This window comes from Pan troglodytes, chromosome 21, assembly GCF_028858775.2.
Source record: "Pan troglodytes isolate AG18354 chromosome 21, NHGRI_mPanTro3-v2.0_pri, whole genome shotgun sequence".
Classification (NCBI taxonomy): Eukaryota; Metazoa; Chordata; class Mammalia; order Primates; family Hominidae; genus Pan; species Pan troglodytes.
In genome coordinates, this window is record NC_072419.2 from 39,364,488 (window position 1) to 39,425,425 (window position 60,938).

The 60,938-nt window shown below is 47.2% G+C and overlaps 2 protein-coding genes across 3 annotated transcripts; both read left to right on the forward strand.

Annotated features, from left to right (window-relative positions):
• The first annotated feature begins 7,746 nt into the window (after window positions 1–7,746).
• Window positions 7,747–27,425, forward strand: BPIFA2 (BPI fold containing family A member 2). 2 transcript variants are annotated; one of them, XM_009437003.4, is made up of 9 exons: window positions 7,747–7,900; window positions 15,161–15,332; window positions 18,965–19,109; window positions 20,106–20,213; window positions 21,418–21,570; window positions 24,158–24,239; window positions 25,612–25,675; window positions 26,529–26,606; window positions 27,232–27,420. In XM_009437003.4, the coding sequence occupies exons 2-8, from the start codon at window positions 15,176–15,178 to the stop codon at window positions 26,567–26,569; spliced, it is 750 nt and encodes a 249-aa protein (XP_009435278.2). In that variant the 5' UTR covers window positions 7,747–7,900; window positions 15,161–15,175; the 3' UTR covers window positions 26,570–26,606; window positions 27,232–27,420. The 2 variants fall into 2 exon arrangements, with proteins under 2 accessions (XP_009435278.2, NP_001230206.2); NM_001243277.3 differs by lacking the exon at window positions 7,747–7,900 and adding an exon at window positions 14,116–14,242 and having other exon boundaries at window positions 27,232–27,425.
• A 12,139-nt stretch (window positions 27,426–39,564) lies between these two features.
• Window positions 39,565–56,451, forward strand: LOC100610148 (putative BPIFA4P protein). The gene is made up of 9 exons (XM_016937281.2): window positions 39,565–39,601; window positions 44,168–44,281; window positions 45,283–45,430; window positions 47,500–47,604; window positions 48,493–48,642; window positions 51,104–51,185; window positions 51,803–51,866; window positions 53,694–53,773; window positions 56,028–56,451. The coding sequence occupies exons 2-8, from the start codon at window positions 44,182–44,184 to the stop codon at window positions 53,732–53,734; spliced, it is 690 nt and encodes a 229-aa protein (XP_016792770.2). The 5' UTR covers window positions 39,565–39,601; window positions 44,168–44,181; the 3' UTR covers window positions 53,735–53,773; window positions 56,028–56,451.
• The last annotated feature ends 4,487 nt before the right edge of the window (window positions 56,452–60,938 follow it).

Sequence of the window (60,938 nt, forward strand, 5' to 3'; positions counted from 1 at the left end):
GGTGGTTGGAGAGGTGAGTGAATGAGTGAAGGAAAGATTTATTACTGGATGTGTGGGAAGATGAATGGTGGCTAGGTGGATGGATAAATAATAGATGGATTAATGAATGGGTGAAGGAAGAAAAAAGCTATAGAGATGGATGAATGAAAAAAAGGAAGAAAAAAAGGAAAACTTGGTGGCTGGGTGGATGGATGGGAAGATGTGTAGAAAGATGCTGGTTAGGCAGGCAGTAAGGAGAGCTTCGTGGCTGGACAAGGAAGAGAGATGGATTACAACATGCCAAGTTGAGAATGTTCCACTGTCTGAGCCAGAAGACAGTGGGCTTTATAGCTGCAATGTAACAGTTTGGGAATAATCTCCGTCTCCTGCATAAATCTATGGATGACACGGGAAAATGAATGAGCTTCATAAGTCTCCACCTCAGTTGACTTATCTCTTATGTTTCTCTTGTCCGCCCTTCCCGTCGCCCCCTGTCTCCCTCTGTCTCCATCAGATGTCCACTTACTCAGATTATTTAGGGACCACCTCTCACCTCTCTCCCAAATACCCCTGTTGTCTCAGCAGTATCACTGCCTGGAGTTTCAGGTAGGAGCAGCTGCTTCTCTCCGAAGGAATGCTCTGGGAGTCGCCTCTGAGATTTTCTTCACATCAGAAACTAGCTCAATGGTGCCCCATCACTCACTTGAGTCTCCCAAGCAAATGTGCCCACAGCTGTCCCCTTAAAAGAGGGAGTAGGTGCCATGGCTTCAGAGCCAGGCAGGCTCTGCTTCTGCTTGACTGTGCAACCCTGGGCAAATCCCTTTACCTTTCTAAGCCTCGGTTTCTTCCTCTATCAGGTGAGGATGATTAGCATTCCCCATATAAAGCTAATTCATCACTTGCTAGACATGCATTTTCCTTACATTGTAAATATCTTAAATTGGAATGCATTGTATATTCAATGGCATTTCATAATTTAATTGGCAATTTAAAAATTTCTTAGTGGCACATTAAATAATGCATATCTTAATCAATGGTATTCTAGTGTGTGTGGAATATAATATGATGATTAGATGAGAACGTGCTTGGTTATTTACCTAGCACAGCCTAGGAGCTCAAACACTAGTGGTTTATTCCTCTTTACCTTTATTATTATTATTATTATTTTGTATTTATTTATTTTTGAGACTGAGTCTCGCTCTGTCACCCAGGCTGGAGTGATGCAATCATGGCTCACTGCAACCTCCACCTCCCAGGTTCAAGTGATTCTCCTGCCTGAGCCTCCCGAGTAGCTGGGATTACAGGCATGCACCACCACACCCAGCTAATTTTTGTATTTTTAGTAGAGACGGTGTTTCACCATGTTGGCCAGGCTGGTCTCGAACTCCTGACGTCAGGTGATCCGCCTGCCTCAGCCTCCCAAAGTGCTGGGATTACAGGTGTGAGCCACCATGCCCAACCTGCCCTTAGTTTAAAATGTTAAATTAAGTGAGTTACTTGGCATCACAATATTCGGGGGTTTTAGGTCCATGGTGGGCCTGCATCCCTTTCCTCTCAGCTTCTCCCAAGCCTTAGCATAATCCTGCCTGCCCCTCTAACTCATAGGAATTCTTGAATTACAGAGAATGTGTTTTGTTCCACAAAGTAGAACCTTCAGGGATCTTGGGGCAGAGCCATCTCTGAGTCTCCTTTCCTTGTCCATAATTCTTATATTGCAAGGTTGTTGTGAGGATTAAATGAGAGGCACAGAGTCTAGCATGCAATAGGTGCTCAACTAATGTGGGCTATCTGGTTTTTTCCCCAGGACAAATACTTCCCAGCCTCTTTCATTAACTAGCTGCTTGAAAGTAAGTTTTGTTTTCTCATATCCACCCCACTGTCTCCCAATCCTGCGTCCCTCTTCAGGGCAGAACAGTCCTTCCTCAAACATTGGTGTAAAACTGTAGGACCTCAGAGCACCTACCTGACACAGAATTTGTGCCCTGATCAATAGCACCAAAGCAGGGTTTCTGAATAGTCAATTTCATGGTGACCAGTGTTGCGGTGTGGTTCCTGAGATAGCCCACTCCACGATGATTACTGTTACAATGCATTCTAGGGCCATCCTATTCCATAGTGATTCTTGTTATTGAGGGATCTCTGGAGTGTCCATCCCATAGTGGCCAGTGTTAGGTTCGTGGAATAGCCCACTCCACAGTGATCAGTGTTAGGGTGGGTCTCCTGAACTGACCTACTGCGCAGTGAAGGGTTTTATCATGAGCTTCCTGTGATCACGCACTCCAGGATGACTAGCCTTCTGGTGAAATTGCTGAAATTTCTCACTTCATAATGATCAGTGCTGTGGGATTCCTGGGATAGCCTGCCCCACAGGGAAGACTATTATAGTGAAATTCCTAAAATATTTCACTACTGTGGTCTGTTATTGAAATAACTGACTCCGTAAAGAAGGTATTACCATCGTACTCAGGACTAGCCCCTTCCCTTGGTGTTAAAGTGAAACGTTATGGTTATTATGGTTTTGGTGTTATAGCTACATTCCTGGGTTATGCCAGTTTTTGGTGAAGAATACGGGGCTGGAATTCCTGGGATAGCCCACTGCTCTATTGTGAGAAGCTTTCCAGAACTGATTTCTGAGTCTGGAGGAATTTTTAAAAAATCACTGTGCTTTCATTTCATTTCCCAAATCTCCTATGCTTACTGTTGGGGCAAGAGCGGAGGGAGGTAGGCAAAGAAGGAGAGTTGTCCTGGACCAAACTTCTGGACTAACTGCCATTAGAGTGTGCCTTGTGCCACTTCTCAGTTTCTTACTGAGGCTGGGCCCCAGGCAGGAGGCAGGAGAAAAGATGGGACACTCCTCTCCCCCAAGCAGGCGGGGAAGCCTATTGTTCCCCTGGGGAGTCAGGGAAGGTTTTAAGCCCTCTTGCTGTTTCTCTGGGACTTCTCCAACATTATGGTGAAAGCCAGAAAAGGTGAGCAGAAACAGCCCTAAGCCGGGCATCCTGAGACCTAGGTTTAAGACCCAGTTCAGACACTAACTCTCTGGGAGAACTTATGCCAGCCCCACCCTCTCTCTGGGCCTCTCTCCTCTCATCTGTAAAATGTGCCCAGTCTCCAAAGGCCTTTCTTTCAATAAGAGTGTTGGGAAGGTGGAAAGCAGGGCAAAACCTTGGCCGCAACAAGTCTTTCTCATGGTGGCGTCTTCTAATGTCTTCTGTGCTGTCGGTTGCAGTGACCCCTCAGTCTTCCTATTTCTAGGATGAGCATGGGACCCCGCCAAGACTATGGTAAGGATGTTCAAACGCTGGAGCATCACTGTGGGACTCTCTGACCCCATCTAGGTGGCTGTGACCTTGATCTACCCACCAATGATTTCCCGCAGCCAAACCACTAATAGTTCCTTCATTAGAGCTTACGTTTGGATATGCCCAAAGCTGATAAGCTGGGAAATTTCCCAAGGGAAGGTAATTCAGCATGGAGTTGATGGAGGTAGAAGAGCCTCTAAGAAGCAGACTAAAGGAATGGTGCCTGACAGGGGAAGGGAAGTGAATGTCCCTTCCACTTCATACAGGTGGTCGGATTTATAGCTTAGGATTTGAGTATTCTTGAGGACCATCTGAAGCTGATGAGATGTTCCATCCAGCAGGTCAATGGCATTGCAGTAAGATATATGAAGCCAGGTTGCAAGCCTGACTCTAAGTCTTTTAGAACTAAAGGAAGTAGAGGCCAGGCATAGTGGCTCCTGCCTATAATCACAGCACTCCAGGAGCCTGAGGCAGGAGGATCGCTTGAGCCCAAGAGTTTGAGGCCAGCCTGGGCAACATGGTGACATCCTATCTCTACAGAAAATACAAAAATTAGCTGGGTGTGGTGGTGTGTCCCTGGAGTCCCAGCTACTTGGGAGGCTGAGGTGGGAGGATGGCCTCAGCCTGGGGAGGTCAAGGCTGCAGTGAGCCATGATTGCACCACTGCACTGCAGCTTGGGTGACAGAGCAAGACCCTGTCTCAAAAAAAAAAAAAAAAAAAAAAAAAAGACCTGAAGGAAATTGGTGCTAAATGTAAAGTTACCTGGAACCCTTGGACTGTCTGCATTTCCAATTAACCACATCTCTGCACTCTGCTTTCCTCTCCTGCATAAGCAAGGTGCTCCCAAGACACTTTCTCAATGAGTAAGGTTCACTTTAGGATCTGCCAAGGGAAATAAAGTAAAGAATGCCAAGATTATACACATTTAGAATTCCAGAAGGTCAGAATCTTGGCCTTAGAGATCCTGGGAACTCCAAGACCTTGGCAATGGGTGGGAATGAGCAGAGGTGCTGGACCTGCTGGGTCCACAGGATTGAAGCCCTGCATCCTTTAATTGCATGAAACTCTCATGATGCAGAAGTGTGTTGGGAAGTGGGTGGCCCCTGTCATGGCTTTTTGGTGTGGCAGTGAAAGGGACAGGCTTTAGGGTCAGGTAGACCTAAGTTCAAATTCCACCCTTCCAATGACTCGGAATCTCAGGTTCCTCTTCCACAAAATGAGAGTGAGAATGGCACCTATTTTATAGGAAAATTGTGGGAAAATGCATGAAGAAAGCCTATGCTCAGAGCCTGGGTGACAGCGTGAGATGCTGTCTCAAAAACAGAAAAGAAAAAGCAAAAGAATGAAAGGAAATGAGCGCTAAATGTAAAGTTACCTGGAACCATTGCATTTCCAGTTAACCACATCTCTGCACTCTACCTTTCCTCCAGAGAACCAGAGGGTGGTAAAGCAGCTCCACCTCAAACACCCCAATCCCTGTGGTACTAATGGGGGAAACAGACCAGAAGGGCATGGAAGACTCAGCGAAGACACTGTAGGGTGCCCCCTGCCTGCGGCTCTGGTCACCTATCCCCTCCTGCAGCTCCTGCCCGCTGTCAAGAGGACCTGGGTGTGAAGCTCAGCTCTGCATCCTTCCAGCTGTGCAGAAGTGGGCCAGGCACCTCACCTCACTGGGCCTCAGTTTCCTTGACTGTTAAACAAATATGACCACTGGCAGATTGTCTAAACACCACCAGGCAGAGGGAACAGGCAGCTTGAGCTAAGGTGTGGAGTGGGGAACCGCAAGGGGCTGTGAGAACCCACAATCACACTCTCTGCCTCTCCCTGTTCCCTGTAGATAAGCACAGTCACAGAAGCTGGACACTGCGTGTCCTTCTGCATCTCTCCCGCTGCTGGCCACACACAGGGAGCAGCAGGTATGGCCTGGGCACCGGCAGGGCTCCCAGGCGGATGGATTGGGGTGAGAGCAGGCACAGTTCTCAGATTTTGCCACAAGGTGGAGTTGTGACCCTGCTACTCCATGTTTCTCATACCTGTTAGAATTTAAGGATATTTGCATAATGCAGCATTTTATTTTTATTTTTATTTTTTATGCCAGGCACTGTGCTGGTGGGCATTTGGCTTTCAGGATCGCATGTGATTTTCACAGCCACCTCTCAAGGTCAGCAGTATCATTATCTCTATTTTAGAGATGAGGAGACTGAGGTTCAAAGTGGTGATGGGACTGCATGGATGGACTGGGGAGTCTGACTGAGGAGTCAGAATTCGGCTCAAATCCCAGCTCTTCAGCCTATCAGGACACATAACCTCTCGTGCCTCAGGCTCCAAAGGGGAAAAATGGGGCCAATGATAGCAATAATATTTTGAATAGACCTTAGCTCTTTGTGGATTGTTTATCCTATGCCCAGCCATGGATCATTTCATTCCGCCCTTTACCCCCCTTAAGAGGCAGCTGTTGATACATATTCATTCTGCAGATGAGGAAACTGAGGCCCAGTGAGGTTAGCTGCTGCCTGGCCCACTTCTACACAGCTGGAAGGAGGCAGAGCTGGGCTTCACACCCAGATCCTCTGGCAGCGAGCAGGAGCTGCAGGAGGTGGTGGGTGTCTGGGGCCTGGAGCAGGGGGGACCCTACTGTGTCTTGGCTGAGTCTCCCATGCCCTCTGGCCTCAGTTTCCCCACTGATACCACAGGGATTGGGATGTTTGAAGTGGAGTGCCTTCACAGTCCCCTGGTTCTCTGGAGGAAAATGCAGTGCAACAGCCAAGAAGCCATATCCAGGAGGCTCCTGGAGTTGCGGGGGTGGACCCTACAGCAAGAAGAGGGCCCTCAGCTCCTGGGTGTTTCCCCATGCCCCAGCCAAAGCCACCCAGAGCTCAGTCCACGCTGGGCCTCCCTAGTGTCACTTGGGTGCATGGCTGATGACACATATGACCATATTTGTTTTCTCAACCTTTTTGTCAGGACCGCCTTTGTGAACAACCTGAGGGCCCTGCAGGCTGCGGGGAGAGTCACGTGGAGCCTGAGGGTGGCACAAGGAAGGCAGAGAAGAAGCAAGTGGAGCTGGCCTTCAGGGTTCCTGAGTCTCCACAGGCCCAGGGCACCTGTTCTTGGTCCAGCAATAAACGCTCAGATGGATGGCGAGGACTTGGGTCACCACAGGATCCACTATGGGAGGCTCCTGGGAAATATCACCATCACGACATTCATTCTTTCAGGCAGTAAGCATAGCCAGGTCCCATTTGATATGAATCTGACCTGCAAATCTGCAACAGTGTCCTGCAACATATTAAGTTTTACATGGTGACCAGAAAGTTAAATAAAACATCCCCTCCCCCAACCTTTTCCATTGTTAAGAACACACACCTAACTTGCTCAAATCCCTCCCTTCTCAGGAAGAATAAAGGTCCCTTCTGTAATTCCACACTCCCTCCACCAACCTCCTTCCCTCTCTCGTCCCCTTCGCAGCCAAAGTTCCTAAGAGCTGTGCTTCTCCACCTTGAACACACAAATGAGCCACCTGGGCTCTTGTTAAGATGCAGGTTCTAGAGCAGTTGGTCTGAACTAGGGAGAGGCCAGTGGTCCATGGGCCACCCTTTGAGCAGCGTGCTTATTTTGGATACATCCACCCCACCACCCATCTTTTTTCCACTGGTTGCCCCACCAAACTCGGCCTTACCAGGTCCTCCGTGATCACCAGGTAGAGGAAGTCAATGGACCATAGATGAGGTCAGCCTCATCTTGACCATAGCACACATACCACTTCCTCCTCCATGAATCCAGTTCTTCCCTTGGCCTTACTCCCCTGGCTCTCCTCCTCCTCCTCCTCTGACCATTCTACCTCTGCCTTCTTTGCAGATGTAATATTTTCAAATCGGCCAACCAGTGGCTTCCTTCACCCTGGCCACTTTGATTGGTTCATTGCTCCGCATGTAAACCCAGCAGGACCAATGGGAATCAGTCCTAGAACTTGTGAAGAGATATTAGGAAAGACATACTTTCTTCTGCTAGACTATTAAGAGAGAATGTGGACCTGAATCTGTTGGTGGCCATCTCTGCCACCTCTTTGGGGAAGTCAGTTTGAGGAGAAACCCAAGCCAAGTCATGGAAAGAAACAGAGGCCTGGAGATTTCTTTTGAGCACCTAGATTCAGCCATGCCTGAAACCTGTTGGCCTGCTAGTTACATGAGCCAATGACTTTCTTTCACATCTAAGTCACTTTGGGTTGTGTTTTCAATTACAAATATAACCGAAAGAATCCTGACAAATGCAACTGACAAACATTTCAGTTTATTGGCAAGCCATGGTGGGAAACCAGAGATGAACCCCAGAGAGAACTTGGCCTCCTGGAGTTGACAATGGAGGAGAGACAGCTGTGGGTGTGTAGGCAAGGAAGACACCTGTTCAAAAATGACAAGGCAGAACGTGAGAAAAGGTCAGCTGGGTGGCTCAATGAAGGCTTTATATAAGAGGTGCTTGCTGGATGGGGAGAATTTGCAGGGGGGTGACATCCTCAGACCTGGCCCTTGGCACTGGGAAGAGTTGATGCAAAGAAATTCTGCGAGGCCAGAGAGGAGGCTTTGGGAATTGTCCAGCAGAAACAGAGAAGTCTGAGGTGGTAAGCCAAGACCCCACAGACACAAGTCCTTCGAGGGTCCCAGACGAAAAGACAAGGAGCTATGGTACTTCTCCCATGGTTTTGATTTTTTTGTTTTTTTGAGATGGGGTCTCGCTCCGTCACCTAGGCTGGAGTACAATGGTGAGATCTTGGCTCACTTCAACCTCTGCTTCCCGGGTTCAAGTGATTCCCCTGTCTCAGCCTCCCAAGTAGCTGGGACTACAGGCACCTGCCACCACGCCCGGCTAATTTTTGTATTTTCAGTAGAGACGGGATTTCACCATGTTGGCCAGACTGGTCTCGAACTCCTGACCTCAGGTGATCCACCCGCCTTGGCCTCCCAAAGTGCTGGAATTACAGGCATGAGCCACTGTGCCCAGCCTCTCCCATGGTTTTTATTCCCCCTTTTGATTGAGTGGCCACCACACGATGCTCCAGGATTCTGCATTCCCCCTTTTATTTAATGCCTCCCCAGTCCCTGCTAGCCAGGATTAGCACCGATTTTAGAGAGCAAAAGACACTGTCTCAGACAGCGGCCATGCCTTGCCTAATATCACACAGCTGGCCAGTGGCGGAATCTAGAATGAGGCTCTGCCCTCTTTCCCACTCTTAATCCTGCCGCTGGGCACGGCACTTCTGAGTTATCTTTACTGAGCACTTATGATGTGCCCGACACTGGGCTAACTCTTTTCCAGGCTTAAGTCCCATGTCAGCTATGTCAGGCAGATGATCATGGTCACCATTTTGCAAATGAGGAAATGCAGGCCCAGAGAGGCAATGCCACCATTCCAGAGTCACACAGCTAGAAAGCAGCAGGGTTAGGACCCAAACTGATGTCTGGCTGGTTACCCAAAGCCCCTGCAAGATAAATATACCCAGACTTAGCCACGTTTTGGAATCTTCCCATCATTTGTCTTCTATATGATCTGTCTCCGCCTACCCCACAGTGTCATAGCACTTCCTCTTTCAACTCCCAAAGTGCTCAGTTCGACCCCATTCAGTGCTTAAAGGAAGGATCTTCACCAGGGCTGGGCACTGTGCCAGGGACAGCAGCTCCCCATTTGCTTGGGGCCATCAATGCACAGAAAATTTGCAAGAACTGTACCTGCTTTGTGGAAAGTAATTGTCAGTGTGCGTGTTGGCCTCTGCCCCTGCCGGTGGGGTCTAAGGATGGACACATGTGGGGGTGCTCTGTGGGGCCCAGAGCCCCACACAGGACAGGACCCAGGTGAGACGCTCTGTAAGTGTGTGATGAATGAATGAATGACAGGATGAGTGGGTGGAGGGAAGGAAGGACTCTTCTTGCTGATTCTGGGTCTCATCTCCTACATTCATCTATTCAGTCTGTGGATTAACTTGCTTTTCTCACTTTAATTAATTGTGGTATTTATTGGGATCCACCAAAAGCCAGGCCCCAGGCTGGCTGCTGAGGACACACAGATGGCAGAATCATGATCTCCAACCTTAAGGAGCCCCAGTCCAGCGGAGGAGAAAGGGCTAACCCACATCCCTTCAACCAATAAGCTTTTATGAAGGGATTTCTCTGACACAGGCTTGGGGCTGGGGGTGCTAGCGCAATGGAGATGAATCGGAAGGACCCACACAGCCCAGGGAGGATTCCGACGATTAGAATATAAATGGCAGTGCTGCCGGGCACGGTGGCTCATGCCTGTACTCCCAGCACTTTGGGAGGCTAAGGCAGGCGGATTACTTGAAGTCAGGATTTGAGACCAGCCTGGCCAAAAGGTAAAACCCCGTCTCTACTAGAAATACAAAAATTAGCAGGGCGTGGTGGTGCACGCTTGTAATCCCAGCTAGTCGGGCAGCTGAGGCAGGAGAATCACTTGAATCCGGGAGGTGGAGGTTGCGGTGAGCCGAGATGGACTTTGTTTAAAAAATTATATATATATATGTACAGTATAAATGGCAGTGCACTGTGAGTAGCTCAGAGCATGGACTCCGGAGCCAGGTTTTCTGAGTTCAAGCCCCAGCTCTGCCACTTACTAGGTGTGTGACCTTAGGCAGTACACATTACCTCTCTGTGCCTCAGTTTCCTTGTTTATAAAATGGGAATAAGACAGTCCCTGCCTCTGGTTGCTGGGAGGAGTAAATGGAGAGACTATGCCTTCTTGCCAGACATGGGCCGATCGAATCAGCTCACCTACTGCCCTGGAGTTGGCCTGTCTCTGGGACAAGGACTGAGCTTCAGACATCTTTGACCCCATCACAGGGCTTGGGGTGCCCACTAAAGGGTTGTCAAAAGCATGAGTGGCTCCAGCAGAAAATAATTTGCACTTGTAAAGTGAATGAACAATAAATAAATGGACAGATGACTAGGTACAGGGCCAGGCCCACTTTAGCAGGGAGGATCTGGAAGATGAGAAAGGGCACAGAGAGATTGAGGGGCCAAATTCCAGGGAGTGAGGTGAGAACAGGGAGGGACCCAGAGAGCTCGCTCATGTCAAGAGGCCCACCCACCTGGGGAAGACAGAAAGTCAATGCCCATGAGGGGAACCAGACCCTGTGCTGGGTACTGGGACCTCGGAGATGCTGTGGTCTTGCCCTCAGAGAGTGGGACTGGCGAGACGTAGCTGACCTCCCTCCCTCCCTTCTTCTCTTCCTTTTCTCCTCCCTCTCTTCTTCTCTCTCCACATCCCCTCTCTCTCTCTTTCTTTCTTTCTTCCTTCCCTCTCTCCTTTCCTGCCTTTCTTCCCTCCCTCCTTCCCTCTCTTTCCTTCTTATTTCCCTCCCTCTCTCTTTCCTTCCTCTCTCTTTTTTCCTCCTTCTCTCTCTCTCTTTTTCCTTTCTTTCTCCCTTCTTTCCTGCCACAAACATCATTTGACTCCTGCTGTAGACCAGACCCTGTGCCAGCTCTGGGGGAACGAAGGTGAACGAAGACAAGGTGCCCAGACTTCAAAGGACCCAGGGGAGGACCCTGACCCGGTGAAAACTCCTTTAAATTTTCTCTGGGAGTGTTGGATGAAGCATTCAGGGAACATTCCAAGGGACAGGAGGAAGAAGACTCCAGCCTGCAGTGGGGCAAGGCCCCCTCCATCTGTCAGTCCATAGGAAGTGGCTCTCCGTATTCTAAAGGCAGGACTTGAGGGGGGTCTATTAGTGTCCAGATGTGGAATCCGGGACTTAAGGAAATACTTGAGCGCTGAAAGAATAAACTGTGTCACCTCCAAAATCAGAAGAAAACCCGGCAAAGTCAAAATTACCAAAAGTTGAATTAAAGGTCTTCAGACTGTAACATTGTGACAACTTTATTAATTGCTCTATTTAGCAGTCATAGGAAGGACAGTAACGTGTGAACAGGTTTTGTTGCTTTGATCTTTCTTATTTGCCCAGAATTCCTGAGTAGGCAGTTCAAGTGTGAGAAACTAGGACCTACTAGAAATTGGATGGATGATTCGTACTTGACTGATTTCACAGGCAAAATGGTGACAAGCCTTTCAGCAATTTTACTGGCAAAATAAGGCAATTACCTTTGATGGGTGCAATGGGAGTGCACATCTGTGTGTTTGTTATCTAGAGAAGGGGTGGGGGCTGCTTCTGTCCACGGGGAGAAGGAAGGTCAGTGGGGCAGTCTGGTCAGCTGAGCACCCCCCAGCCTGGCTGGCCCCTTGTGCAACCCCAGCCCTGTCACTCGCTTTCTCTGGTCTCAGTAGGCTGCGTGACCTCTTAGGCTGTTTCTAGCCAGGGCACTGAGCCAGGTATGGAAAAAGATACCAGCTTGGAGGTTAAGGCTGGGCCAGTGGGATCAGGAAGCTGCCCCAGCTGGGGATTAGCAGTCACGCAGCAGGTAGGATGTCCTAGTCTTGGCACAGCTAATCTTTAATGCCTCACTGGGAATTTTCAATAAGAAATTCATCTCGCGACCCTCATGGCTGGGGCCTTTGTCCCTAAGAGGCAAACATCTTCCATGTGAGAAGACTTTGTGTAACCTGGAGAGAGAAGAAGAGGAGGAGGAGGAGCACACAGGAGGAGTTGTCACTGTTTCTTTTTCCGGAATGACTCAGACCAGCCAGCCTGAACCTCGGGTGACCTCTGAGGATCCCAACCTCCCCACCCATCAAGGACCCTATATTATATATTATATAATATTAATCTTATGACAGATGCTCCTCATTTTATTTTATTTTTGTTTGTTTGTTTGAGACGGAGTTTCGCTCTTTTGCCCAGGCTAGAGTGAAGTGGCACAATCTTGGCTCACTGCAACATCCACCCCCTGTGTTCAAGTAATTCTTCTGCTTCAGCCTCCAGAGTAGCTGGGATTACAGATGCCTGCCCCCACACCCGGCTAGATTTTGTATTTTTAGTAGAGATAGGGTTTCACCATGTTGGCCAGGCTGGTCTCGAACTCCTGACCTCAGGTGATCTGCCTGCCTCGGCCTTCCAAAGTGCTGGGATTACAGGTGTGAACCACCATGCCTGGCCAGATGGTCCTCATTTTATAATGGGTTGTGTCCCAGTAAACCCATAGTAAAGTTGAAATATTGAAGTCAAACCATCGTAAGCAGGGACCATATGTGCACATATTCATCAGCATCATCTTCGCCATCTTTGCTGTTGCCGTGCATCATGGGCCTACCCTATGCTAAGCCTTCATGGGTATTACACTACTTTGACCTCACAGCATGCCCTTGAGGTGAGCACTGTTCTTAGTCCCATTTCACAGATAAAGAGCCTGAGGCTCAGCAAGGTGCGGTCTCTGGCCCAGGTCACACGGCCAGCAACCAGCAGAGAGCGAGTATTCAAGCCCAGGACAGCCCAGGCCCAGTGCCAGGCTCTGAGCACTGCCCTCAAAGCCCCTCACCATCGTTTTGATTTCCTAGGTCCTTGCCTGTCCACCATGCCTCTGAGATCCAGGAACAGCGTGTTTACCCATTTTACAGATGAGGCAACTGAGGCCTGGGCCAACACCAGGTCTCGAGGTCACTGCATCATGCTCAGCACCCTGGGCTATGTTCCTGGGCTGGGACAAACTGCCTTCACAAGACTTCAGCACAGCCCTTGGCTCTGTGCTTCACAACTGGGGGAAGAGCGGGGCTCAGACGTTTGCAGAACCCGGTGTCAGGCAGCCAGGGAAGGAGGTGTGACAACCATTCAAGACCACAGGCAAGACTGCAGCAGGGGTCTAATGGTCTGGGCTCTTGGGGCCTGGCCATCACCTTCTCCCTGCAGCCGCCCAGCTCTGTGCTGTAACAGTGGAGCCATGGTCAGTGTAGGAACAGCCAGCTCCTAGAGCCACTGGTCTTGTCCCACCGTTTGCTTGGTTGCATCATTTTGAGGACAGGCCCCCCAGGTCCTTGCTGAATTGCAGGTGGGTGAGCAGAAGGGCAGAGACCCATGGTGACCCTGAGCTCTGTGCCAGTCCTTCCCAGCCTGAGGCCAAGTGGGCACCCACCCGAGTTTCCTGTGCTGTTCCGGGTTGACACAGGCCCAATGCAGCAGGCGTTACAACCAACCCAAACATCAGTGGCCGAAGCAAAAACAGAATACTCAGGCCCAGGGACTCTCCCTCTCTGCTAACTGACCTCAGCCTGATATGGGTGGAAGGGTCTTCCCTGGTGGCCCAAATGCCTGGTTCCTGTCCTTGCAAGTATGGACAAGCCACCTCCCTCTCTGAACTTCAGCTTTCTCAACTGGAAAATGGAGCTCTGAAAACCTGCCTTACAGAGTTTTCATAAAGACTAACAGAAAAGTGCATCTAAAGTGCCCTTTAGGGACACCAAGCCCAGTGTCAGCACAAGCAGCTGCCAGGCATCTGCTGCACCTGCCGGGTGCAGACCCCTGGGGGCAGGACGCTGTGCACTGGGAGGCTGTCTGACTCCTTTTGGGCCACAATTCTAGACCCATCTCTGTCCCTGTCTTGCTGAATGACCCCAGGCTGGTGGCTTACCCTCTCTGAGCCTCAGTTTCCAAATGATGATGGAGTTAGACCGGATGGTCATTATGGGTCCTCCTGCCAGGACATTCTCCAATTCATTCGTTCTCAGTCTTCTCCCAGTCCTCACCCACAAGGACCAAGGACCACCCCCTCGGTAGCTGCAGGCTCCATGAGGACCTGGTCTTAGTCTTGGCGGAAAGCCCTCTCCATAGCCATCCGTTTCAATTCAAGCATCCTGGGTGACCTTTGAGTTGGAAATCTCTCTCTCTGCTCATCCTGGAGAGGGGTTATTTTCCTTGGGGTGTCCTTGGATGATCCCAGAACCAAGGCTTGCTTCTGTGGGCAGCCTTCCATCCCATCTCCACCATATAATAGCTGCCACCATTCAGCAGAATCCCAGCAGACTGTGCAGGGGGGCAAGGATTTCACGAGCATCCTCCTCTAAACCCGTGAGTGGCGTGCTCCCCCCAGTGGCACCACACGTGGTGGTCTTTGGAAGGCTTTGGGGGCAAGAGGCAGAGGGGTGGGATTGCTTGGGTTAGCTAATATTTTGAATATAGCAGAGATAATCAATATATCTCTAAATGTGCTCTAAATGGCAAGTTCGTGATGAGTACTCACTAAAGATTCCATTTCCCTCTGGGCAATTCTTATTCCTGTTCTTCCCATGACTGTCCGGGTGTCAAGACAAATGGCAAATCAGAGTAAATTTAGAGATCTATAGATTATATTAAAATAAGTGTCAAACTAATGAATAATGCAGGGTCATGAGGTGGTCTCCATTGATTTGTTCATACTTTTATTCAACAAAGATTTATTCGTTTACTGTACTGTACTAGGTGCAGGCTTTTTACTGACGCCTGAGGATTCGACAGTGAAATAAGTCACAGTCCTTCCTCTAAGGAGTTCACAGCCTGGTAGGAAAGGTGGTCAAATCATCAGGGAAGTGTTATCCAAGACCTTGATCAGGATAATGAAGGCAGCAAGGTGGGACTCCTCCAACCTAGAATCTGGGAAGGGGCCTACAGTAGGCTTCACAGAGGGCATGATGTAGGAATTGACCTAAGTGGAAAAGTAAAGAAGAAAAATATTTTAGGCAGAGAAGACAGCATATGAAAAGGAACTTTGTGTCAAGAGTATGGGCTTGGAGTCAAGTCTGACTTTTCAAATCCCAGCTCCTCTGCTCACTGACTGTGTGTCTCCGGGCAAGTTGCTGTAACTTTCTGACCTTGGCTGCCCATTTGTAAAATAGGAAATAACCACATCTATCTTAATGGAATGCTAAATGTTAAGAGTGATGGGAACTCACTGAAGAGTCCATTTCCCTCTGGGCAATTCTCACTCCTGTTCTTCCCATGACTGTCCAGGTGTCAAGACAAAAGATGCTTCGGCTTTGGAAACTTGTTCTCCTGTGCGGCGTGCTCACTGGGACCTCAGAGTCTCTTCTTGACAATCTTGGCAATGACCTAAGCAATGTCGTGGATAAGCTGGAACCTGTTCTTCACGAGGGACTTGAGACAGTTGACAATACTCTTAAAGGTAAATCAACAAGGGTGATGAACAGTGTCACCTAAATTAGCCTCCTAAACACTATGCCTGCATTACCAGAGGCTGCCACCAGGGGCTACTCTTTATGGGCGGTTTACTGAGAAAAGTGGCTATTCAATTCCTGACTCATTCGTTTATCTTTCTAGAAACAAGCAATGCCACAATGAATAGCCTTTTACATATTATATCCTGATAAATGTGCATAAGATAAATTCCTACAAGTGGGATTTCAAAAGTTCAAAAACTATGCTGTTGACAAATAATCTCCTATGTTAACACTTTCTCCAACAGTCTACAAAAGTGCCTTTTTTCCCACTCCTTTTCCAGCACTGGGTATGCACAACTTTAAATATTCTGCCTGTCTCACAGATGAAAAGCTATAACTTATTTCACTTTGCATTCCTCTAATTATGAAGGAGCCCTCTTCTTTTTTCATATATTTACTATGTACTTACATATTTTAACTTGAGGATTTTGTCTATATTCTTAGCATATTTTTCTTTTGGGTTGTTTAATATTCTTTTATTGACTTGTGTTAATTCAGTGAAAATTAAGGAAATTATCCCTACCTAGCCTTGGTATCTGTAAAGCTACCTACCTTTATATTTATTTATACCTCCTTTTTATGCTAACCTATTAAAATAACTTGGCTTTCTTTTTGTTTTATGGAAACATTAGCAGCACATCAAAAACAGTTTTTGTAGGAGGTGGTAACTTCTGCAAGTGGCTGCCTTTCAAACCTTGTCAAGGGCTTAGGTAACTTTCAAAGATGCAGAAAGGACTCACACTCTAATTTCACAGCTGAGAAAACTGAGGCCCAGAGACAGAAATGTCTAAACCAAAGTCACCTCATGAATTATATGATCAGAAGTAGTTATATCACCAATTTTATTTAAAGTGTCATTCTCTGAATCATTATAACTAGGTAGATATTGTCCATTACAGAGCCAAGTTACAATATTATGATTACATCTCTTTTCTTATACGGTATAGTCTTTTGTTTTTCCTTAAGTTAGTAATTGCCCTGTTGTTTCTCACTTGAATTATTTTCTTCTCATATATACTTAATTATTTTCATGAGCATCATCCTGTATCTATCATGACATTTATTATTTTTTGAGACAAGGTCTCACTCTGTCACCCAAGCTAGAGTACACTGCCAGCCTCAACCTCCTGGGCTCAACTGATCCTCCCACCTCAGCCTCCCTAGTAGCCGGGACTACAGGTGCACACCACCGTACCTGGCTAAGTTTTACATTTTTTGTAGCGGTGGAGTCTCACCATTTTGCCCAGGCTGGTCTCGAACTCCCGGCCTCAAGTGATCCTCCTGCCTTGGCCTCTCGAAGTACTGGGATTACAGGCGTGAGCCACCACACCCAGTCACGACATTTATTCCCATCCCCCTGTTCTCCAGAGACCTATCATAAAGACACTTTGTCCTCCTCCTATAATAATTATTGCTTTCTTTTGGTGCAATTGCTTTTGGTGTCATGAAGTCTTTGCCCATGCCTATGTCCTGAATGGTATTGCCCAGGTTTTTTATGGTTTTGGGTTTTACATTTAAGTATTTAAACCATCTTGAGTTAATTTTTTAATAAGGTGTAAGGAAGGGATCCAGTTCCAGTTTTCTGCATACGTCTAGCCAGTTTTCCCGGCACCATTTATTAAATACAGAATCCTTTCCCCACTGCTTGTTTTTGTCAGGTTTGTTGAAGATCAGATGGTTGTAGACATGCGGTGTTATTTCTGAAGTCTCTCTTCTGTTCCACTGGTCTATCTATATGTCTGTTTTGGTACCAGTACCATGCTGTTTTGCTTACTGTATCCTTGTAGTATAGTTTGAAGCCAGGTAGCATGATGCCTCCAGCTTTGTTCTTTTTGCTTAGGATTGTCTTGCTATATGTGCTCTTTTTTTGGTTCCATATGAAATTTAAAGTAGTTTTTTTTTCTAATTCTGTGAAGAAAGTCAATGGTAGTTTGATGGGAATAGCAGTGAATCTATAAATTACTTTGGGCAGTATGGCCATTTTCATGATATTTTTTCTTCCTATCCATGAGCATGGAAAATTAACAAATGGGATCTAATTAAACTGAAAAGCTTCTGCACAGCAAAAGAAACTGGCATTAGAGTGAACAGGCAACCTACAGAATGGGAGAACATTTTTGCAATCTATCTATCTGACAAAGGTCTAATATCCGGAATCTACAAGGAACTTAAACAAATTTACAAGAAAAAAACAAACAACCCTATCAGAAAGTGTGCAAAGGATATGAACAGACACTTCTCAAAAGAAGACATTTATGTGGCCAACAAACATATGAAAAAAAGCTCATCATCACTGATCATTAGAGAAATGCAAATCAAAACCACAATGAGATACCATCGCACACCAGTAAGAATGGCAATTATTAAAAAGTCAGGAAACAATAGATGTTGGCAAGGCTGTAGAGAAATAGGAACACTTTTGCCCTGTTGGTGGGACTGTAAATTAGTTCAACCATTGAGGAAGACAGTGTGGTGATTCCTCAAGGATCTAGAACCAGAAATACCATTTGACCCAGCAATCCCATTACTGGGTATATCCCCAAAGGAATATAAAACATTCTACTATAAAGACACATGTACACATATGTTTATTGCAGCACTATTTACAATAGCAAAGACATGGAACCAACCCAAATGCCCATCAATGATAGACTGGATAAAGAAAATGTGGTACATATACACCATGGAATACTATGCAGCCATAAAAAAGAATGAGATCATGTCCTCTGCAGGGACATGGATGAAGCCAGAAGCCATCATCCTCAGCAAACTAACACAGGAACAGAAAACCAAACACTGCATGTTCTCATTCATAAATGGGAGTTTAATGATGAGAACACATGGATGCAGGGAGGGGAACAACACACACTGGGGCCATTTGGGGGCTTGGGGGCAAGGTGGGGGAGAGAATTAGGACAAACACCTAATGCAGGTGGGGCTTAAAACCTAGATGACGGGTTGATAGGTGCAGCAAACTACCATGGCACATGTATACCCATGTAACAAACCTGCACATTCTGCACGTGTATCCCGGAACTTAAAGTTAAAAAAAATTATTATTATTATTATTGCTTTGTGGGCCTGCTGCAAAGCTGTCATTCTGGGACTCTCATTTTCCAGTTTCATGGATTGGAGCCATTTTTTCTCCTGGATTCTAGATTTTTCATTGCTTGAGTGTATTCTCTCATTCTTTCTAGTTTTTCAAACTCACGTGAGCATCTCACTTAGCACAATAGACCCCTAAGTCACTCCTAGACACTGGTGTACAATCAATAGCAATTGCCTGGCCAACTGGTTGATTGCACTGTTGATATATAATCAGTATATATTATTAATAGTGCGGAGGCAGTATGGAGGAAACAAGAGTTCCCCGGCTGTGTGGCTAGACACGTTTCTTAACCATCTAGAGCCTTTATTTCCTTAGCTATAAAAAAGCAGACAGTGACAATATCTACTTCACTGAGTTGTTATAAAGATTAAATGAAATAACATAGGCAAACAGTCTTACCCGGTACCTGGAGCATCGTAGCTACTTCGTAAGTGGTGCATGACACAAAATGGCGATTGTTTTTGGCAGGCATCCTTGAGAAACTGAAGGTCGACCTAGGAGTGCTTCAGAAATCCAGTGCTTGGCAACTGGCCAAGCAGAAGGCCCAGGAAGCTGAGAAATTGCTGAACAATGTCATTTCTAAGCTGCTTCCAACTAACACGGATATTTTTGGGTGAGTTGGTGCTTCAGGGTGGAGATCTTTGCTCTAAGGAAAGGGAAAACATATCTTTGAGGAGGTAAGTTTAAGATGAAAGACAGATGGACAAGCCTTATTCCCCTCCCACAGAGCCAAGGTGGTCTGAGCGAGGCCAGACCCACCAGAGCTTGAGTAAATTAGAGGCAGGGCTACAGAGTCAATCCGGGCATCTTATGGGTTCGGGCTTCCGCGTTCTTTAATTTCAGGGTCAGGGTGAAGGTTATATTCATCCTGACCTCTACCCGTTTGCTGGTGCACAAAGTCCCTTCCCAAGGAATAAAACTTTCCTTTTCCATATATAACTGGGGGTAAAAGCCCAGATCCCCTTAGGGGAAGGGAACTGGAGTCTTCACCACATAACCCCAGGCAGTGGATCCACTCGTATACTTTTATTATTATTGTTGTTATTATTTTTTGAGATGGAGTTTCACTCTTGTTGCCCAGGCTGGAGTGCAATGGCACAATCTTGGCTCACTACAGCCTCGCCTCCCGGGTTCAAGGGATTCTCCTGCCTCAGCCTCCTGAGTAGCTGGGATTAGAGGCATGCACCACCACGCCCGGCTAATTTTGTATATTTAGTAGACACAGGGTTTCTCCATGTTGGTCAGGCTGGTCTCGAACTCCCGACCTCAGGAGATCTGCCTGCCTTGGCCTCCCAAAGTGCTGGGATTACAGGCGTGAGTCACCGTGCCCGGTCCCACTCATGAACTTTTAAAGTCAGATAGTTCTGGCCTCAAAATCTGCCTCTGGCACTTAATCCCCTAGGAATCTGGGGGAAAATCACACCAGCCTGAGCCTCAGTGTGCTGTGCCATAAAATACAGAGAATCAAACCTCTGAACAGGGCTATAGTGAAGACTAAAGAAGGCAAGGCTGACGAGACCCAAACGCTCAGCTGGAGGCTGGCCCAGGGAAGTGCTTGGCAAGTGGCTGTCATGAGGAGTGACAAGGGTGAATTGTGGGTTTCACACAGGTTGAAAATCAGCAACTCCCTCATACTGGATGTCAAAGCTGAACCGATCGATGATGGCAAAGGCCTTAACCTGAGCTTCCCTGTCACTGCGAATGTCACTGTGGCCGGGTGAGTATGCGCTAGAATCTGAGATTTGGGAAAGGCAGTGCAACCTGGCCGATGGATGCCCAAGCTGGGAATCGGGCACCTCCTCCCGCTGCTGGGTGAACTTGGGCCTCAGTTTCCCAATCTGTGAGTGAGAGAACCCTTCTGGGTCTAAGATCTTAACCCTTAAAATGTTCTAGAGAACTCTGGCCATAAGCAAGTGTCTTTTAAAAACAATGCTCCATTGAATATAGTTTTGAAATCATGACATTTATCTGGTTTTAAAATTTGCAAAGTTGAGAAAACAAACATTTATCATTCTTTGGCAAAATTTCCTCCAGCATTATTTTGTCCCTCAAGATTCTCTCTAAGTTGCAGTGACCATTACAGAAAAATTCATACAATAATACACAGTGTATAATAAAGTGCATGTGTGCAAAATATAAGTTTAGCTGGGAGTGGTGGCTTATACCTGTAATCCCAGCAATTTGAGAAACTGAGGTGGGAGGATTGCTTGAGCTCAGGAGTTCGTGACCAGCCAGGACAATATGACAAAACCCTGTCTCTACAAAAAATACAAAAATTAACCAGGTGTGGCAGCACACGCCTGTAGTCCCAGCTACTTGGGAGGCTGAGGCAAGAGGATTGCTTGAGCCGGAGAGGTCGAGGCTGCAGTGAGCTGTGATTGCACCACTGCATTCCAGCCTGGGCGACAGAGTGAGACCCTGTCTCACAAAAAATAAAAAATTTTAATTTTAAAGGAGATAGACAAGAAATGAGCATGTGTGAAAGCACTTCTGTAAACTACATGCACTAATGATGCCACCCATTATTTAGCTATGAGATCTTGGGATAGTTACTTAACCTCTCTGTACCAAGGTTTCCTCATTCAGAAAATAGGGATAGTAATAAATGAATCCAGGGAAAATACTTTTTTAAAGTACCTACACATAAATTGTTGTCAATAAATGTTAACTATTATTATTTTACTTATTAGTGTAATGTTGTATAAAAAATTCATATGAGCTAAACCCAAGTGGCCAGGAGAAGAAGCCCCTAATATAAACATGTAAATCTCATAGAGGATATGGACCATGTTGATATTACCTGGGCCATGTTGACATTACACATAGACATTCTGACTCATGTCCACACAGGTGGAGGAACCCAACTGGGCAACAGGCAGGAACTTCTAGACTTTGTTCACTGTGCATCTTACTTCCTGCAGGCCCATCATTGGCCAGATTATCAACCTGAAAGCCTCCTTGGACCTCCTGACCGCAGTCACAATTGAAACTGATCCCCAGACACACCAGCCTGTTGCCGTCCTGGGAGAATGCGCCAGTGACCCAACCAGCATCTCACTTTCCTTGCTGGACAAGTAAGTCCCATTCATCTTAGTAGAGCTGGGCTCTCAGGGAACTTGAGGACCCCTAATTTCAGCTCTAGTCCTCTACCTAAGAGGAGGCCTAGTGGTGAAAGTGTTCAGGCTCTGGAGTCATGTTGACCTTGGTTTACATATCAGCTCTGCCACTAACTTGTAACTTTATCACCAACTTGACCCAGGCCTGTTTTCACATCTGTAAACTGGGGGTGTTCATAATAACTACTCATAGGCCTCTGAGATGACCAGATGAGAAAATACAAATATTTAGCACGCAGCCTGGAACATGCTGCCTCTCTGCCTGCTGGTTCTCTCCATCACTGAGACTGGAGTGTTGAGCTCCCCACCATAATCATGGATTTGTTCATTTTGCCTTTCAACTCTGTCAGTTTCTGCTTCATACCCTTTGGAGCTCTGTTGTTAGGTGCATGCACATTAGGATTGTTATGACTTCTTGGAGAATTGTCCACTTTATTGTTATGTAATGTCCCTCAATAATAATAATAATAATAACGATAAAATTATATTTACCTTCTTGTCTCCAGTTGGGAGGGAGAGGGGACAGTAAGTGCCTGCCACGGGCTCTAATTTCAGATTGTCCCCAAATCATCCTCCACCCAGTGGAAATTTCCTGAAAGGAGATCTTGAAAACTTAATCCTCTCCATTTGACTCACTGATCCCTTTTAATCCACAAAATCTACATCTTAAGGTCTGTGCCTGAAAGAGCAGGTTTGACTCAGGCAAGAGAGTGGAAGGAGAAAGAGTGATGCTGGCCGATGGCTGGGAGAGGATGAATGACCCAGAAGCTGAGGGCTGGGGCTACTTGGCCTTGGCCAGGAGCAAGGCTGGGTCCTCAGCTCTCAGCCCCTGTGGCCATGAGCAGAGGACACTCCACTCGCCCTGCACTGAGGGATCTGAACCCAGGTTGCTCAAAGACCCCTGAAAACCAAAGAAAGTTTCCATAGCCTGATGTGAGTTGCGAAGGCGGGGGTGTAAATTCAGAGGCTGGAGCCTGGCTGGGTGCTATCTTCCCAAGTAGCCTCAGGGACGCCATCCTGCTGCACTAGGTCTGTGCCCACATCTGTGAGATGGCACCACTCTGCGGCTCCAGATCCTCCCAGGGTCTTTCTTTGCACTTGTGGTTCAATCCCAAGTGCTCCCCATGGTCATGAAGGCTCTGTTTCATCTGGCCCCACCCTTGTATCCCTGCACCCTCCCCTTACTCACTGTGCCCAGATACAGTGGCCTTTGTGCCGTGTCTCAGATAGGCTGTTTCTCAAGGCTCTTTCCCAGCTTAAGACCTTTGCCTGGGGTGCTCTGGCTACCTAGAGCACCTTCTTCTCACTCCACGTTGATGGACTTTTGCATCCTTCAGGGCCTTCCCAGGGCTCCTCCTATTCTCTCTCGTAAGAGTCTAACTCTTGCCTTTAAAGCACTTGTCACAAGTTCTCAATATATATTTAATTGTATGTTCACTTCTTTCATTCTTTCAGCCAAAAATGTATTGAGGCTGGGCACGGTGGCTCCACACCGGTAATCCCAGCACTTTGGGAGGCTGAGGTGGGTGGATCACTTGAGGTCAGGAGTTCAAGACCAGCTTGGCCAACATGGCAAAATCCTGTCTCTACTAAAAATACAAAAATTAGCCAGGGGTGGTGGCGGTTTCCTGTAATCCCAGCTACTCGGGACACTGAGGCACAAGCATTGCTTGAACCCAGGAGGCAGAGGTTGCAGTGAGCCGAGATCGTGCCACTGCACTCCAGTCTGGGTGACAGAGCAAGACATTGTCTCAAAAAAAAAAAAAAAAGTGTATTCAGCATCTGCTATGTGCCAGGCAGGCACCATTCTGGGCTCTGGAGAACTGATTGGTGATGACAGACAAGGTCCCTGTTCTTGCGGAGCTTACCCAAGGGAAAGCTAAGCTGCCATGGATCTGTGTCCACATCTGTGAAATGACACCACTCTACAGCTCCAAATCCTCTCAGCGCTTTTCTTTGCACTTTGGATCCAATCCAACCCAAATTCAGTCCATCGGTAAAGAACGCTCCAGGGAAATGAGTCCTGCAGAAAGCATTACCCTTAACTGGGCACTGTGATAGCAAAGCTCTCTCTTAGGTAAGCAGTCAGGGAGGGGTGCCCTGAGGAGGTGGCAATTGTACTAAGAGTTGAAGGTGGGAGGAGCCAACTTTGGCAAGATTTGTTTAGGTACCACATCAGGGTATGTTTGGACCCTTAATGTTTAGGTACCAGGTTAGGGGATGTTTGTACTTTACTTATTCGGTATCCTCAGGGCCCAGCTAGGTTCCTGGTGCATAGCTGGTGCTCTGTAAATACGGGTTGAATGAGTGAACGAATAAGGTCTCTGTGCTGAGAACCTCATGAGGCACTGGGGTGAGCCGCTGGTCAGATGTGGGAGTCTAAGTGATGATCCATGTGGATGGGAGGCTCTGTCTGTTAAAGTGTCTCCATGTCCCTGGGGTTTATCTGACTCCACAGTATTTCCCGCACCACCCCCAACTTCTTGGCAGTTCCCCCATCTCTTGCCCACTTGACCAGACTTTAATAGTCCCCTGTGTTTTCCAGACACAGCCAAATCATCAACAAGTTTGTGAATAGCGTGATCAACACGCTGAAAAGCACCGTATCCTCCCTGCTGCAGAAGGAGGTGAGTCTCCCACTCCTTGGAGCCCAGATCCAGGCCTGGTGGGGGCAGGTGGGGGAATTTGCAGGCCTGGCTGTATCCTCTGAGCACTTTTCCTTCGGAGGTGAAAGCTTCTCCTTAGGAGGTCAGCTGGAGCTTCCTCCTCTACTAATCAGCCTGGTGGGTAGCAGGGGAGAGCAGAGGCCTGACATTAGCTGAAATTGCCAGGTCCCAAACTTGAGCCTCTCACCATATCCACGCACTACCAATATGCTTTTGTAGCTAACATCTTCAACACAATTTTACTTAAATATGTTTCTTTAGAAGCATTTATTTTTAAAAATAAAACTTTATATCCCTATCATAAATAGAAAATTAATATCACATATCATACAATCAATGGACTTATAAAATAGTTTTAATTTTTTTTTCCATCTGTGCATCATCCAAAACCATAGGTACCATGTGCAGGATTACTAGGCCCAAAGTTGCAGAGATTCTAAATCAGTCATTCTGGAAGGGGACCCACGAATGTGGGTTTATAAAAGAAAAATCCTCCGGATGGCTCTGTGACCCACTGAACCGGAGTTTAGTTATATTCCAAAAGCGATCCTCCACCAGCTTCAGCCTCAGCTGGGCGCTTGATAGGAATGCGGAATCTCAGGCCACACCCCAGACCTGCCGAATTGCAATCTGCGGGGAACTGTGTACACACAGGAGCATGAGATACTCTGCTCTACAACCTCAGGGCAAATGCCTCAGGGCACCATTTGACCCTTTAAAATTCCAGGGTTCCAAAGTTCAACATGGGAATGTTAACAATCTAGACTGTAGATTTTTGAGGTTCTAGAATTCCAGTGTTCTGAGGTGTTAGGATTCTAACGCCCTAGGGTTTCCAGATTTAAGACTGCTGGGATCCCATTGTTCTAAAATCCTAAGGTTCAGGCCAGGCGCGGTGGCTTATGCCTGTAATCCCAGCTCTTTTGAAGGTCAAGGTGGGCAGATCACTTGAGGTCAAGAGTTCAAGACCAGCCTGGCCAACATGGTGAAACCCTGTCTCTACTAAAAATACAAAAATTAGCCAGGCACGGTGGCATGTGCCTGTAAACCCAGTTTCTTGAGAGGCTGAGGCAGGAGAATCACTTGAACCTGGGAGGCGGAGGTTGCAGTGAGCAGAGATCGTACCACTGTACTCCAGCCTGGGCAAGACAGTGAGATTCTGTCTCAGAAAAAAAAAAATACAATAAAACAAAATAAAATCCTAAGGTTCAAAGGTTCTAAGATCCCTAGAAATGAGCTCATCTGTGGGTGGCAAGCAATTTGTTCCCAGCTGAGAAGAATGATCTGTTCTTCCTCCTTCTCCTGACCCTCCTCTTCCTCCTCTCTCCGCTGTCAGATATGCCCACTGATCCGCATCTTCATCCACTCCCTGGATGTGAATGTCATTCAGCAGGTCATCGGTAAGTCAATGGGGAAGTGGGGACCTTCTGAGGCAGGCATGGAGCTCTGTGCCCACCCCATAAGCAGTTCTGGTCAGAGGACCCTGGAGAAGCAGAAGGACACACTGTCCTAAGCAAACTGGGAGCCATGGCTTCCCCTCCACAGACACCTGGGGGCTCCCTTTGGCTTTTGGGTCTACAGGCATGGCTGGGGTTGCTGGGGAGAAATGGAGTAAGTAAAGCTGTCAAGACCCTGGAGGTGACCCTTCTATGAAAATAGCCACAAGTCAGCCAGGCGCAGTGGCTCACACTTGTAATCCTAGCACTTTGGGAGGCTGAGGTGGGCAGACCACTTGAGTTCAGGAATTTGAGACCAGCCTGGGTGACATGGTGAAACCCCATCTCTACTAAAAAATACAAAATTAGCCAGGCATGGTGGCATGCACCTGGAGTCCCAGCTACTCAGGAGGCTGAGGCGGGAGGATTGCTTGAGCCTAGGAGGCGGACATTGCAGTGAGCCGACATCATGCCACTGCACTCCAGCCTGGGTGACAGAGTGAGACTGCAATCTCAAAAAAAGAAAAAAAAAAAAGAAGAAGAAGAAAGGAAATAGCCACAAGTCCAGTCCCTTAGGCAGTCACTTTGTGCTCTGTACACACTATCTCACTGGATCCTTGCAACAACCCTGTGGGGCAGGTACTGTCATTGTACCCACTTTACAGATGAACAAACTGAAGCTCAGAGAGGTGGAGCAACATCCCTGGGGTCCCACAACTGTCAGGTTACCGGCTGGAGAGCGGCATCTTTTGGAGTCGGGTCTCTATTCAATTCCAGTGGCGGAGACTAAGGCCTGCTATTGATTTTGTTTCTTCAGATAATCTTCAGCACAAAACCCAGCTACAAACCCTCATCTGAAGAGGACGAATGAGGAGGACCACTGTGGTGCATGCTGGTGAGGAGCCAGACTCTGTGCCCCAATGCACAGGGGCCTATGGTGAAGTAAAAGTCAAGCGTGGCTTCCCTTCTTTTTGTGTTAGAAGACTGTGCCTTCATTTCAGTCATAGATTGAGCCCTGGCCCCCATCCCAGGCTAGGCCCTGATTCTGGTCACACTCTGAACACTGAGCCTTAATCACTGAACTCTGATTCTGGCCCCAGACTGAGCCTGGATCCTAGTCATAGACTGAGTTTGATGCCAGTTATTGACTGAGCCTTAGTCTTGGTCACAGAATGAGCCCCAACCTTGGTCTCAAATGGATATCCATGATTCTGATCACATATTGGGCCCTGAACCTGGCTCCAGTAGTGGCCTCAATCAATCTTTTCACATCTACCCTTGTTCTGAAGGAGGGTGAGGGGAATGAAGATGAGTCAGTGCCACGTGCCAATGAAAGACCCCAAACCACAGATGCCAGTTTCTTCTTCCCAGGACTTAAACCACATGGGGTATTGTGGGAAAGAGCTGGGACACTGGAGCCAGGTCAACTTGGGTCCCATCAAGTGCCCAGTGGATGACTGACAGCTGGGTGTAAGGGCAGCCTAGCAGCAAATGTCCTAACCCCCTTGGTCTCATTCCAGATTGGTTCCCAGTGGCTTGCCCCACCCCCTTATAGCACCTCCCTCCGGGAAGCTGCTGCCACCACCTAACCAGCGTGAAAGCCTGAGTCCCACCAGAAGGACCTTCCCAGATACCCCTTCTCCTCACAGTCAGAACAGCAGCCTCTACACATGTTGTCCTGCCCCTGGCAATAAAGGCCCATTTCTGCACCCTTCTGTGTGGCTTGTTGCATTCCCTCCATTTGGGATTTGTTGGTGGGAACTGGGGAGGGAGGTTGGGGGCTGCAACTAGGGTGGGAGAGACCTGGATCCAGAGCTAGAAGGCTCAGTGGGAATATCCAGCCCCATCTCCTGGTTCTATAAAGGGGGCCACTGAGACACAGAGAGGGCAACAAACTAGCCCAAGTCACACAGCCAATCTGTGGCAATAGCAGACCCCTGATCTATCCATTCATGCATTCAACAGGTATGTAGTGAACACCTGCTCTGTGCCAGACAGGCAATGGGAACTGGAAAGTCACATTCTGGGGACAGCCCCACCCAGCACTTTCCTCCATTCCTCTCCAGGGGCCCTGAGGATTCTTGGAGAATCAGGGGACACCTAGCCTGACTGGAGTCAGGAGTATGAGACAGAGTGATGCAGGGTCAGAGGCCTGTGGCCCCATCTCCACCTGCCCTGTTAGCCCTGCTGCCCTCTAGGGGTCCCACTGGAGCAGAGATGTCTTTTCCAGGTGGTGCTGAGAGTTCTCAGTCTGTAGCACCCTCACCCACCCCTCCCATCACCTGAGAGCCTGTGCACCCACTTGCCAGGCTGCCTGGAGGCCCAGCCTCCCTAGTGAGGTCGAGAACCCTGGGATGCTCACCTATCCTATGGAGACCAGCTTCTCCCTCCACCCAAGGCCCCTCCATCCACACCCCAGAATGCAGCTCGGCCCATGCTGCACCAGGCTGTGGCAGAGACAGCATCACCCTGCTCACAGCAACACGTCATGGGGGACTGCCTTTGTGCGGCCCACGGGCTCCATTGATTCCTTACCATACCCATGCACCAGGAGAGCCATTATCACACCCATTTGACAGAGGAGGACTCTGAGGCTGACGGAGGCAAAGTGACTCCTCCGGGTCACACAGTGAGCAAGAGGCAGAGCCAGGCTTTGAATCCACAGCTGTAGGACCCCTGAATTTACTACAAATGAAGACACTGAGGCACAAAGAGGGCCCAGGCTCAGAGAGGTGACATCCTGGCTTCCAGGCACTTTGGCCGCTACTCTTGCCAGCCTCCAGCAGGCTCCACTTCCCTGGCCCAAGACAGATGAGGTGCTCTGGGTGCTGTTCTTCTCCCCCATGTGTAGACCCTCGGCTCTTCCTTTGCTCTAGAAGGGGCAGGACACTGTCCGTTCCCAACAATCGCGTTGGCCTCAGCAGAGATGCAACACGGGCCACACACCAATGCACACCATCGCCTCAGGATCCCAGCAGCCTCTCCTTTCCAATAGGGAACCCAGCCCCGGGAACCTTTGCCGATTTTGCCAAGCAGCCATCTCATTACTCTGCACAACTCTAGGAGGCAGGAATGGCTCTTGTCCCCAAGAGAAACTCAAACTCAGAGAGGCCAAGGCCACACAGAAGCCTGCACCCAGCTGCTAATTCACTAGAGGGCCTCCTCTCTGATGAAGGCAGCCTCACTGAGTCAGGTGACCTACAGGGTCCTTTGATTCCTTGAAGTTGCCTAGAGAGCCTTGGACCAGCAAGCTGAATCCTCTCCTGAGCCCCTCTGCTGAAGACCTCAGCTCTGGTTATGACTGTGAGTTGCTTGACACAGGGTAAAACTGAGGACTTAGGCAGATCTGAGCTCGAGTCAGTCCCTGCCACTTTCTAGCAGTGTGATCTTGGGCAAGTTACTTAACCTCAGCTTTCTTACCTGTCAAATGGAATTAATAGTAAAATCTCCCTCACTGGGCTTGTGAGGATTAAATGAAGAGTCAGTGAGTGGAAAGTGTTTTACCAGGGCCTCACATCAAGTAAGCACAGCAGGATAAACGTTGGCCTCTACACACTGAAACTGCTGTTATGACTGCCATACTCAGGTTTGCTGATTGACTGATAAAAACACTAATATGGTAGAATAATCGTGGCCCAAGGAGATCTTGAGTTTCTACCTTGTCTCTCTGAGGGAGGACTGCTAACTAACTCCCACTGTGCATTCTTCTCTCCCCAAGTTTTGGCTAGACACACGGACCCCAGCCAGAGACCACATCTCCCAGCCTCCCTTGCAGCTAACTGTGGCCATGTGACTAAGGTCTGGCCAATGGCAAATAAGCAGAACTAATTACGCAAATTCCACTTTGGGCTTTAAAAGGAAGGGGATTCCCTCAACTTCCTCCTGGCATTCTCCCTCCTCTGCAGTTAGAAATGGGAGCAACTGGAGCAACTGCCCTGGACCCAGAGGTGGAAGCTCTGTGTTGAGTACAGTACAGCTACTCCAGCAGCCCCAGACCACTCAGCCCTGGGCTCCTAAGGGAGAAAGGAATGAACTTGCTTATTTAAACCATTATGTTGGGGTCTTTTTGCTAAGTCTGCTTTGTCTACATTGTACCTAACTCATTCTGCCAATCACATGCTGTGTGACCATTAGGCAGCCGACTTCCTCTCTCAGACCCCTGTTTCCATATCCCTGAAGGTTCTTCCTACTCTGACAGGACAGAAATTAATATTTCTTCCATAACCGAAGAGGGAAGGAAAGAATAGACATTTGTTAAGTTTCTACTACATGCCAGACACTGTATTAGACTGATGATGACTTTGCCTTCCAGGGAACGTTTGGTAATGTCTGGTATGAACCCTGAAAATTTGAGACAGGTCTCAGTTAATTTAGAAAGTTTATTTTACCAATGTTGAGGATGTGTGCCCATGACAGTCTGAGGGAGTCCTGACGACACGTGCTGAAGGTGATGGGGGCACAGCTTGGTTTTACGCATTTTAGGGATATATGAGACATCAATCGATATATGTAAAAAGTACATTGGTTCTGTCCAGAAAACCGGGGACAACTCAAAGCAAGGAAGGGGCCTCCAGGTCACAGGTAGGTGAGACAAATGGTTCCATTCTTTCGAGTTTCTGATAAGCCTTTCCAAAGGAGGCAATCACAATATGCATCTATTTCAGTGAGCAGAGGGATGACTTTGAATAGAATGGGAGGCAGGTTTGCCCTGTGCAGTTTCCAGCTAGAATTTTCCTTTTAGCTTAGTGATTTGGGGGCCCAAGATATTTTCCTTTATTTATTTATTTATTTTTTATTATTTTTTTTTTTTTAATTGATCATTCTTGGGTGTTTCTCGCAGAGGGGGATTTGGCAGGGTCATAGGACAATAGTGGAGGGAAGGTCAGCAGATAAACAAGTGAACAAAGGTCTCTGGTTTTCCTAGGCAGAGGACGCTGCGGCCTTCCGCAGTGTTTGTGTCCCTGGGTACTTGAGATTAGGGAGTGGTGATGACTCTTAACGAGCATGCTGCCTTCAAGCATCTGTTTAACAAAGCACATCTTGCACCACCCTTAATCCATTTAACCCTGAGTGGACACAGCACATGTTTCAGAGAGCACAGGGTTGGGGGTAAGGTCCTAGATCAACAGGATCCCAAGGCAGAAGAATTTTTCTTAGTACAGAACAAAATGAAAAGTCTCCCATGTCTACTTCTTTCTACACAGACACAGCAACCATCCGATTTCTCAATCTTTTCCCCACCCTTCCCCTCTTTCTATTCCACAAAACCGCCATTGTCATCATGGCCCGTTCTCAATGAGCTGTTAGGTTCACCTCCCAGACGGGGTGGTGGCCGGGCAGAGGGGCTCCTCACTTCCCAGTAGGGGTGGCCGGGCAGAGGTGCCCCTCACCTCCCAGATGGGGCGGCTGGCCGGGAGGGGGGCTGACCCCCCACCTCCCTCCCGGACGGGGCGGCTGGCCGGGCGGGGGGCTGACCCCCACCTCCCTCCCGGACGGGGCGGCTGGCCGGGTGGGGGGCTGACCCCCCACCTCCCTCCCGGACGGGGTGGCTGGCCGGGCGGGGGGCTGACCCCCACCTCCCTCCCGGACGGGGTGGCTGCCGGGCGGAGACGCTCCTCACTTCCTAGACGGGGTGGCTGCCGGGCGGAGGGGCTCCTCACTTCTCAGACGGGGTGGTTGCCAGGCGGAGGGTCTCCTCACTTCTCAGACGGGGCGGCCGGGCAGAGACGCTCCTCACCTCCCAGACGGGGTCGCGGCCGGGCAGAGGTGCTCCTCACATCCCAGCCGGGGCGGCGGGGCAGAGGCGCTCCCCACATCTCAGACGATGGGCGGCCGGGCAGAGACGCTCCTCACTTCCTAGATGTGATGGCGGCCGGGAAGAGGCGCTCCTCACTTCCTAGATGGGATGGCGGCCGGGTGGAGACGCTCCTCACTTTCCAGACTGGGCAGCCAGGCAGAGGGGCTCCTCACATCCCAGACGATGGGTGGCCAGGCAGAGACGCTCCTCACTTCCCAGACGCGGTGGCAGGCAGGCAGAGGCTGCAATCTCGGCACTTTGGGGGGCCAAGGCAGGCGGCTGGGAGGTGGAGGTTGTAGCGAGCCGAGATCACGCCACTGCACTCCAGCCTGGGCACCATTGAGCACTGAGTGAACAAGAGTCCGTCTGCAATCCCGGCACCTCGGGAGGCCGAGGCTGGCGGATCACTCGCGGTTAGGAGCTGGAGACCAGCCCGGCCAACACAGCGAAACCCCGTCTCCACCAAAAAAGTACGAAAACCAGTCAGGCGTGGCGGCGCGCGCCTGCAATTGCAGGCACTCGGCAGGCTGAGGCAGGAGAATCAGGCAGGGAGGTTGCAGTGAGCTGAGATGGCAGCAGCACAGTCCAGCTTCGCCTGGGCATCAGAGGGAGACCGTGGAAAGAGAGGGAGAGGGAGACCGTGGGGAGAGGGAGAGGGAGAGGGGGAGGGGAGGGGGAGGGGAAGATTTTTCTCTTCATTTTCTGCCCATTGGAAAGCTCTCATCGATATTTTCCTTTCACACTGGCAATATTTTTGGTTGTCACAAATGGATGAGGTGTGTGCTACTCCAGGAGAGCACATGAGCAGAGGCCAGGGGTGGTGCTACCCATTCCATAATATACAGAACAGCCCCTCACAACAGAAGCATCCAACCTAAAATGTCACTAGTGTTAAGAAACCCTAGGCCGGGCACGGTGGCTCACGCCTGTAATCCCAGCACTTTGGGAGGTCGAGGCAGGTGGATCACGAGGTCAGGAGATCGAGACCATCCTGGCTAACGTGGTGAAACCCCGTATCTACTAAAAATACAAAAAAAAATTAGCCGGGCGTAGTGGCGGGCCCCTGTAGTCCCAGCTACTCGGGAGGCTGAGGCAAGAGAATGGCATGAACCCGGGAGGCAGAGCTTGCAGAGCGGAGATCACGCCACTGCACTCCAGCCTGGGTGACAGAGTGAGACTCCATCTCAAAAAAAAAAAAAAAAAAAAAATGACAGGACCCACTCACCCCACCCACCCCTCTAAGCCACCAGGGAAGGCAAAACTAGGTCATGAAAAGTGCTGAAAGAGGCAAGGTTTTAGACTCAGTTAGCTTCACTTCCAGGAATCTGTCCAAAAAACTTAAGTACAGATACATTTAAACACAAAGACATAGGGGTATTCATGATGGGAATTTAAAAAACAAAAAACCTGAAACAAAAAGCTAATAATTAAACCCAAGTACAAGATTAGCAATGCTGACAACATTTGTAATGGTGAGAGAGTGAGACTCCGTCTTAAAAAAAAGAAAAAAGAAACCCTGTAGTAGGCAACTGGTATTGACTGAGGACAGTGAGGGTCAGGACCCCGGGGCGCAGCCTCAGGATTCCCCACGCTTGCAGATGGGGAGCCTGGGGTAGGCAATTTGTGGGTGACCATGTCTGTGAAGGACTTTGCCATCTGTGTTTTCGGACCTGGGGAGAAAGAACCCCATCCCCTACCCCTCCTCCACCATTTTAGATACCCCAGATGGACTCATTTTGGGGTTCCCACTGACATCCAGGAAGGACACAAACCCTTCTCTGACCCCAGCCAGCTCTAGTGGCCACCTGTCTTTGCCACGGTGACCCTGCTCCCATGACCCTGCGGTGTCTCGAGCCCTCCAGGAATGGCAGGGAAGGGACGCGGAGCCAGCAGGGAGACCACAGGGTCGCTGAGGAGCTGTGCCCAAAGGCGGTGCATGTCCGGCAAGGCCCTGCAGGAGCTCCCACAGGATGGTACGGGGGAAATATGTCCACAGAGCCAAAGAGAAATTAAAAGAGGCACCAGGAGGAAATTCCTTGATTAGAGATAGCTCCCATTCAGACGACCTACTAACAATATCTGTTAAAACATCAGCTGGACCAACTAATCTTCCAATCAAATACCAAGATGGTAAATTCAGATTGCACTCTGTCCTATGTGGCAAGTATGGTTTCATCTGATTGACTGCTATGTTCAGATGTGTAAGGATGAGCAGACGGGCGGGAAGGCCCCAGAACAGCACTGCTCACCTTTACTGACCAAATCACTGTACCCATCAGCACTGATGAAACAGGAAAATAGGGTCTGGAGACAGGGAACATAAGGCCAATTCACACTTCAGCTATGACAGGAAATGTCCTCTCCATAGGGCCTACACTGAGTAAATGACTTTGTAACTTTACTTCATCCTGTTCATTTACACAGGGCGTACCCCAAGTACAGGGTATTTAAACTCACAAAAACTCTGTAACAGGGCCTTTGAGCCCGTGTTCGGCCCTGCTCCCACACTGTGGAGTGCACTTCCTTTTCAATAAATCTCTTCATTCCTTTCTTGCTTTGTTTGTGCGTTTTGTCCAATTCTTTGTTCAAGACGCCAAGAACCTGGACACTGTCTACCGGAAACACCATCTCTATAGCATCTCTGTGAACCCACTGCTAACAGGCAGTGATATCTGGGAACGGCCTTTACCAACAAGACTAAAAGTTAATTGGAAGAATATCAGTTCCAGGTATAAGTGGGTTTTTTTGTTTGTTTGTTTTCTTTGTTTGTTTGTTTTTGAGACTAGAGTCTTGCTCTGTTGCCCAGACTGGAGTGCAGTGGTGTGATCTCAGCTCACTGCAACCTTCACCTCCCAGGTTCAAGCAATTCTCCTGCCTCAGCCTCCCAAGTAGGTGGGATTATAGGCACCCACCATGCCTGGCTAATTTTTTGTATTTTTAGTACAGACAGGGTTTCGCCATGTTGGCCAGACTGGTCTCGAACTCCTGACCTCAAGTGACCCAACCGCCTAGGCCTCCCAAAGTGCTGGGATTACAGGCCTGAGCCACCATGCCCGGCTGTGTTTCTCTTTTCCTAAACATGCCTCACATAGCGTATCTCCAAATGCAGCTATGTAAAAGGGAACCAAAACTTGAGTGACTGCTCTGAATAGCTATGCGGAATTCTTTGTAAGAACTGCTAAAGTCAGTCTGATTTAAATACGCGAAGAGGGAGCTAGGTATTTAAAGTTTCCCCAGATATTTTCACCTAAGTGATACCTCCCTTCCTAAGACTGACCAAGGCCAGTTGATCCTTTTAAATTAAAAATAAAATGTCCCATGCAAAGACTGGAGGAGTGTTTTATCAGAAGGCCTTGCCTTTCTGAGGTTCCTTTCTATTAGGTCGAAGGTCTATGCTCCAGGAGGAGAGAAAGACCTCCTCATAGGAATGCTAAAGGGATGGCAGGAACTGAGCTGATCCCAGGCTTCACTGCAATTTTATATGCCTGTTCGTCAGTCTCTTTTAGGGCATTCTATATTTTGCATTCTGATGTACCTAGGAGTTAAACAGTTGTTAAACAGATCATGCTTGTGAGTATTTCTCTCTCATTTTCTACAATTAACCAAATAAACAACAACAACAAAAAGCCCACGAAGCCCTGTATTTGTCTCTTTTTTTTTTTTTTTTTTTTTTTGAGATGGAGTCTTGCTCTGTCACCAGACTGGAGTGCAGGGGCGCAATCTCAGCTCACTGCAACCTCTGCCTCCCAGGTTCAAGTGATTCTCCTGCCTCAGCCTCCCGAGTAGCTGGGATTACAGGCACACGCCACCACACCCAGCTAATTTTTGTATTTTTAGTAGAGATGGGGTTTCATCATGTTGTCCAGGATGGCCTCAATCTCATGACCTCGTGATCCACCTGCCTTGACCTCCCAAAGTGCTGGGATTACAGGTGTAAGCCACCGCGCCTGGCCTGTATTTGTCTTTTTACTACATGGATGAACTCTGTCATATGAATAAGTACTGTACTAATCCATTTTAAGGGAGGCTTATTTCAGAAATATTTCAAACTGGTGCAAATGGAAAAGGCTTTTTTTCTTTTAAAGCTAAAGACAAGAATGTCATGCTATACAGGTACAATTTGACCTCTGCTAATAAAAACCAATGTAGATATAGACATTTTGCCATTTGAAGTAGCTGTGTCCCAACATGTTGCCATTGATTTTTTGGAAATGGCTTTAGAAATGTCCAAGTTGGGCTGGACACAGTGGCTCATTCCTGTAATCCCAGCACTTTGGGAGGCCAAAGCGGGCGGATCACTTGAAGCCAGGAGTTCGAGACCAGCCTGGCCAACATGGTGAAACCCCATCTCTACTAAAAATACAAAAACTAGCCGGGCGTGGTGGCACATGCCTTTAATCCCAGCTACTTGGGAGGCTGAGGCAGGAGGATCACTTGAACCCGGGAGGCAGAGGTTGCAGTGAGCTGAGATCGCGCCACTGCACTCCAGCCTGGGTGAGAGTGAGACTGTGCCTCAAGAAGAAAAAAGAAAAAAGAAAAAAAAAGAAATCTCCAAGATGTCCTTGAATTGTCTAACCATGGACATTGTCAGTTCTCCCTTCTATCATGTAGAATACTTCGACTTAATATTCTTCCAGATACAGGGGGATACTTGCTTGTTTTTCAAAGTGTTTATTTACTGCTGCTACTATTTGATTACAATGTGTTAAATTTTAAAACCTGTGGGAGTGGTGAGGTGGGGAAGAAATCCTGTAGTGGATCTCATACACATTTATCTCATTGAATTCGGATTTTTTCTGAGTGATCCAGTGAATGAGTCTTTGGATAGGTGTGGCAACTCACGGTCAGAGTGGTGAAGTGACTTGTCTGAGGCCACATGGCTGGTCAGAGGCAAAATTGCATTTAATCCGAAGTTCATCTCCTCCATAGCTTTCCCGGCTAGCCAAAGATGAAGGATGTGAATTTTCCTTGCTGATTATAATTTGTGGCAATCCCACCTCCCACAGAAAATACACAAGGAGGTGCTCAAAATTTGGGGCTTCTTTTGGGCAGTAACTAACTCGGGTCGGTGCCAAGCCTTAGTCCATGCTGTACCAACCACCTAGGACACCTTTTCTTCTCCCTTATCTGCTGGTTAAATCCTCCTCAACCTTCCAGACTCACTGCTCAGGAGTCACCGCCCAGCTAAGTGGGGACTGCTCCTTAATGTTTCCAAAAATGAGACACTGTATTTCTCGACTTGCAGGTCTAACCAAGCTACCTTGTCACCAGCGTCCAATGCAGAGAGTACACTCAAAAATCATCAGCTTTCAATAGCGTGGCTTCCACTTTTCTCATTCACCCCTCTGCCCATCTGCCTGAGGGCAGGTGCTTCAGTCTTCAACAGCTCTAGTGCCTAGCAAAGGTGCAAGCAAATAACCCATGATGAATGAATGACTGAATGAGCGAATAAATGAATGAACCTCTTCTTGACTGTACATGGACACCATCTCTGGGGCAGCTGAATGGGTGAGTAAGCAGGAAAATTCTAGCAAACCAGGATTAGGGGGTATAGGAGACCTGCATTATTTTCTGTTAACCAGAGACAGATAATGGAGGACAAAATTGATGGACTATGAACCAAATGCATGGCTCCTAGGTGCATGACTCCAGGCTGTGGAGGGGCTAGGGCCAAGATCACCAGGACCCACTGAAGACTGATGTGGCCAATGTGGGGTGGGGGGGGGGCGTTCCCCTCTGTGAGCCTCCCTGGGACCTGCTCTGGCTTCTTTTTCACCAAGCCCAGAATGTAAAAGTGGGGATGTGGTGAGGGCTTCCTGGAGGTGGTGATGTCCCATGAAGGAGGCTTTGGGTAAGAGGAGGATGCTTTGGGAGGGAGAGGGACACCTACCATAAGGGGATATGTGGGAAGAATGAAGGCAAAACCTAAGTGGACATGAGGTTATCCAGAGAGTAAAGCACTCAACTCTAGTGCAGGCTCTTTTGAAGCCTTTATTCAGTTAAATCAATGCTGCCCATTAATATGGATCTTTCCAATGTCTGCCTGATTTATACAGGATAACATTTCAGGATCCAAATTGTTAACTCTATGCCTTGGAACATTTTGTGACCCCAGGAACACATCACGAAATATTTACCAAACTGGATCTTTCCGTTTACATTACAATGATAGCGTGTACATATTTCACTACATCTTTACCAGCAGATGGAAACCTTTATTGTAAATATTTGCTCTGTGGATGGGAATAGAATAAATTTAATAACACTGGAAAAGCCAAAGTTCTCAAATTAGGGGAGTTAATTGTTACACCAACTCGACAGACTGCTTTCTGAGCATTTTTAAAAATGGAAAATAGCTGTAGTTTCCAGCTGGGTGGGAATACAGATCTAAGAATTTGCTTAGCTGGAATCACAATGATGCAAAAAAGTGGAACTGAGAAAAAACTGAAAAGGGATGCCAAAATTTGACAGAAGTTTATTTGTTAGACATGACTCTTATTTCTGTGTTAGTGCATGCAAGAAAAAAAATGCATTTTCAAAAAAAAAATAGGAAGGTTGTTGGGTATCTAGCTGAGCCAAGCCTGTGCTGAGCAATTCAGAGGTGACCTAAGCAGTGCCTCTCCAACCTCAGCATGCAAGGAATATGTTCCTGCTACACCTGTTGCAGGGGCTGGAGGGACTGAGAGGGGAAAAGGGCTAGACTTGTTCCCACCATCAAGAAAGTACAGCCTGTTCCTGCTGCAATAACAAAATATCTTAGACTGAGTAATTTATAAATAATAGAAATTTACGTCTCATAGGTCTGGAGGCTGGAAGTCCAAGATCAAAGTGCCAGCAGACTTGGTGTCTGGTAAAGGCTTTCTCTCTGCTTCCAAGATGACACCTTCTCACTGCAATCACAAGAAAGAAAGGATGGAAGGGCAAAAAGGGACAAATGCTGTGTCCTCATATGGCAGAAGAGAAGTGGAGGGGCCAGGCAGCTATCTGAGGCCACCTTTATAAGGACACTGTCCTATTCATGAGTACAGAACTCTTATGACTTAATTGGGCCCAACAGGCCCCACCTCTTAATACCACTACTTTGGGGTTTAAGTTCCAACATATGAATTTTGGAGGGACACATGCATTCAAACCATGCACGTGTTTTAAGACATCTTTGCAATTAAGGCTTTAGTGGGGTCCCAACCTTTCAAATGGTTGAGCACATCTGTTCTGAAGTCTTCAAGGAACAAACATCTTCAGTGAGATAGAGAACAGTTACCCCTACCCTACAAGGAAACCACAGCTCTGCTTTAAAAGGAGGAAATCGTGATGTAGTATGAAGGTTACAAGCTTTCATAGAATGTAGAACTAGATTCAAATCCTGATTCTGTTATACACTAGCTCTAGGACCTTGGGCAAGATTTGTCTTCTCTTGAGTCTTAGTTTCCTCATCTGTAAAATCAGGTGAATTAGTTCTTAGATGATAAGGATGCATTTGTGAAAATTGCCTGTCAATGTGAGCTACTATTATTATAGATGGAGAGACGGAGACCATGAAAGGGCTTGGGAGCTGTCCAGCATCAAACAGCAAGAAATGGGCAGTGCCATGCTAGAATTCAAGGGTCTGGGACCACAGACCAGTAAACAGAAGCTAGGACACCCTCTGCCTCCCCACTCACAGAAGACCGAGTGGCTTCCTTCCTCGGAGTCACCAGGCCCATCTCACTTATTGTACAGATGAGAAAAGCATCTCAGAGCGGAGCAGGGATGTGAATGTGACTCCTGCACACCACCTTCCCACTTGCAGCCCCTCTCGGTGCTCTCCACACTCTCTGCACCTCTCCATTTGATGGCATTCGTGATGTACAGATTCATATATGTTGTTGACATTCCCCCGGGCCTTCCAAGCAGGAATGTTTGCTTTGGAGGTATTGGATAGGCGTGGTAAAATCAAGGGCTTTCCATCAGCTTCCTAGCTGTCCATCACCCAGTGCCACGTCTCCCCCAGCAATGGGATCACTTGCCATTTATACAGTCTGCCCCCCTACAAAGTCGTCGGGAATCAACCTACAGAGGCCAGAGTGTCTCGACAGCACACCAGAGAAATCCAGGTAAGCACAAGGCAATGGCACTCTCCAACCAGCCTCTTCATCAGATGCTGAACCAGACTAAAGCTTTTGATACATGTTACCAGTTATTACCAATTGTGTTTGGTTCTAGCACAGAACATTAAAAATCGTGGCTTCAATCATGATGAGAAGCCCAGAGTTAGGCTGGCAGAGCCTGCCATCTCCTTCCTTGGCTACCCCTAGGATGTGGCTTTCATCTTCCTGCTAGTAAGATAACTGCTGGGCTCCAGTCATCATGTCTTATGTGTAATCAGGAAAAAGCAGGAGAGGAAAACAAAAGCATGCAATTTGCAACTGGGTCAGCCACTCTAGAGAAGTTTTTAAGAAGCCCCGACCTACAATTTCCATTTATATCTCATTGATCATGCCTGGTTGCAAAGAAGGTTGGGAAAGATAATTTCTTTGTTAAGCACATTTCTTCCCTCAAAAATAAAAGGATTCTGTAAATAAAGAGGGAAGAATGGGCATGTGCCCTTGGCTCTCCAAGCTTCCGTTTCCTGCTCTGTAAAGGAAGCATGTCAATAACTGTCTCATAAGATTGGGATGTTGTAAGGAATTGGGGGACTCCTCCAACACCCAGCAGGAAAGATGCTCCCTGGCCACCCTCCCCTCCTTCAGACTGTCTGTGAGTCTTCCAAGGGTACTCACTGTCAGAACCAGGGAGGGATAAAAAGGAACTTTAATTTGCAAATCCAAAATTAACTTCTATTTAGTGGCACTAGGCTAAACAATTTTCAAAATGCTTCCTGAATTCTCCTAGTAACCTTTTTGAGTGAGATGCAGATTAAAGTATGAAAAACTAAAAGACGGGAGAGCCAGGTGCTAGCCACTAACTACAGCTGGCCTTAGGAAAACTTAACCCTGATCCCAGCCTCAGTGTCCCATCTGTAAAATGGGTATTGGGCCAGGTGCGGTGGCTTATGCCTGTAATCCCAGCACTTTGGGAGGCGGAGGTGGGAGGATCACGAGGTCAGGAGTTTGAGATCAGCCTGGCCAATATGGTGAAACCTGTCTCTACTGAAAACACAAAAAGTAGCTGGGCATGATGGAGCACACCTGTAGTCCCAGCTACTCGGGAGGTTGAGGCAGGAGAATCGCTTGAACCCGGGAGGCAGAGGTTGCAGTGAACCGAGATCGTGCCACTGACTCCAGCCTGGGTGACAGAGCAAGACTCCTTCTCAAAAAAAAAAAAAAAATGGGTGTTGGGTGGGTAAGAATGAGTCCAAATGACTCCTTTGCTTCCCCCCTATCTCCTTTAGCTCCATAGAGAACCTCTCAGAGTGACCCTGAAGCTGACTGTACTTACCTGGTATCCCACGGGTACTGCACCAAGATGCTGAAGGTCTCGGGCCTCCTTATCCTCTGTTGGTTTCTTGCCCTGTTGTCTGCTCAATATTTGAATATTTGACTTGCCTGTGGGTTTATTATATCGTATATTTTAATTTCTTGGCCTTTAGTCCCTTGGTCATTTTTTAAGCATGCATGCCTTGTAAATTTTTATTGGATGCTGAACATGGTGGTGAAATGACATTATCTTTTTTCCAGAAACGAAGATGGCAGAAAGATAGAGCAGAAATGGATCATGACCCTGCCTAGGCTTAGCTTTGTGTTTTATTAAGTAGAACTATTTTGGTCTTGTTCTTACTTTTAGAGGGAGACTATTTCTAGGGTGTGGCCCTTTCTCCTAGAGCACAGTGCTTTATGTCTTCACTGAGAGCTTAAGATGTGTACCAAGGTTCCTCCCATCAAAGGGGCCCCACCTCAAACTAGCGCTTCCTTCCCCAGCATCACACAGTGGATGTGCTGATGTCTCTGTTCAGCTTTTTAACTTTCACCTGCTATTTTCTGCCACATGGCTGACAGTCCCGCACTGCAAGGGTGCAGCTTAAAAAGCTGAGATTTCAAGGCTCCTTCCCTGGGGAACTTCCTCTTTGGGATTTTTGCCCCTCAAGTCCCAGCCACTCTGGTAGCCCCAAATTCCAACTTCTGTCCCCTCATCCCTGTAAGACTAGCTCTTTTTGCTTGGACCCTGGTTGACATGTTGGAAAATGACCTCAGGCAAAAGCTGGGGTGAATATGGAGCCCGCCTTGAATGATGCCTCTTTCTCAAGAATCACAGGGTTTCAAATTGTGCCCATGTAGTTGCTCATGGATGTCCTCCTTTGTTTTTACAGATTTCCATCTCTTATAGTTGACTTTAATTGGGAGTGTTAGTCTGATGCAAGATACTCTGTGGTGATCAAAACCAGAACTCTGCAGATGGAACTTGAACTTAGATTTCATAGGGACTGTGCAACCCCTCATTTGGGGTTCAGGGATAGGGTGAGAAGGATGAAAACAGAGAATGCTTCAATACTTATAAAAACAGGCTGGGCGCGGTGGCTCACGCCTGTAATCCCAGTACTTTGGGAGGCTGACGCGGGCAGATTACCTGAGCTTAGGAGTTCACGACCAGCCTGGGCAACACGGTGAAACCCTGTCTCTACTAAAATTAAAAAAAAAAAAATTAGCCGGATGTGGTGGCTTGCGCAGAGGTTGCAGTAAGCTGAGATTGTGCCACTGCACTCCAGCCTTGGTGACAGAGCGAAACTCCATCTCAAAAACAAAACAAAACAAGACACCACACACACACACATAAACACACAAACAAACAAACACACCAAATAAACAAACAAACAAAACACACAAACAAGCAAACAAAAAGAACTTCAGGTTTGGTTATTCCTAGAAAATGCTTCGTGGGTTATAATGTGGCAGGTAAATGCAGAAAAACACCTAAGGATATTCCTGCCGGTGCCATCTGGGGTAAAAACATGAAAATAGCCCAAAAGAGGAGACATTCCATGAACATCGGTCAATACATACCTTAGAAAATTCTGCAGACAAGGAGGTAGACAGTCCTGATGTACTGCTACTTGAATAAATGCTTCTGTAGAAGCATGACAGGCCAATCCTTGTTTCTCATCATGTTACATGAATGCACGCCTATGGAAAGAAAAACTTTCGAAAAAAGATACAACAGAACTTATCTCTGTGAACTTATTTTTATTTACTTTTTTCTCTTTGTGCATATCTTCATTTTCTAATTTTTCTACTTGCCTAAAAACAGAACACCCAAATTAAAATGTTAAACCAGGCCAGTTGCGGTGGCTCATGCCTATAATCCTAGCACTTTGGGAGGCCAAGTCGGATGGATCACCTGAGGTCAGGAGTTTGAAACCAGCCTGGCCAACATGGTGAAACCCCGTCTCTACCAAAAATACAAAACAATTAGCTGAGTGTGGTGGTGGATGCCTGTGATCCCAGCTACTTGGGAGGCGAGGCAGGAGAATTGCTTGATCCCAAGAGGCGGAGGTTGCAGTGAGCCGAGATCACACCACACCGCACTCCAGCCTGGGAAACAGAGTGAAACTCTGTCTCAAAATAAATAAATAAATAAATAAATAAATAAAATAAAATGCTAAACCAAATGGGTTATGAATTTACATGAGAATAGTGACCAGGGACTGGGCTGAGAGTCTGCTTGGAATCTGTCAAGTGTCGAAGGAGAGAATCGGTCCCTACCAGCCTCTACCTGTTAGTCTCAGGTCCTAATGGGACCATTTGCACTGGCATTTGGTTGAAGTCCCAGGAAGCCACACAAACATCTTCATGCACCTCCTTTCCAGGAGGTGTGGAGGGTGTGTCAAGATCCCGAGGGCCACTCCTAGCCCAGGGAGTGTGCCATTCAAGCGGGCACAGTAAATGGGCCTGCAGTGTCCACATACTCCAGGCCTGGTCCCTCAGCCTGGGCCCTTCTTGTCTGTGCTGTGGAGCCTACTCTCTCCCATCAGCTCAGGGAGGTAAGCCCTTGAAAATGTCAAGTGAAAATCATGATCATAATGATGCATCAGTCCAGTGGTGACCATTTGTGAAGCACTTGCAATGTGCAAGGTACTGTGCTAAGTGCTTACAACAAGAGCAAGAGGAAGGTATGAGTTTGGATCCTCTGCATCTTCCAGATGAGGAAAGCCTAAGGTATCCAGCAAGTAGGTGGCAGAGCTGGGATTCCATCCCAGGTCTGTCTGTCTCTGAAGCCAGGGCATATCACCACCACCATTTTGCTGTAAAATGAGGATAGTGTGTCCTGCATAACATCGTGTGGTGAAGCAACTTGCGCTAAATCCCACAATCCCACAGCTGCTAACAGGTGGGGGTCTTCAGAGACCATTGTCATAACTCTAACATTATGCAGCCTCTCGCAGCAGCCATGAGCAGCCCTGCTGGGGAAGGCAGTGTCCCTGCGGGAAAAACCGTATGTCCAGCTTTTGGGCATAAATACAGGTTGTGTGGCCTTGGGCAAGTGACTTCATCTCTTGGACCCTCCCTTTCTTGCTCTAAACTATGAGGAAAAGCAGGTCCCTCCCTGAGCCTCAGTAGACCCATCTGTAAAATGGACATAGGTGAATGGGTCCATATGAGTTCTGTGGCCACTTCAGATCTAAGCTCTGGGAAGACCCTCTGAGAAAGTGTCCTTGCAAATGACCTCTTTGCCCTGATCCTCCACAGGGACCTGACCCAAGATGCTGAATGTCTCCGGCCTCTTTGTTCTCCTCTGTGGGCTGCTTGTCTCATCCTCTGCACAGGAGGTCCTGGCTGGAGTTTCTTCCCAGCTCCTTAATGGTGAGACTGTCCTGCTTTGGGTCATGCAGAACCCTGAGCCAATGCCAGTTAAGTTCTCATTAGCAAAGCGCTTGGGACACAATTAACACTATTAATTATTAGCCGTCCTGACTGCAACATCGTTTAATCCTCATTTTCTGAGCACCCCCTCTTTCCTGTCTCCTTGCTGTGTTTTATCTATCAAGACCCACCATCAAAGGAACCAGCTCTATATGGATTGGTCCCTGTCCCAGCCTTTGTACCTGCTGTTTCCTCTGCCTGGGACACTCTTCCCCTACCTGTCAACATAGCTGCCTCCCTTCCTTCAGGTCTGCTCAAATGCCACATTTGCAGAAAGCCCTTCCTTGACCTCCTGCGTAAATGAATCCCTCACCCTGCCTTTTATTTTTTCGTCATAGGATGGACTGATATCTAGCGGCATGGTCATCGTGGTTAAAACATTGAAATTTTGGGGTATACTATTTGTGAAGTATTTCCTGCTTAGAGACTCTCCAGGTGCCCGCCATTGCCCCAACCATCCCAGCTTCACCCCCAGAACTCTAGCTTCCCCAGGAACGAAACAACTATGGAGTTAACACCTGGCACAGCCCGGGGAGCCCAGGACCTGGATCCAGAGCTATGACCAGTGCCCCTGTTGAGCTCATTGCTAAATACTTTGAAACCAACCCCTTCACAGCACTTGTTTGCACCGGAATCCTGCTTGTCCCTTTATTCTCCACTTTTTCATCTGTCTCTCCTCAGTCCCGTAAGAATGCCAGCTCCATCAGGGTGGTGCCCAGGGTGGTGAACAGACTGGGTGCATGGCCTGGGTGCATAGTAGGCCCCTGGGAATATTTGCTGGATGATTATGTCTAGAACTTGGCCCACAGTCCAGCAAGCCAGAAATAGCTGAACAACAAGTCAGAGCCACATAGAGGACATGCTCGGAGGTCAAGGTTGTATCTGAGGATCTTTGGCATCTAAATGTCTACTTGGGTTTGGGGGTGGGGCATTCTTTACAGATTTGACTCAAGGACTCCTCAGGGCAGACTTTCTTCCCAGCCTGCAGACAACTGGCCTCCAGAAACCATTGAGTAGTGCCTTCGATGGTGTATCAGGCCTCCTGGACATCTTTGGGCCTCCACTCACCAATGAGATCAACACTGTTAGGTGAGTGGTCTCTGATCACCAACCACCCCCAGTCCAGGCTGTCCTGGTTTGTTGGATTGTTAGAGCTCTCCCCACATTTCCTGACCTCACAGAGGCCCTTCCCTTGCAAAGAGCCTTTCCAACTCTGATGGCCTGAGATCCCCTGGTTGGGAGAAACTCCCACGGCAGGAGGCTAGGGGAGGGGCTAAAGATACAGGGGTTCAGTCCCCTTGTCTGGGAAGAGGATGGCTGCTCACCATCTGTGACAGCATCACCAATCTTCCCCTTTCTCTAAGCCTCAACATCTGCCCTGTTCAATGGGAAATAATAGCTTCTACCCCCATGGGGCTGTTGTGAACATTAAGTGAAATAATATGTGTAAAATGTTTGCACATCTTCCTCTCCTCAGTGAGCATCCAATCACAGGTAATAAACAGCAACAAGAAGAATGTGGTAATCCTAACATTAGATGATGCTGAGCTTTAGGGTTAGACTGGCCACCAGAATATAGAAGACCTGGGTCCCTTGCCTCACAAGCATCTTAAACTCAACATGTCCAAAACTCAACTGCTGACTCATACCTTCATCCCTGCCCCAACCTGTGCCTCCCCCTGCCCAGCCCATCTTACCTAATGACAACTCCATCCATCCAGTTGCTCTGGCCAAAAATCATGATGTCCTCCCTGGCTCCTCTGTCTCCTTTGTACCTGCTTCCAGCCTGTTGCCAAACCCTCCCTGTCACTTCTGCCTTTAAATCATACCCAGGCATCTCACCACTTTTTTTTTCCACCTCTGGTGGTCTGAGCCACCATTATCTCCCCGCTTGACTTACAGCCCCAGATTATTCTGCTTCCACCCACCAGCCCTCATCTCCTCCGTTCTGTTCTGCCAGTATCCAGAAAAATCTTTCTAAGAAGTGGAGCTGACCCTGTAACTCCCTTGTCCAAACTCTCCAATGTGTTCTCTTCGCCCTCAGAACCAAGCCCAAAGTTCTTACCACTGGCCCTCAAGGCTTCACGCAATCTGGCCCTGGCTACCTCGCTCACCTCTTCTACTAGTCTCGCATCACTCTCTGCCTGCTAGCCACACGAAGCCTGTTGCTGTTCCTCAAACACACCAGCCACATTTCAGCCTCAGGGATTTTGCACTTGCTCTGTCTTCTTTATTTTTACTATTATTATTGTTTTGAGATGGGGTCTTGCTCTGTCTCCCAGGCTGGAGTTCAGTGAGTGGTGTGACCACAGCTCACTGCAGCCTCAACCTCCTGGGCTCAAGCCATCCTCCTGCCTCAGCCTCCCAAGTAGCTGGAACCACAGACACATGCCACCATGCCCAGCTAATTTTTTGTTTGGTTGCTTGATTTTTTGTTTTGCTTTGTTTTGTTTTCGAGACAAGGTCTTGCTCTGTCACCCAGGCTGGAGTGCAGTGGCACAATCACGGCTCACTGCAGCCTTGACTTCTAGGCTTAATTGATCCTCCTGCCTTGGCCTCCCAAAGTGCTGGGATTACAGGTGTGAGCCACTGCACCCAGCCTTGCTCTGTCTTAAACCTGTCCTTTCCTTCTTCTGGCTATCTGCATGACTCATTCTCACTTCATTCGTGACTCTGCCCAAACATCACCTCCTATGATAAACCTTCCCTGACTACCCTGTCTGAAATTCCACTCTTGCCAATATTACCTTCCATCTTCCTGATCCTGTAGGGCCTTTTTTTTCATGGTGCCTATCACTTTCTATATGTATTTATTTACTGGATTTATTCTCCTATACATACATACCTGCTCCAAGCATCTGCTATATATGGCTTTCAGTCTTATTCACTCATTGATTTCAGCCTGCTTGGTGCTGGGCAAAGTGCTGAACGTGATTATTCTGAGATACATCAAGGTAAGAGCTTCTTTTTGCTCAGGGATGTATTCCCCGTGCTTATAACACATAGTAACTTTGCAATAAACTACCTGGTTAATGAATGAGTAATGATCTTTGCATATATTCAGCTTCTTCTCTGCAAGGGACCTACCATTGCACAAAGTGAGGTCCACCTGCAGCAGGAGCCACAGCCTCCCTGTGTTGTGCTGTTTCTTCACCCAGCATACAGGTGAAAAATCCTCAACTCCTCCAAGTCTCCATCGAGAGCACCCCTCAAAGAAAGGAGGCCACTGTACGAGTACCATTCACGTCTGAGTTGATTGTGCAGTAAGTCACAGCTATGGGTCTCGCAGTCTCCATCGGCTTTTGCACAGGAGTCGGGGGATGTGGGCAGAGCCCTAACCAAAGGGCTCAGCGACGGACTCACTGTGTGGTTAGAGCAAAACATCCACCCTCTCTGGGCCTGAGTCGCCCCATGTGTAGAATGAGAGGCCTGCAGAATACTTGAGTGCTCCAAGCTTGGGGCCTCTCTGGGGAAAGCAGAAGAGTTGAGCAGATTTCCTCGCCCGACCTCATCCAGACAGCCCCCACCTTCATTTATTTGGACTTTATGAGTTCTCTTAGTTCTGATTGAATGTAACTGAAGACAAGAGCAAAGAATCACCTCTGGACCCCAATTCCGTGGCACTATTGCCTAGAGATCACCCCAGGGGCTGCATCTGACCCACTGATCTATTTTATCTGGTTTGCATGGTGCATCTGCAGAGGCCAGGCATTCTCCAGTTCACCACAGCCTTTACCGCTCCCTGTGAAACTAATTGCCCATCTGCTTCATTCATTTCCATTTCAAGCCTGGCCATCAAGGCAATGGAGTTTGAGACTCTAGAAAACGACTTTCCAAGGTCAGATGCAGTTTCCCAGTTTTGATAAGATGTCATACTTAGAATCAACATTTTCCTTCCTAACTGTCCCCAGAGCCAGAGGTAGCAAGTATTAGTTAGACTCCCTGAGTGCAGAACCCTCTGACTTAGCCACTGGCTGGATGCATGACTTGGAGAAAGCCATTCCCATTCTCCAGGACTGAATGGCCTCTTTTGAAAAATGAGAAAATGACCTTAACAGGGTGGTTTTGAAGAACCCTAGTTCTAAAAACAAATGAGGATGTAGTAAGCTCTGAGCTTCTCCCCCACCTGCCTTACCTCTTCCCTCCTACAGGCTCCTGACCATGAAGCCCTTCACAGCTAATATGCAGTCAGATATAAAAGTCCAGATTCATTTGGAGAAGAATGTAGGTGGCAGATATGAGCTTGCCTTTGGGAACTGCAGGCTTTTGCCCGAGGCTATTTGGATCCAAACTGGAGTCCAGTGAGTTCTCAATCTGTCTTTCTCTGTGTCCAGCTGGTTATGATGACGTCCCCAGTGACATTTCACCTGAAAGATGTCACCAGAAAAACAATACCCTACCAAATTAGGCTTTTGTGTGTATAGTGATGTGTGTATAATAAATAGCACTTTCTGTGTCTTTAAAATTTTGCTTTTTACAAAAGTAATAATTCTATCGACATGAAAAGAGACTTACCAAATAGTACTAAGCAAAAAAAAAAGAAGAAGAAGGATTGCTTGGCCATTTGTTGATAGATTATTTCTAAACTTTTGGGCTAACCAGGTGGCTCATCTGTAACCTCAGTACTTTGGGAGGTCGAGGCAGGTGGATAGCTTGAGCCCAGGAGTTCAAGACCAGCCTGGGCAACATGGCAAAACCCTGTGTATACAAAAAATACAAAAATTAGCCAGGTATTGTGTCAGGCACCCATAGTCTCAGCTACTAGGGAGGCTGAGGTAGGAGGATCACTTGAGCCCAAGAGGTTGAGGCTGCAGTGAGCCATAAGCATGCCACTGCACTCCAGCTGGGGCAACAAGCAAGACCCTGTCTCAAAAAAATTAAATTAATTCAAAAGATAAACATTTGCTAACATAAATAACCCAGAACATTTTGATACAGGAAACTTTTCCAAAATAAAATTATGTTCTTATTGTAGATTTTTAAGATTATTCCAAAAGTATACACAGTTCTACAACTTCTAAGTTTTAAGGCATTGCCAAACCACTCAACAAATGCCTTACCAATGGAACTGAAGCAAGTGGCATGTCTGTAGCTGACATTCGGCAGTTTTGTCCCATGTACAATCAATCCCAATTATTCTCTTTTTCACAACCTTTATTCTTTTATACATACATACCTTCCCCAAGTATCTGCTATAGATGGCTCTCAGTCTTACTCATTCATTTATTTCAGCCTGCTTGGTGCTGGGAAAAGTGCTGAATATGATTATTCTGAGGTATGTTAAGACAAGATCTTCTTTTCACTAGGAGGAAAATCCCACGAATGCTATTGTTTTCATTACCTTGTCTACCAGTAGAAAAGAATTTCATCATTTCTTAGTCTCTGATATTTCCTCTTCAGAGAAACTGTCTTCAGAGGTTTTGCCCTTTTATTAACTAGAGTTTTAGTGTTTACTTCTAAATTTATAATTTCTTTTTAAAAATCTTCTTTGTAAATATTTTTTTTGAAACGAGATTTCACTCAGTTGCCCAAGCTGAAGTGCAATGGTGGTGCAATCTCGGCTCACTGCAAGCTCCACCTCCCCAACTCAGGCAATGCTCCCATCTAGGCCTCCTGAATACCTGAGATTACAAGCACAGGCCACCATGCCCGGCTAATTTTTGTGTTTTTTGTAGAGACAGAGTTTCACCATGTCTCCCAGGCTGGTCTCAAACTCCTGCACCCAACTGGTCTACCTGCCTCAGCCTCTTAAAGTGCTGGGATTACAGGCATGAGCCACCACACCTAGCCCTTTAAAAAAAATTTTTTTTAATTAAGGCTGATATCCACATTTAGCTGAATCCAGTGGTCATCACCAGTCCATTTTCTATCCTGTCTTCTTCTTATTTTGATTCATCTCAGTTGCTCACTCTTTCAGGAAAGATCTGGGTGTGGAATGCTTTCTGCACCCTTGCACACCTGGTCCTGTCCTCCTGACATGCTCAAACATAAGTGAGAACCAGACCAGATTCACAGCCCATCTCCCCTTCTGAAAACTCTGCAAATACCTCTCTCTCCCATGATATACTAAAGAAAATGTCCCTCTTTTGCAAGGAATTTGAGACCTCAGGTTGGAAGCAGTAGATCATAGCTGATTTCTATGCAAACTCTTTAAGAAATAAAGACATAAACCCTTTGCCTGAGAATAAAACAGATTTACCCTCACATGTTAAGGATTAGGGACTGAGTCAGGAACACAGAACACAAGGACACCTTTATGCTATTTCCTGCTTCTTTCTCCTTTCTCCCAATTAAAGAACGATGTTACACTGTTCCTTCCATGAGAGCATTGGCCCTCTGGCAGAGGAGATAAGTTCTACTGTAGCATCAGGTAATCAGAGAAATGGGAAAGTGAGAAGGAAGGAGAGAACTGAGAATTGGCTAGGATGGTCAAGAAGAGCTTTCTGGAGGAAACCAGTTGGCTGGGCCTAGCAAAGTGATAGAATTTGAAGAAGGCATCTCCAGAGAGAGATGCAAAATAGCCACAGAAAACATAATGGTGAGTAACAATGATAAGGGCAAGGTGATTTAAATTGGAAGATTAATTTTAAAGAACCCTAGAGTGTGGATTGGAGCGGTAGGACACAGCTGGGTGATGGAACGCCATGGAAACAAGGAGTAGACTTGAAGAAGTTCACGGACATTGAGCAAAGAAGTGATAGGGATAAAGGAGAGTCTGAGAGAAGTTAATCTGTTCTGCATATTTTCTGCCTCTTCATTTAGACTCGCCCCAGCAGCAAAATTTGTTGTGGCAAACATAGAGAGAAACCTGAAAAACATAGTAGCCCATGATCTGGGACGAAAAGTAAGTATGCAAACCCAGATTACTTCCATTTTTGAGCTGAGACTCAAGGCATGGGGGAGGTTGGATCTTCTTAATGAAGTGGGAAGAAATCTTCCAGGAAGGAAAGTTAGAGAGAGATGGAGTGGCATCTGTTAAGTTTCCATTCTGCAATCAGGCACTGGTGAAGTATTTTACAGACATTATTTAATTATTCAGGTCAAAGTCAGCATCCATATGACCAGAAGTAAGTAGATAAATCTCCCCAAAACTCAGTTTCCTTATCTGTAAGATGGAGATAAGTAATCACAAAATTAACATTCACTAAGCACGCAAACACTGTGCTAAGTATCTGAAATGAATTTTCTTATCTCATCCTCCAAACAATCTCATACTCCAGGTAACAATATCATCTTCATTTTCCAGATTTAAGTTCCAGAGAAGGCCAATGACTTACTCAAGTCATAGAGCTACCAAGTGGCCGAGCTGGCTTATGACCCTAGGGCAGTCTGCCCCCAAAACCCATCTACTTGGTTGTCCCCAGAATGGGTTGGCTTGGGAGAACTTGCCTTGCTCACTCCCATTTAGGCTTTATTAGTGGAGCCCTCCTCTTGACTTTTGCCTATTTCCTTGTCTTTCAGGTGTGCCCTGTGATTAATAAATGGCTCTACAACCTGGACCAGCATGTGGTTAAAGAGTTGATTAGTAAGTGCTGGAGGTGGGAAGGGACAGGAACACTCCAGAAGAAAGCTCAGAACCCTCCCTCACCCTTTGTATTTCATTTCCCCTTACCTCACTCTGGCACTTCTCCTAGACCAAAAATCTCTTTCCTGCTGAAGTAGAATGGTCCCTAATAATAACAACCTTAATAATAAACTCAGCTGACATTAACTGAGGGAGCCCAGTGTGCCAACATGAAGCACTGTGCCTGCACTAGCAATTGAACGTGCACCTTTAGCTAAGGACGCGCTGGTTTCAATTCTATTCTTGCCCCCAAAGCCTAGAGCAGCTGAGATATGAATGGAAACTTCTCCAGGGGAGAAAATCTGCCCAATTCTGCCTTTGTCCTCCCCTAAAATTGTATGAGTTAAATGATGGGCAGAAAATTGGTCTGCTTTCAGCCCAGACAAACACTGCCTCCTTTCAGTAGTCGCTACCTCAAGCATCCAAAGTTTTCATATCTGCCAGAACTCAAAGCAAAAAGTGCAAGATTGAATCTCAGCAGCTCAGGCCCCCAGCAGGACTTCAAACTTCCACCACCAAAAAAAAAAAAAAAAAAAAAAAAAAAAATGCTGAATTGAAATGTATATGCCTTCATTCACTGAATATTCACTAGTCCTGCCAAGTGCCAGATGCCAGAGTTTCTAAAATTCCTCAAGTGGCTCTCCCAGCAAGCAATTTTCTGACTTCTGCCTATTCCATTGACTGGGAAGTCACTACTTTTTTTTTTTTTTTTTTTTTTGAGATGGAATCTCACTCTATTGCCCAGACTGGAGTGCAGTGGTGCGATCTCGGCTCCCTGCAACCTCTGCCTCCAGAGTTCAAGCGATTCTCCTGCTTCAGCCTCCCAAGTAGCTGGGATTACAGGCAGGCATCACCATCCCTGGCTAATTTTTGTATTTTTAGTAGAGATGGGGTTTCATTGTGTTAGCCAGGCTGGTCTTGAACTCCTGACTTCAAGTGATCCACCTGCCTCAGCCTCCTAAAGTGCTGGGATTACAGGTGTGAGCCACCACCAGTGAGCCCGGCCAGAACTCACTACTTATGAGGTAGGAAGCTTGAGGCAACTAATCTGGATGAGCCTAAAACTCCCAAAGCTTGTGTTCCCAGGCCCACTCAAATGAATGGGACAGCTCAACCAACACCTTCGCTCTACTATGGGCCATCACTTCAGAGAGATGGCCAGGTGAATGGAGACTCCGGCTGCAGCAATGGCACCTTTCTCCACTGTCTCTTTCCAATGTAGGAGCTCTTAAGTGATTAGCTTGGGAAGAAGTGGTTGTTCCCAATCTGTAGATAAGGAAACCAAGATCCAAGAACTTTAAGCAATTTATCCAGGATTACTTAGTAAAAAATAATAACAATACAAGCTAAATGCATATTAAATGCTTTACTATGTGCCAGGCTCTTTGCAGAATTTATATATGTTAATTTGATCTGTCCATACAACTCCGTGAACTAGGTATTATCACTATCTGCATTTTAAAGATGAGGAAACAGAAACAAAGGAAGATCAAAATGTTTGCCCATATTTCCATGGAAGAAAATGTCAGAGCCAGAGTGAACCCACATCCTCCAGCTACAGAGCCCACACTGGTAGTCACTGTACTGCATGGATAAAGAACTGTCAGTTAAATCATACAAGACAGCCAGTGACAAATAAGAGCTTCCAGCCTCAGCCTTCTGTCTCCATACCTTGGGCTCATTTCTCATCCACATTCTGCTCCCAGTGCTGCTCCAAGGGGGAAACTTCCCTGGCCTCTCTGATCCTCCTCCACCCCCACAGTCTGAGGTATCTCTTTTGCATTCTAGATCTGGTCCTGCTGCAGGAAAAGTACCAAGTCACCATCTAAATGTCCCCAAAGTGAAGAAGCTATGTGTGTATCAATCCGGTGAGAAACCAGAGCATGTTTCCATTGCTTAGTGATGACCCTTGGCCTTTAGGGTCATTATAAATGTGTTATTCATTCATTTGTTAAATTTTAGTTAAGCCCCTACTATATGCTAGACTCTATTCCACATGTTAGGAATACAGCAGTGAACAAGATGGACAAGGAATCTGATTTCCTGGAGCTTGTATTCTAGTTGGGAATACTAACAGTGAATAAGGAAATAAATATATAGTCAACTAAATTCCAGAGGATGGTGGGTATTCAGAAGAAAACAAAGTAGGAGGATGTGGGCAAAAGTAACTGGGGTGGGGGCAGAGAGAGAGACATCAAATTAATACAGTCAGACAGAGGCTCTTTGGGGAACAAAGGGACAATTCAGCTGAGCCCTGAATGATAAGGCAGAAGGAGTTGTGCCAAGACCCAGGAGAAAAGTATCACAAGCAAGAGGATGAACATGTGCAAAGTCCCTGAGGCAGAAATGAATGAACTTACCTTTTTGAAGTAAAGAAAGGAGGCCGGCGTGGGCTGGAGTGTGTAGGGAGCTCAGTTGTAGGAGACATCTTTACAAGAGTGATATTTGGCAGAGAAAAGGAAGGGAGTTTCTATAAAAGGAGATGTCATTATTCATTCATTTATCATGTATGTATTTGCAACTCTTCAGTGCTGAATACACTCTGCTCAGGTGTCACCATCTCAAGTCTCTCAAAAATGGCACATCCACCACTCTCTTCCCTGCTTTACTTTTCTTCATACCACTCATTATTGTTTGACTTCCTACTATATTATATGTATCTTTTCTCTCCACCTCTTAAAAGAATGTAGACCTCATGAAGTCAGGGACTTCATCTATTCCCTGTTTTATCCCAAGTTCCAGGATTACAAAAACGAATCACACTTGGCCCCTGACCTCAAGAGCTCCCAGCCTAGCGAGAGATAAAACAAATAAATCTGCAATTTCATGTGCATTGAGGTGCTCAGTTAAGGTTCTATGGAAGTAGAGAGGCAAGACCCAGTAGCCAGGGGACCTCCAGGAGACTTTGCAGAAAAGGCAAGATTTAAACTGGGTATTGAAAAATGATAAAGACTCACTTTGTGGGAAAAGACATTATAAGCAGAGGATACAGCATGTGCAAGTACACAGAAGCAGGAAAGGGTCTGATGCTTTGGGCAATAGGGAGAAGCTCTGGGCAATGGGGAGAAGCTCTGGGTGACTGCCCATAGGAGTCATGGGGAACAGAGGTATCCTCCCCTGAGGAGTAAGGATAAGCATGTAATAAGCTATGCTGTACACATGCTTTGTGAGAACAAGGTCACATGTGATGAATCGGGCTGTAAGAAGGTACAGTCCATGACAGGGGACATAAAAAATTAAGTGCCCAACACCATAATGGAATCCACATCCTTGAGTTAATTAGCTTAGTTACATAATACTCTAAACCAATGTTATCCAATAGAAATATAACAGGAGACACACAAGTAATTTTGAATTTTCTGGCAAGGCCATCTTTAAAAGGAAAAAGAAAGAGATTATATTAACCTTACTAGTTTATATTTACCCACCATATCCAAAATATTATCATTTTAACATGGAATCAATATAAAAGTAATAAAATATTTTACATTCTATTTTTGCAGTAAGTCTTTCGTCTGATGTGTATTTTATACTTACAGCACATTTCAATGTGGACTAGCTGCATTTCAAATGCTGATATCCGTGTGTGACTAGTGGCTACCATACTGGACAATGCAGCTCTCTCTAAGTAAATTGGCTGGCAGATGCAAAACGTTGAAAGGTCTAGGGCATCTCATGTATTCCTGCCAATATATCTAGGCTGCCACTTAGCACAGAAGTCCCAAATCTGTGACACCCCCCCATATTATATTCAGCTCACAGACATATTTGGTTTAGCCTATAAAGTGTTTTATACATGTGACTGAGTTGCCAATATTAAAAGTAAGAAATATGTCTTTTGATTAGCTAGGGCACCTGGTGATATTTTGTATTATTGTGTTGTGAAGTAGGCCAAGGCGACGAGGAAGAGCCACCTTAATTGATGAGAGGAAGTCCAGGGAAACAATGAGAAAACGTTATCCAGAGAGAGGCAGTGGATGGGTGTCCCGACAGGAATAGATTTCAGCACCACGGACAGCAGTCACGCCAGTGCGGAAGGGGAGGGCAGAAGTGGGAAAGGCTGTCCGTTCTGACCGGAAGAAAGGGTGTGAAATTTACTAATACCTGGATTATCTCACACAGAATCAGCTTCTGCATCCTAGTCTCCTCCCTGGAATGTCCTCCACACTCCAGGACACCACCTGCGTAGATCGTGTTGATTATTCAGCTGATGCCTGGAATTGCATGACACACCCTGGACCAAAAGATCCCCTGCTTCTCCGGGTATGGAGGTTATTTCCCTGTAAATCCTCACCAGAACCCATGTGCTGATTCCCTGTAATCTTCCCACAATAAATTTTTAGCAGCTCTGAACTGCAAACTGTCCAGCTTCCACAGCGCCATGTGGATGGGGGCAACGTAGCCAGAGATGGTGGTGGGTCTGGTCATGATAACAAAAGTATGAAAAGCAGGGGAGGATACTTGGGTTGATTTATCCATTATCTCATAAACATCTGAACACTCTGGTATGATGTTTCCCAAAGGCTAATTAAAATTTTAAAAAGGTTTCCTGTCTTGTCTGGGATGTTTTCTGAACTGATTTTTTGACCTTGAGTGGCTCCATCCTCTTGGCCACAGTCTCATCACTGTGCAGTGGGAATGTTGGTCTCATCTTCCCAGCGCCCTCAGGCAGGAACAGCCTACAAAGTTGTGACTTATGGGAGAAAGCTTATCCTGGCCCTGGTAACTCCATTTTTCTTCCCTGTATCACCAAACTTCCCAAAACATACGCTGCTATTCACTGCCTCTCCTTCTTCACCTTCAACCTCTGCTCATTTTTTAAGATGGAGTTTTTCTCTGTCATCCAGGCTGGAGTGCAGTGGTGTGATCTCGGCTCACTGCAACCTCCACCTTCTGGGTTCAAGAAATTCTCCTGCCTCAGCCTCCTGAGTAGCTCAGACTGCAGGTGTGTGCCACCATGCCCAGCAAATCTTTGTATTTTTAGTAGAGATGGGGTTTCACCATGTTGGCCAGGCTGGTCTTAAATTCCTGGACTCAAGTGATCCACCTGCCTCAGCCTCCCAAAATGCTGGGATTACAGATGTGAGCCACTGCAACCGGCCATCATTTTTTTTTCTTTTCTTTTTCTTTCTTTTTTTTTTTTTTTACAATATGGCTTCCTTCTCCAAAGTATTATTCTAATTTAATTCTCATGATAAACCTAGGAAGTAACTGTTGTTTTCTCTTGAATAAGTGAGAAAACTGAGGCTCAAAGAGGTGCAGTGATGTGTGCAAGCTACACCTCTAAGAATGAGAGAGTCAGGACTCAAACTTACGTCTGCCTTAGAATGAAAGTCTGGGTCCTCACTGGGCCTGTGGGCACACTGTTTGTGTCCATATGCATGTTCCTGACCCCGTCCCCACCACTCTCCCCTTGTCTCACTTGCTCTGGTCACACTGGCTTTCTTGTGCTGCCTCCTCAGCTTGTTCCAACCTCAGGGCTGAACACTGGGCTGGATTTTTATCTGTCCTGTTCACTGCTTGGCACATGGAGGGGCTTAGTGAAACCTGCCAACTCCCTGATAAATGCTCCCTCCTGGGAGCTGCCACACACTGCACAATAGCATGGAGAATGTCACCCTCAGAGTCACACAATCCCTCTCCCAAAGACAGTTCCCCAATTCCCAGAGGATCCAGGTGAAGAAATTTAGTGCTGCAGCTATCTCCAGCAACCACGAGAATTTAGGATCAGCTAAAGCAAAATGAGCAAATATGGGGTGACACGTGTTGGAGAAAATTACTAAAAGGGGGATTGGGATCCAAAAGCAGAAAATGGAAGAAGAGAGAAAGCAAGTTTGAAAGCAAGTTTGGTCCCTTTGAGAAACGCAGCGGGAAGCAGAAGAGAAGCCAAGTTGCCTGAAGAATAAAATTAATGATCAAACAGGTTGAATGTGCATTTTTAAAAGAAGGACCCATGCCGGTTTCCTCTTCCTACTGGCTGACATTTAAGGGCAGGTGAGGCTGTGCCTGGCTGGTTATCCTTAATGACCTGCCTTCCTCCTTTCCTCCTGAGAACACTCCTGCTATGTAAGCCCCGGGACTTGACAGGTTGGTTCCTGCCCCCTTGTGGTCCAGAGTGTTCATGGTTATGGTGAGACCTGCAGTCTTCAGTCTATCTGGTGGATCAACTCACTGAAAATGTTGGTATTTGCCATGTGTGTTCCACGGAATCTTATTGGCCTCTGTAGTATATAAGAGGAAATGCAGCTGGACAGAACAAGCTTGCAGACCCCTGCGAGGGAAGGTTAAGGGCTGTAAGTGAATTTATCCAGAAACAAGGTAGAGCCTATCAGAGCCAGGCGGCCCAAGTTCAAATCCTAGCTCCACATTATCAGCTGTGTGTCCTTAGACAAGTGTCTCCAGAGTCAGGGCTCAACATCCATCTGCCCTTATTATTCTTCCCGCCTCTCCTTGCAATGCTTGTGGCTGGGGGAATGGGGGCTGAGGATCATGTTGGGCAGCAGAATGGGGTGTGGGATGAAGCAGTTGGTGGGGAATGAGCAACAGCTCCTCTGAGCTCCCTCCTGCAGGCCAGGCTACCTGGTTCCCATCTGAGCCCCACCCCTCCCCAGCTGGGTGGATTTGGGGATTTTACTTAACATTTCTGTGCCTCTGCAAAAGGAGGCCAATAATAACAGTGCCTACTGCAAAGGGTTGTGTTGAGAATTCAGTAAGTCATTACAGGTAAAGCACTTAGCTTGCCCCTGGAGCTCAGTCAGCACTCAATAACTGTTAGCTGGTATCACTGTTATTATTTCAGCTAAGTGATCTTCACACACCGTGTGCATCAGAATTGTCCAGAAGCTTATTCCCAGGATCCCCCTCAGAGAGCCTGACTCAATTCATCAGAGGTGACCTAAGAATCTGCATTTTTACAAGTCCCATCTCTCCCTCCAAAATTCGGTGATGCTCCCCTGGAAATTCCAGCATTTCCATTTTCCCTTTGCCCTCTCCAGGCTACCCTCAGAACCCAGAAAAGGTCAACTCTTCCTTTGTGAAACCCAATATGCCATTCAGAAACGGTCCCCACTCTCTCTTCCCCTGCCATTTTAAGGAAATTCGCCTTTGGATTAAGGTTCCAGCCCCTAGTTCTGTATAGTTGTTAAGCATATGTATGTTAAACACATATATATGTGTGTGGGTGGGTGTATATATATATATATACACACACACAAATATATATACATATACATATATATGTGTGTGTATATATATATATCTTTTATATATATATATAAAAGAATGGAACGAATGAATGACTAGATGAATAATGAATTCCATTCCTTAGAAGAGTAACTCTCAAAGTATGGACTGAACCCCCTGCATCATCTCTCTAGGGTGTTCATTCCAAAGGCAGCTCCCAGCACCTCCCCTCAGCCCCCACTAAATCAGATTCAGGAATCTGCATTTAATGCTTCTGCCTCCTCTGCTGTTCCCTGGAGTTTGGGGACCTCTGCCTTTTGCTAGGGACCTGGAATTTCCTTACAGCCCCAAGGAGGGGAAGTGGACACCCCAATTGGCCGTTAGAGATCACAGGTGTGCATAAGCCTGCTTGGCCCGGAGTTCTGCCAAGGGAGGTTCCTGCCTCCTTGTCCCACTGGACAGCTCTTCCTGCAGCCAGGGATGTGAGACAGGCCCTCTCCCTGGGCACATGGGTACAGACTTCTCGCCCCATAGACAGCCACTACTGTCTTCCTTTCTTCCTCCAACCTGCCGAGCTCTTTCCCACCTGAGGGCCTTTGCCCTCATGGTTCCCTCTGCCTGGCTCCCCTTCCACATTTTTATACTCAAGCCTGGCTCCATCTCCTCCTCTCCTCCTGGGCTCTGCTCAAATGTCACCTGAGACCTTCCCTAATCCTGGTCTAATGTGGCCTCCTTGCGATTTCCAATCTTACAGTAAGCTTTTTCCCCTTAATACAATTTATGGTTATTTGGTTTCTTGTTTATTTCACCTTGTTCTGATTCCCTCACCAGATGATAAGCTGCTGGGGAATAGGGTGACTGTTATTCCCTAGAGTCAAGCACAGTGCCTGGCACACAGTTGGCCCACAGTAAATAATGGTTGGGTGGATGGATAAATGAATTTTTTTCAAAGCCAAACTCCTTGAAAGCCAATTTCCCAGGAGAGCAAGGGTTTTACCATTGAACCCATGGGCATGCCTTAAGAGGTCCATGGCAATCCTGGTACTGTGTGCAACATTGTTTGGCTTGGTGCGTTTTTTTTTTTCCTAAAAGACAAACCAAAGCTTCCAGTGCATTTTCAAAATGTCCCCCAAGAAGGTAAAGAAGCTTGTTTTAAGGAAAGCTATTTGGAATAGTGAAGGAGGCTGCTAATGTGTGAGGCTCAGTGGTGTTCCACAGCGCCAGTGTCCAAGGAAAACAGTGTCTGAGGCAGTTCTGGGGAAGGCAAGACAGCCCACTGGGATGCCAGCTCAGCCTCTTCCTGGCTGGGAGCTTAGGCAGCCGCTGGGTTTCTCTGGGTCCCTGTCTCCTCACCTTTGTGGGATGAGGACGGAATGAGATAGACCACAGAGCAGGCTTCACACAGGGAACGGGTCCCAACGGAGAAACGCCAGCCCCTCCAGCCTCCAAGTATTTGCTCATTAAGGAGCAGTCCTCAATCCACCACCATCCTTCCTGAGAGCACCAGCGTAGGGTGCCCAGCCACCCTGGGTTTTTTCCTTGAATGTCAGCTAAAGAAACTCCACCTCCTCAGGGAGGTCTTTTTCCTGACATCCCTTTTCCCCCATTGGCCAGGTATCCCCTCCCTGTGCCCTCTCACAGTACCTCCCACTTCCTTCACCCCTGGGCCATACTTCATAATCATATGCTCAGTTGCAGGGATAATTGAAGACTGTGTGTCTCCCCACTGGTATGTGAGCTCCATGAGGACAAGGACCCTGCCTGACCACTCTCTGTGGGATCCCCAGAGCCCACGGCTCCTGACACTCAGTGTTCATTGATTTTAGTGGTTTTATTCATTGAATGAATGAC

What these genes read in the sequence shown, in the direction of transcription:
- BPIFA2 (XM_009437003.4), top strand. Translation starts at nt 15,176, where the DNA reads ATGCTTCGGCTTTGGAAACTTGTTCTCCTGTGCGGCGTGCTCACTGGG. An exon ending in ACTAACACGGATATTTTTGG is followed by an intron (nt 19,110 to 20,105) that starts GTGAGTTGGTGC and finishes GGTTTCACACAG; the next exon opens with GTTGAAAATCAGCAACTCCC. An exon ending in TCACTTTCCTTGCTGGACAA is followed by an intron (nt 21,571 to 24,157) that starts GTAAGTCCCATT and finishes TGTGTTTTCCAG; the next exon opens with ACACAGCCAAATCATCAACA.
- LOC100610148 (XM_016937281.2), top strand. Translation starts at nt 44,182, where the DNA reads ATGCTGAATGTCTCCGGCCTCTTTGTTCTCCTCTGTGGGCTGCTTGTC. An exon ending in TTCTTCCCAGCTCCTTAATG is followed by an intron (nt 44,282 to 45,282) that starts GTGAGACTGTCC and finishes CATTCTTTACAG; the next exon opens with ATTTGACTCAAGGACTCCTC. An exon ending in TGTGGTTAAAGAGTTGATTA is followed by an intron (nt 51,867 to 53,693) that starts GTAAGTGCTGGA and finishes TTTGCATTCTAG; the next exon opens with ATCTGGTCCTGCTGCAGGAA.